The sequence below is a fragment of the Rissa tridactyla genome, chromosome 12, assembly GCF_028500815.1.
Source record: "Rissa tridactyla isolate bRisTri1 chromosome 12, bRisTri1.patW.cur.20221130, whole genome shotgun sequence".
In the NCBI taxonomy this organism is placed as follows: domain Eukaryota; kingdom Metazoa; phylum Chordata; class Aves; order Charadriiformes; family Laridae; genus Rissa; species Rissa tridactyla.
The window spans coordinates 718,254-788,666 of NC_071477.1; the positions used below are offsets into that span (position 1 = coordinate 718,254).

The 70,413-nt window shown below is 46.0% G+C and overlaps 2 protein-coding genes across 9 annotated transcripts; both read left to right on the top strand.

The window, feature by feature from the left end:
* Window positions 1–12,329: 12,329 nt before the first annotated feature.
* STX16 (syntaxin 16) lies at window positions 12,330–28,343 on the top strand. 8 transcript variants are annotated; one of them, XM_054218539.1, is made up of 9 exons: window positions 12,332–12,526; window positions 15,316–15,327; window positions 17,720–17,827; window positions 19,055–19,195; window positions 19,755–19,917; window positions 20,740–20,831; window positions 22,009–22,152; window positions 22,692–22,772; window positions 25,029–28,343. In XM_054218539.1, the coding sequence occupies exons 1-9, from the start codon at window positions 12,392–12,394 to the stop codon at window positions 25,131–25,133; spliced, it is 981 nt and encodes a 326-aa protein (XP_054074514.1). In that variant the 5' UTR covers window positions 12,332–12,391; the 3' UTR covers window positions 25,134–28,343. The 8 variants fall into 8 exon arrangements, with proteins under 8 accessions (XP_054074515.1, XP_054074519.1, XP_054074520.1 ...); XM_054218541.1 differs by having other exon boundaries at window positions 12,333–12,472; XM_054218540.1 differs by lacking the exon at window positions 15,316–15,327 and having other exon boundaries at window positions 12,330–12,526; window positions 25,185–28,343.
* Window positions 28,344–29,789: 1,446 nt separating this feature from the next.
* On the top strand, window positions 29,790–45,659 carry NPEPL1 (aminopeptidase like 1). Its single transcript, XM_054218684.1, has 12 exons — window positions 29,790–30,008; window positions 30,914–31,099; window positions 32,278–32,448; window positions 35,125–35,214; window positions 35,906–35,987; window positions 36,187–36,329; window positions 36,884–36,961; window positions 40,593–40,693; window positions 41,356–41,479; window positions 42,979–43,155; window positions 43,838–43,948; window positions 44,744–45,659. The coding sequence occupies exons 1-12, from the start codon at window positions 29,859–29,861 to the stop codon at window positions 44,900–44,902; spliced, it is 1,572 nt and encodes a 523-aa protein (XP_054074659.1). The 5' UTR covers window positions 29,790–29,858; the 3' UTR covers window positions 44,903–45,659.
* The last annotated feature ends 24,754 nt before the right edge of the window (window positions 45,660–70,413 follow it).

Here is a 70,413-nt window from a genome sequence, read left to right on the forward strand (position 1 = left end):
ACTCGCTAAGGCCCTAAGTACTAGCACAGAGCTCTGAATCCAGAAGACAACATCTCTGCAAATCTCACTTAAGCACATATATTGATTCTGACTCTAAACTGCAGCAGTGAATGCGCAGCTGAGAACATCTATCAGAGGGAGACTTCCACCCAGAGAGAGCCACTACGGACTCAATAAAAGTTTGCTGACATAAACGAAAGGGTCTGATGGACAGAAAATGTCAGAATCAATATTTTTTTCAGGTCATTAGGCCTTTCCTTCATGCTGTGATGACTCTGATCCTCCCTGACAAGTAGTACTGCAGGAGGAACCTACAGTACAGAAGAGTTAGCATCCAGATTCTCATAGACACAGAAGTCACACACCTGTGGGGTGAAAGTCTTTTTCCTCAGTCCCTGAAGTCATTTACTTTTACGTTTTCTTCATTTAGCATAAAATTTTCAGTGTGCTTCCAAGTGCCATTGGGACCTGTGTGTCAGTAGACGTGGCCTTCTCACAGTTTTACCTTGTGTGTTTCAGTGTGTCCTCTCCAAGGCTCACAGACACTTTGGTCTGTCTTCATATAAAGTTTTGAATCATGGGCTTGATTCTCTGGGAGGGCCCCGAGCACTGCGTGTTACAGATTAATACTGGTATGTAACCATTGAGCAGCTCTTTGTAGATCCACACCCCGTCCGGTACCTGGGGCCGGAGAGCCTCCGCTCCGCCGCCCCAGATCCGTCACTCTTGCTCTGCCTTGTTCATAATGATAGATCTTTTCCATCACTGGTGCCTGGGAGCTAAGCCCTGGAAACCCTATGCCCCATGAAGCCTGCTGACAGGGAAATACCTGCTCCATGCCACCTGCGCCCTGAGGAATGAAGGCACATAAAGGCTGCGTTCAGGCGGCATTATCGGATTCAAAGTGGAAACTAGAGAGCAAGAAAGGTCTGAAAGATGAGCCAGCCAGGAATGCCTGTTGCTTTCACCTTTGATCCACATGGTGCTTTGATGTGGTATTTCAGTCCTTCAGACAAGGTAACTTACCCTAGTCTGCAGCTCACGGTACCTCTGATGGGTACAAATGAGGCAGCAAGTCCTGCCCTTCGGCTCTCGCCGAGGCACTGCCAGTGAGCGGCGTAATTCACTCCCAGCTCCCTTCCCATCCCCATTTTTCTCTCTGCCTGCAGAGTCTAAAAGGAAATTCCCTCAAATAAATACAAAAGCACTTGATGTTCATCTAATGGCATTTCAGGGAAAGGAAGCATGAAACCACACAAGCTATTCATCTCCATAAAATGGTTTTATCAGGGGCCCAGAACAAAATTCCTTAGCCTAAGGAGGTCTGATCTTCCTTGTGAGATGTAAATGCATGACATTATGTGCAGAGTGGGTGCTGCTTAAGAACCCAGATAGATACAGAGTAGGCATGTGGGAATGATCAGCATAAAATATTTCCTTTTAATGATGTGCACACTTCTGCTCCTTTGAGGGAGAACACTATGTGCACTGAATACTGCAGCACATTCTGCTAGTGATATGGAGGTCTTGATCTGCTGGGGAGGGCTCAGACTGGAGACATTATTTGTATCACCGACTCAGCCAAAGGTTTGCCTCTCCATCGCTCACCATCACTCGGCCTCCCTGTGCCAGGCTTCTCCCACCTGCAAAGTGGAAGCAAAGTTCATGTCCATGGGTCCACCATTTGGGCAACGAGCTGAGCTGGAAAACCTGGCTCCAAAGTCTCCAGGGTTTGATCTTCTCTGCAGTCAACGGCAGCACGGAGTTTATTTTTCTCTCATAATATTATCCCTGCTTCTTCCTTCCCTCTCACGACAGCACCAGTGTAAGCCTGGACTCCTGAACCCAGGATGACTGAATCATGTTCAAAGGAGCCCAAAACCAGTGCGGGAGCGCAGCCTGTCTTACTGGGGGCCTGGGCATAGAGCAGAGGGGTCCCGCTGGGCGGGAGGGGTCTGCCAGGCTCCGCGGTGGTGGCACCAGAGCCCATCGCTGCTCCTCTGCTGGAAGCTGCTGCCACGGCCCACAGCGATCGCAGGAATCGCAGCTCACAGCCACCGCAGCTCACAGTTCATTGCCGTAAATTAAATCACCAGCGTAAGGTACTACGGCAGACTGGGAGCTGCAGAGGCCGGGCACCTGGCAGACAGTCGTGCCCCTCTCCCCTTCCCTTGTGAGAACAGAGGCTCACACCATCGCCGCCCCGGAAGATTTGGCAGAGTCTGTCAGAGTCCCACACAGCTTGCCAGAGGTCACGCAGGAAATGTGTGTCGGCACGGATCGTTGTGCAGCGTGTTGGATTCTCCTCTCCTGAGGCGCAGGCAACCCCCCCCGAGACAAACCTTCTCCTGCACGCAGGGGCTGGCTGCGGCACTTGCCCCGAGCCCTTCGGCCACCACCGCCACCACCCTGCCCGCGGCTGGCACACCGACAGGAGGAGCAGGATTCTGCAGTTGCCTTTCTAAAGCCCTGTTGAAAAATCTGTCCCAAAGAACAGAGAGGTATTAGCTTAAACAAGCACTCCTTAACGCGCATGGGGAATGAGCCCTGGAAAGGGGGCAGAGCTGGAGCTATTCTTACGTGCTACTCCTGTGCAGCCTTTAATTGCACGTTATTCATTAATCCTTTGCTCTTCAGAGCAAACAGATCCGTTTAAAGACACTTGCGTTACATAAACAAGCAGAAACCCTTCTGGATGAGTTTGTGTGTACACATCCACCCAAGGGAGCGCCGCAGTCATGTTGGAGATTCTCATTTCCCTGTGCAAGCGCTGTGCTAGAACTGACAGAAATTAGCATTTGTTGTGCGGCTTTGTTGGGCTGTTTTGGAAATTGGTTTTACAAAGCCCACATGGGAACCCAAAGAAAATCGCCTAGCAAAGTTAGGAACAGAGATGCTGTCAGGAGCGGCACGTGGAGGGAGGCAGACATTCCCAGGACTGCGCTGAGGTGCAGGAGGCGTCTCCCGAGGTGTGGTTCATAACACAGTCCTGGGCAGGAGGGAGAGTGCTCCTCTCACCCACAGCTCTTTGTGGCTGCTGCCACCCCGAGCGCTTGCTCTGCCGTCAGACCACGCGTGGATTAGACAGGCAATTCTGGGTCTACAACTATCAGCGCTCACCGCAGTGATACGGTTTCACAGTCGCTCTATAGACAGCATCATTCTGGCACTGGGGCCATGAAAACAGAAAGAAACTAACCATAGAGCTGCAGGAGCGGGTGAATTTTCTTTGTTCGGGGCTTTGATCTCTATAACACGGCTGCCATCTTGCTTAAAAAAGAGAAAAAATATCTGGAAATAGAAGTGAGGGAGAGAAAGATGGAGAAGCAAATGCAGGGAGCACAGAAAGGTGTTGGCAGGTCTCTGTTGCCCTTGGACCGCACGTTTAGGAGAATCAAACGCAAATGCCACTCTGTCATTCTTCGATTCAATAGGAGAGCAGGCTGGTCCTGCGGGAGGAGGACGGGGCACCTGGCAGTCCGTGCAGCAGGGAGACCTTTGGAGCTGGATCTGGAGCCAGACTAACTATTGGCCAAAGTCGTGTCTGATACAACACTGCCAAAAGCAGCTCAGCATTCTTCACCTCCCCTGAGCCCCAGCAGGGGCAGAGCTGGCGGGGTTGTGCTCAGCCCGGGGAATCCAGCTGTGGTGGGACCCAGGCTCAGCAAACCAAACGGCCTCGGGGGCACTTGCCAACCTGACACATCTGAGTTCACGAACTGCAGATGGTGCTGGCCTGCGTGTTTCATTTTCCCATTTCCCTCGACATCCCCGAGCAAGGCGAGTCAAGCGTGCCTTACCACAGTGCCTGGGAGACCGCGGGCAGGAAGGGATCAAATTTTCCAGTTTTGCCTCAAGCGTGTCACCACATCAGCAGACAACTCCTTTGCCTAATGCCAGTGTATTGTGTGTCACCTCATATTTCACACGATACAACACAGTCCAGTGATGCAAGTCCCTTCTCTTGCTGGCCGACCAGTATTTATGGAGATAGCAATTACCAGGAAGCCAGGATTTAGGGCACGCAAGGGCTGGTGGTGGCGCAGAGCCCCTGCTACTGGTGGGTGGGATTCCTTTACCTCTCCCTGAACTGCTGCCAGGCCACTCAGCACATCTCCAGCCACAAGAAGTTTGCAGCTGCCTTGGTTTGACGCACCAGTGGAGGGGGAGAAGCGGGGGAGGCTCTATCAGCTCTTCCCAGGGAATGCGGTTCAGTTCCTCACACCTCATCTTTGGTCAGGAAACCGAGATGGGGACAGGCAAAGCTGCTGAGCCTACTTAGAATACCTCAAGAAAACATGCGGAGCCAAATTATGTCCCATTAACTTCTCCCAGCCCACCATCTCCCACAGCTATGCTGCAGGGAAAGCAGGTCAGCACTTGGACCATTACCCAGGCTACTGAACCCTCCCGCTCCCCATCCTGCGCTCACTGGCAATGCTGGGGATCACCTCTGCTGTTAGCTGGGACACTGAAGCACCAAGGATAACCCAGATTCAGGCACCCTAAATCCCACTGTGGCCCTCCTGCTCAGTGTTTCCTGCTGGCTGAGTGCTTCTGGTGGCCTCTTCTACAGATTTTCAGGGGCAGTGGACAAAAGTCAGGGCGGACATTCCCATGCAAGGAAAATGGGGTGGCTGCATCAGGATAACCAGCCAGCCTGGACTGGCACAGGCTGGATCCATCCCTCCTTCACGTACAACAATTCGGACATGGGTTTCCTGCAACTCAGCCTCAGGGCTCCAAGGGTGCCGAGTCCTCTGGTCCATGGTGGATGTACTCCAAGCATGGGCAGATGTGACCAGCCCTGCGAAGCACAGCCAAAGGGCACTGGACCATCTTTCCCAGCAGGGATGCAGCAAGGACAGCAGAGCACAGGCCGTGCACCCTGGAGGCTGCAGAGCCTCCCAGATCAGCCATGGCAGCACGGAGGTGGGAGATCAAAATAACGCCCTGCCCACTCTGACTGGTGCTGCCAGCGCTCACAGTGCTCTGGATGATCCTCCCAGCAATGGGGGTGAGTGGGAGCCCAGGGCACGGGGGACTGTCGGGGATATTGAGTACCGCTGCAGACCAGCCGGAGCCCACGGGCAACAGCTGAAGGTTCCTGGGCTAAAGCCAGCCACGGGGACATCAGGGGAGGTAAACTAGCGGAGTCAGGGCTGCATGAGTCATCCAAGGTCGGACATCCGTGTCTTCGGAGGGATCAGATGAGGATAGCTTGGAGAAAAACTGATTGTCTATTCACCCTCCCTTGCCTCAGTTTCCTCATGTATAAACTGGGGACAATAAGTCGTGTTCCCGCGAGGCCTTGCTCTGTGGAGTGGAAGTTCACAGAGGGTGGTAGAAGTGTTCTGAGAGACACTGTAATTCTTTTATCTGAGTGGCAGGAAGAAAAGAGAAATGAGAGCAGTTCCTTCCTTGGAGCTGGTGTTCCTTGCAACCCCTTTGTTTTGATTTCAGATGTATGGTTTGCTCTTTTTTCTTTTTTTTTTTTTTTTTACTGTGGTGCTATTTAAGGCCAAAAGGGGATTTCATCATCTCCCCATGGCCATTCTCAGCTGCAGCTCTGACCCCTCCTCCCCGCCTTGCTCCACTTGGTCTAATAAACTTTGGTTTTGGCTTGGTCTAGTTTCCTTCCTTGCGCTCTTACATCATCTTTGTACTTATCTCAGATTCTAACATTTCCCATTTCTAAGCACCTCTGAGAACAGCAATAAACACCATGTACGGCGGTATCTTGGCATAATACATCAGCTGCAGGCAGCAGTCCTAAGTGACAGAAAACCAGTCTGGAAATGTATGATTCCTTCTTTAGAGGATACCCACTTGCTAGCCACTTGGCACCGGTTCATTGAGAAGATCAGTATTTACAGTTCCTGATTCTACAGGAAAATTCAGGCCAAAAAAGTGAAGATTTGTTAAGTAAGAACCTGCTCTTACGTGCCCTCTGCTGCTCCCAAATGGCATTGGAATGAGCAGGGTCATTCCTTCCTTCTCTCTTGTTTCAGACTGATTTATGACTAGATATTATTCATTATAAAGCAGAGGCAGACTACTTCTGTGCAAGATAATATTCATTATGCAGACTTGCTGACTAGATTTTTTTTCACTATTTCATTGATTATTTTTACACTGCAATGTGCAAAAACCTATTCATGTCTTTATTAGCCTGACTTGTTTCCTACGTTTATGAAAAAGATCTTTCTTTGATAACAGTTGTTATTGCTGGAATGAATGTCAGACTGTGATCTACTGTAATACATCTTTCTGAATTGCCTTCTCTAATTTTATTAGTTGAAAAAACCCACCACCTAATTTAAGGAGATAAAACCTCCTGGAAGTGGAACATTGCCACTAATTAGGGTAACAAGAACATAGGTATGAGTTGCTGGCGATACTGGAGTCTAAGCTTCTTTTTCTAACACAAGCACAGGCATCTTTTTCTGGAACAGTCTTCCTCCTCTCTCTGAAATTCTGGTGCTTTTGGGGAAACTATTGACATCAATCTCCTCATCCATGATTCCCTGGGGAAAAATGCTGACCAGGACTCAGCAGCTCCAGATTCAGGTCCTGGGTTTGCTATAAACACCCTGTGTGACCTTGAGCGAGCCACGATTAGTCTGTGACTCGGTTTTTCCTTCTGTAAAATGGCAGCAATGATGAATCCTGTGTTTTTTTGCCAGCTCTTACACTATGCATATCTGCAAGAGAACTGCCCACTGAATCTCTTCACGGCTCAGTTCTTCATGTCTAAAAGAGGAATAATGATGCTTCCCTTGTCTGCTTATTTCGATTACAATCTCTTCACGTATGCATGTACCTGAAGTACTGTGGGACTCTGCCACAGTACGCAAACAACACATTTCCCTCCTCTCCTACTCCAGACACAGCCCCTGACCCTCGGATACTGGAGACAGCCCTCGACCCTCAGAGCTGGGTTTGCAGAGTGGCTTCGAGCGATGTGCCCTCAGCACCCCAGCGTGCCAGCTGCCACGGCCCGACCTCTCAAGGAAAGCTGCTGTATTAGTAACCAACTGATCGACTTGCGCTGAAGCTCGTGAGAAGCACTCTCAGAGCACACTGTGCTAGCGAAATTGCAGGGTAACATCATTGCTGTGGACAACAGCAAACAGCTGGGGGACAGACACATCTTGAATTCACACTGCTGTTTCTGTGGATGAACATTTCACCACTGCTGCGCACCCAGCTCCACAACTTTTGCTCAGCTAAAACATACATCCATGATAGCTAGGTATCCCGTCTTGATCTAAAATCTTCGGATATATATCTTACAAGAAAGAGACCAGTAACAAATTTTTACATTTGATACATCAATTTAAATACTGAATATCTTCACATGCCTACTGGAGAGGTAATTAGGGTAAGCAGAGATACAAATGCCTACAGTGAGCAATCTTTTATCTTTGCTGCAGGGGTGACCGAACACCATGGTGACACGGAAGATTTAATATAGTGCCTAGATGAGGAAAGGAATTTTGCACGATATTAGATGACAAAGTTGTTCCATTGTTTAAGTACCACAGGCATTATTAGCTTGTCACGAGACGGGGCTAGAGCTCATAGGCTGTAACTCTCACATCTGCCTTTGAACAAGGTTGCCTGTCTAATTATGTATGTGACGTGAGTCTGCCTGTAAATACCAAAGTTTTGCAGCTGAATTTTGACTAAAAAATTTCTCCCAGCCCTCCAAGCAGACACAGGAGTCTTCACTGCCAACCCAGCTTGAAGCGAGACTTGATTCCACCTGAATTGACTGCATTTCAGTAGCAGGGGAGTACAGACACGCTTGCAGGTTCCATTCTACCATTTTTCAGTGTGCAGAAGAGCAGCTGGACTCACAGCAACATTTGAGTGTAGAGCAAAAGAGGACAGAGCACACTTAGAGATGTGAATTTCTTTCTCTTTATAATTTAAACGTTCGTTACTTAGGGTCTCTGCACGACCAACTCATTATTCTTTTTCAGATGTTCTTGTCTAATTCATTAGATTCTACAATCTGCTGTTAAAATTCTGGTAAAGTTAGATCAATATGAAAAGACAGTTTGTTCAACTGCAGTTTTTCAGGAAGAGTACATAATGTCATCAGTTTGAACCCCGAGAAAATAACAGTTCTCCTCTGTTTATATTGCCAATGGGTGCATTTAGATTATAGCTCATCCAAGTAAAGAAATTATGGGCAACTATGGCTAATGTTCTTGTTACAAAGTTGGAATACCAAGAGCTGGTTAAGAAACCGAGGGACTGAATTTTAGAAATGGCTGAGGCAATTGTGAGCCAGCTCTCGCTGCCTTGCAGCACCACCTGCAGAGAGGCTGCCAGAAGCACACCCGGGGCCCAGGCTCGGGAAACTCCCACTTCACCGGCCAAACAAATCCCGGTTCAGTGATTAACACGCTCTGGAGACTGCGAGTTTGACAGCCCTGAAGCCCGAAAATCCTCCGCCACAGGCTAACGGGAAGCATGTGGTCTGTTTTTCCAAGAGCCTCTCAATTCCCATGCAGAAAATGCACCTCGGGCAATGGCAGAGCTAACCCAGCCGCTTCGCTGAGTTCTTCTTCAGAAACTTTCCTGCAGAAGAGCTTTTCTGGCAGCCAAGTGTCTCAGCTGCAAAAGGTTGGTGGGATTTTCCAGGGCAAAATGCACTCAATGGTCCATTAATCCTACCTTTGGCACAAGCCGATTGCAGGCTTCAAAAGGCTGCAATATTTCACCTCTTCCGTGTATCTACTCCATTACACGAGATAAAATGTCGTGGGGTTTGACCACTTGATCACCCAAGCGTAAGGTGTGTTTGTCCTTGACTTAGCCTGGGTAGCTAAACAGCAGTGATGCAGGGACCGGACTGCAAGAAAGGAGATTGCAAGCACAGTTTAAAAGCTGGTGTTTGAAATATGGCTCTGATTATCTTCCCATTAAAAAAAAAAAAAAAAAAAAAAAAAAAGCTTAGCTATTCCCCTCAAAATAGAATGTTCTTCTGAAATATGGAGTATTTTTGTCTTCCTCCAGAAGCCTGATCCAAATGCCACGGTAGTAAGTGGAAATTTCCCACCATTTTGGATGGGGCCCTGGCTGTGGGAGGCGGTGGGTGCAGGAATGTGCGAGGGCAGGCAGCATTGCGATCGCCTTGCTCACGAAGAGAACAGGCGTTATAAAAACAGACAAGAGGGCAAAGGAAGACACAGGCTCCAACCTATGGCAGTGAGCTTTAGCACCAAGAAGCAACAGCCCAAAATATTAACAGTATACGCTTAGAAAGATATATTTAGTGATGTGTGCTGTCTTAGGAGGGGGAAATATGATCCTTTTTATGAACAGATTGAGTGCTACCTTATAATGCGTTTGTTTGCCCTTGCCATGCCTGTAGGAAAGATATACCAGGACTGCATTCCTCTGATGGCTAAATGTTTTCTTCTAATTTCCAGCCTACATTTATTCAATACCAGAGAGAATAGATCTACCAGCTTTTCTCTGTTTGGAAAATTAGTTACCTTACGAAGTCTAGCAGTATACGCCTTCAGTAAAAGCATGTTGTATTTTAGCCCATTTCTATCTGCCATCATGTCTGCTATTCTTCTTTCCTGCTTAAATTTATCCAAAAGTCTTGTATTTTATTTGGATCAGACTTCAATTGTTTTTCCTCTTTGTAAATGCTGGAACAATTTTTCCTGCTCTGAAATTGTGTTGTGTTGCTCCTGCAGTGATGCTGTTACACAGCCAGATATAATCTTGATAGGCCAGTGCTGTTAGATGTCTGGGTCAGAAATTGTCATGTATTATGACCTTTATGTTTTGTTCCACTTGGATGAGATAATTTCTGTCTCCATGCATTAATTTCCTCTATGTACATTTCCACTATATATTATGTACTCATTGGTGTCCTGCCTCTGCCCCTTTCATCACCCCTACCTCTTCTCTCCTTCGTCTCTTGGTACATACGCCTGAAGAACATTTTGCTATTTGTTTTAATTTCCTTTGCTAGGTCGAACTCGGCTTTACTTCTGGCACATTTCCCTTTATGCCTACACTTCCTAACTTCTGAGACGTAGTTTTCTTTGATTAATCCTTTTTTCCATTCCTTCTACTCCCTTTGCTTATTCCTAATACCCACTTTGAAGTGGCTATTCACCGAGTTAGGTCTGGAGCCCTTCCTTAGAGTTTTATCCCTCTGTGTACAACTCCCAAATACTTTTACACCCTCTGCTTAAATTCCGAGCCTGCCCAATATTCAAACCTTTTCAAGCTGTCAAAAATCAAGAAGCAAAAGGCATTAATTGCCAGTGGGTACCAACTCCCAGCAAATCAGGGTATCAGGCTTCCCATTGGGTTCACGTTCGCCGTCCCACCATCTGAGATATTCGAACTGGTTTTCCCTGCACACGCATCCAGAGCTAGAAGATCATGGGGAGACCGCCGACGGCAGGAGAAATTCCTCTCAACCTACAGCCACAGCAGCAGTGCCAAGAGAAGGCTGGAAGATCATTAGCTGAAACTGTTCTCAAAGAATAAAAAATTGTTACAGTAGATTAAAAATTAGCATGAAGAAATGAAGTACATACATATATTTTTAAAGCCTTTGTCAAGGAGCCAAAATGAAAACAGATTTCACCAGACCACGAAAAATGAAACGCGTGCGTTAGTCCTTGTATGACTGGAGCTTATTTCCTTGCTAAATTCCAAGTTTCAGGTCTCTCCCGCTGAGGCAGAAGGGCTGCTCAAGAAAACTCCCCAAATGTCTTATAATAGCAAATGAAATACTTTTTTTCTATTTCTCACTGTACAAGTTTGCCCAGGCGGTTAGATAAAACGGGGTAACATTTCCAGAAAATGTGGTTGTGATTATAGTCACTGTTCCTACCATATGTGTAAATACTAGTTGTTTTGGAGGGGTTTTTGGAGAGTCTAAGCTAGGGAGTCTCCTGAGGAGCAGCGTGCAGGCGCTGGCCTGGCTGTGGCCACTGCGCTGCCCAGACGGGACCTGTTGGCCGTCCCTCGGGTGCGGGAGAAGGTGTGGGAGGGAGCCCAGACCCTCTCCGCGTCCCACCTGTCCCAGGCAGAGCAGCAGGGGAAAACCATTTCAATCCGCATCATTGAAAAGGTCTCTTTCAGAAAGTCAAACCCAATTTTGACATTTTAAACGGCTTGTTTGTTTTCAGGGAATATCCTCATTTTTGAACAGTCACTCGGCAAAGAAAGCTGTGTGAGGTTTTTTGGAAAATAGAAAATTCACTGGAAGCAAAGGAAACCAGGGGAAGGAGGCGTGGATTCAGAAAAAATAAACGGGAAAAGAGAAACCATCAGACCAAAATGGTCACACTACAGTATTTTGCTTTGAACCAAACTTATGCCTTTTGAGGATGATTCACGACAGTGAGAAGGAGCAAGTTAACTGAAGACACTATGGAATCATAGAATCATGGAATGGTTACAGTTGGAAGGGACATTATAGCCCACCCAGTCCCCCCCCTGCCCTGGGCAGGGACACCTCCCACCAGCCCAGGTTGCTCCAAGCCCCGTCCAACCTGGCCTTGAACCCCTCCAGGGATGGGGCAGCCACAGCTTCTCTGGGCACCCTGGGCCAGGGGCTCACCGCCCTCACAGCAAAGAATTTCTCCATATTATCCCATATAAATCTCCCCTCTTTCAGTTTGAAGCCATAATCCCTCCTCCTGTCACTACATGCTCTTGTAACAAGTCCCTCTCCAGTGTTCGTGTAGGCCCCCTTTAGGGACTGGAAGGGGCTGGAAGGTCTCCGCGGAGCCTTCTCTTCTCCAGGCTGAACCCCCCCAGCTCTCTCAGCCTGTCCCCACAGCAGAGGGGCTCCAGCCCTCCCAGCATCGCCGGGGCCTCCTCTGGCCCCGCTCCAACAGCTCCGTGTCCTTCTCATGCTGGGGGCTCCAACGGGACCTTGCCAGGGCTTCTTCGCAGGAACCCCCTTTGCCAAGTTTCCCCCCGGGGCCAGGCAGGGCTGGGCCCGCTGTGGCGGCGGGGAGGCCGCCATTTCCCCTAGACCCCCCGCTTCTCCTCACGGGAGCCGCACGGACGCCCCCAGCTCCGCCGGCGGAGGGCTGTGCTCTGCCGGCCCCGGGCGGGTCTCCCGGCCGCGGGGCTCAGCGGCTCCCGGGAGGGCCGGAACGCTGGTGCGGGGCCGGCGGGCCCGGCCGGGCGTGGCGGAAGGCGGCGGGCGATGCACAACGCGGAAGTGCGGCGGGGACGCGGCCGGATCCGGGGGGATGGATGGGCCCGGCGGCCGGCGGCGCCCGGCGCTGGCGGCCTCCGCCCGGGCCCTCTGAGCGGCCGGCGGCGGCCGCCGCGGGTGCCCGCGGGCCCCGGGCTGAGGTAGCGCCGGGCGCCCGGTGGCGAGGCGGCCATGGCCACCCGGCGTCTCACGGACGCGTTCTTGTTGTTGCGGAACAACGCGGTGCAGAGCCGGCAGCTGCTGGCCGAGCAAGTGAGTAGTTACGGCTCCTCCAGCCCTCTGAGTTCACGTAGCATGGCTGCTGCGGTGAGTCTCCTCCCTTCGTCCTTCCGTACCTCTGTGCGCCGCGGGCTGCCCGGCAGCCGTGCTGTGTGCCCCGCTCCCGGCCCGGTCCCTCACCCGAGCCCCCGGCCCTCCCGATCCCCCCCCAGCCCCGTCTTTTCCCCTCCCCCCCAAGCCCCTTCTCCCCCCCGAGCCCCCTCTCCCCCCCCAGCCCCTCTCCCCTATCCCTCTCCCCAAACCCCGCCACCCCCTGTGCTCTCCCCCCTGCCCCATCCCTTTTTCCTCCTACTTCACCCAAAATGAACAGAAGAGCTCTGTCTCGGTGCCGATCACCCCTCCATTCGCCCCATGAATGATAAATGCAGTTGTTGTTCTCATAACTTCATGTTAGTGTTGACATGAGGTTTTTGGCCTATTGCGCTTTTCAATGCCTCCTTTCCCCAGAGGAAAATATCCAAGTTATTTCGTAGAGCAGAGCTCTTCTATTCATGTAAGTGTGGGCACTGTTAAATACGCTAGTGTAGATTATTCCCATTGCTTGAATTTGTCCATAATTTGCTCTGATGTCCATCGCTGTATTTATGCCCCTGCAAAAACGGCTAATACTGGAAGTCATCTGTGAGACAGGGGACTCGGTAGACTCTAGTGTAAGCCCTCATTACAGAAACTTCAAAAAGCCATTTGTTCAGAGGCAATTTGTGCAGCTTTTTCTAAGTTTTGAGCTGGTCAGGCTGTGATGGACCGCTTGGTAGCTCAGATCGACAAGGCTTTTACGCTTTCTGTTTAAACTTATAATTTATTTGTAATAGGCACCAGTAAATATCTGCTGGCAGTCTCATCATTCTAAATTGCTTTACATTAACGCACCTTTATTAGGAAAAGCAGTATTTTGTGCTGCAAATCTTATTTCAACTGATGAGTTGCTGTTCAGTGGTCTTTGTTGTTAACTTTATTACACCTGTGCCTAACGAGCTACGTATTAAATTGCATTTGCAGATCAGGAAATGTCAATAGTAATGTGTATTATACATGTTCAGTTTGGCACTGCATTCAGTTCTTGTTAACATGGTGTTTTGCCAGTATCAATATAACTTCTTTAGATGCTTGGAATTTTTAGAATATCACCTAGAAAAGTTAGTGATAGTTGAAACTCACATACAGGCTACTGAGCAGTGAAAGCACACTTTTACTCAACAGTGAGTGCGATAACACTTAGCACTTGCATAAAACATTTATTTACAGTGTTCGTTAACATTAATTGAAGCTGTTTCTAGGATGCTCATTCAAATGCAACGAAAGCTAAGGGTGATTGGAAATTGTCGCTCTTGTGCAGCAGACTAAGTTAGTCACAGGCTCAGTCTGGTGGCCAGTTCAGAGTTCCGCAGTTACCACAAGCGTACTATTTCAGTGAGAAGTGTGGAGATGGCAGTGGGAGCTATTCGCCTGCCACGTTCGTAAGGTGCCCATCGCTGTCAGAGTTGCAGCTGGTCACCTTTTCTTTGGGGTGGTGGCCCCAGCGCAGAGCTGCTGAACGCCAACAGGGCAGCCTTGCAAGTTCTAGCCCGTGGTACTTTGGCTTACCTTCGTTCACTCTCCAGGCCTCTCCTGAAGAAATCCTTTACTATGAGAGTTTGCTGCCAAAAATGGCATTCTGCCCTGGAAGATGCATTCTCATGTGGACAGTCAACCACTCCTTAAACTCAGATAGTCAAAGTAGCATTCCTAACAGTACAGTCCTATTTCAAAAGGTTGGTATAGGATAGAAGAGATCATTAGTTGAAGCCTGCTGCTTTGTTAAACGACAAGTATTTTGTGTTTGGTTTAGATCTGACATGCTTGCTTTATTAATCTTTCTGTGAAATATCCCTATTGCTCACACATACCCTCTACAGTACAAAACCTGATGAATAGAGAATATATGTTGCCATTTTTATTTTTACAGACGCATGTAGAATTAATGTTACCTGAAACTAGAGCATAATTAAGTGTGTACATAAATGAGCGTATACTACATTTGCTTTCGCTTTTTGTCTTTTGCTGTCTGTTTTATTCTGTGATTACTGGGGTGCTTGTCAATACATGTCTTACAAAAGCTCATTTGTGGATCCTCTGGTCATAATCAAACCTTTTGCCTCACCAGTGAATGTTGAATCATAGAATGGCTTGGGTGGGAAGGGACCTTAAAGCCCACCCAGTGCCCCCCCTGCCCTGGGCAGGGACACCTCCCACCAGCCCAGGTTGCTCCAAGCCCCGTCCAACCTGGCCTTGAACCCCTCCAGGGATGGGGCAGCCCCAGCTTCTCTGGGCAGCCTGGGCCAGGGGCTCACCCCCCTCACAGCCAAGAATTTCTGCCTGATATTTAATCTAAATCTCCCCTCTGCTGTCAGACATGCTGTCAATACTGCAGTCAAATTGCCCTTGCTGTCATACTTGGGTATATTCTGTTGCAGTTTTTCTACCTGAAATGCCAGTAATTGGAAACTTCACTGTGCAGTTACTTTGGAAAACAAACCAAGCTTTTAACTGGATCTTTTACGTTCTTTCTGTTTACCAAGCAACTGAATTTTTTTTAAAAAAGTTTGTGCATCAAGCAAAATGCTGACTTAAAAAATATGATATCACGATGTATTTATTGAATACCCGTGTTTTAAAAGCCAGTTTGTTTTGTTCTTGGTAAACTGTCATGCTTAAAAAATAAATCAGTATTTTCTCAACTGACCATACCCTATATCTGTCCTATGTCTCTTTTTTTCCCTTGTATCTTTTGCTGTCTCTAACTGGATGGGGCTGATGGGATCCACAAATCACTTCAGGAGCTGGATGAGGTATTGTTTTTCACATTTTATTCTGCCATGGTGCATCAAGCGTACATCATTGAGCTAAAATGTTCCTTTCTTTATTCTGCTAATTTATAAAGTTCCATGGTATAGGATGAGGTGTCTCCCTGTACAGTAGGAGGACAAGGCTGCATACAGAAGACAAGTATTTTGTGATATAATGTTAGATTGTTAATAGATATGTCTATAAACTAGTCTCACTCATTGTATACATACGGGATACAGTGACTTTGTACAATAAAGCTATTAACTAATTTTTATGCTATGCATAGATTGCACAGCCTTTATTGGTCAGGAAGTAAGGTCAGGGAGGAAGAACAGGCTTTTGGGCAAGAATTGCCCAGGAAGGAAGAGGGATTGATTTCTAAAAGGGGAGGGAGTGGGGAACCACAAAGCTTTCCAGGCCTGATAAAGGAAAATTAGAAATCGGGGAGAAACTAGGAAGTGAGGGTTTTGTGTGAAATATTTCCCTGAGAATAAAAAGTGAAGCAATTGGGTATGTTTCGAGTGGTGTCACTGACGATACCAGCTCTTTTTATCTCCGGTAAAGGAAGATTATTTTTTCTCTGAAATTACATAGCCTGGTTGGACTGGCAACAAGACCTGTATTTGTCTTACAGTTCCATCCATTCCCCTGCCTTCCTCAGAGGCAGAGGAGGGCTGGGAGCATCTATGGCCCCAGTGCTAAGTGTCGCTCTGTGGCCCTGCGCACCATTAGGGGTGTACCGTACTCAGCCTTCAGATGGAGAATCGTAGGCTGCTTGTTGGAAGGAACCTCTGGAGATCACCTAGTTCAAGCCCCTGGTCAAAACAGGACTGTTGGTAATCTATTCAGGATCATCCAGGACTTTGTTTAACCACATCTTGAAAACCTCCAAGAGCAGAGATATCATACTTTCTCCGGACAACCTCATCCAACACTGCACCTTTGCAGAAGGAAGTTTCTTTGTTACCTGCACTGTAGAACTGAGTCTGTTCATATAAGTTTCTAAACCCTACCAAGAAAAATCTTCTGATCTCTTCAAAGGTCAGGAGTACTAATACCATCCTTAACAAAAGAATTCTTATTGAGGGTGAAGAGCACATTTTCCTGGTAATGATCTCAAAGCAGATAGACAGCACCTGTATATTCAAGATCGTGGCTTTCGGTTTCTGCCAAACTGAGCTTTAAAAAAAAAAAATCAACAAATCAAGAAACCCCAAACACCCTGTACGTTATGTTCTTATTCCCTCATAATTGTCATATTTTAAGCTTTCTTGAGGTTGAAGTTCTTCAACCTGCATCCAAAAGTATTATTTGAAAAATAAGATTCTGATAGATTTATCACAGGCTTTTTGTGACTTGTAAATACTTTTAATAAGTTACGTAATTTTTTCCTAAAACCTTTTAATATTTCAACCCTACAAATTGGATTCTATTCCCAAAATTCGTCTCAAAAAAGCATATCGTGCCCTTCTTCAGCTGCAACTGTGCTGCTGTGCATCAGTGTGCATCAGTCTGTGATAATATAACCTCCTGATTTGTTGTACCTGAGCTATTCAAATTACAACTATTAATTGTGATAAAGGGTTTCTTTTACTCCTTCCCCGTCTCCAGCCCTCCTGTGGATCTGTGGAAAGCTGTGTATAAGCTGGCTGGCACATTGTCTTATTTACCCTCTGCCAATCTCTGGAATTTTCTGGAGAATTATTCCACCCGTTTTCCTGCAAGTTTCTTTGCCTCAGACCATACAGCTGAAACAGCAAGCGTGTATCATTGGGATACAGGGTAGTGTGGATTGGTCACAGCCTTGGCTATTTTTGTTTAGCACCTTTTAATTTCCATTAAATATTTTAACAATTTTAGTTGCATGTCAGTTTGCAAGAGTGTTTTTGTCAGCTGCCTAGTAGGTGAGCACCTGGCTAAATACAACATTGTTTGCGAACAATCATGGGGTACTATTTTTATTTCTTGGGGATATAATAAACATTTTTATTTGGAGATTTTCCCAAATGAGTTTGCCAAACCTGCCTGGACCAATATAAACCATGCTACACCATTGAGTAGGAATCCCTTGGCTGTGCATCATTGTCTAATACGAAATGTGCCAACATGAGAATTACTTGAATTCTCCTGCAATACCATATTTTCTCCTTGAAAATCTGCCAAGAACTTATTCTGGGTAATGTTCATCTTTCAGATCCTGTAGAAGTGGGAGAATGTAGCTCATTAGCACACAGGGACAAAGGAGGAGAAGTGGAGCTTGATCATACCTGCATCACGCGCAAAGTTTTGAGGTTAATTTTTATGGGAAGGCATACATGCACTTTTTCCTAATGCTCAAGGATTTGAATCTAATTTGAGTAAAATTAATTTGCTGTCTTTTCTTGTCTTCGGTAGCTTGCTGATGATCGTATGGCACTGGTATCGGGAATAAGTTTAGATCCCGAAGCAGCAATTGGAGTAACAAAACGCTTACCTCCCAAATGGGTCGATGGAGCAGACGAAGTAAGTTGTGTGGCAGATCCAACACAGAGTTTGATTTCTCTTGTAGGAATTTAGTAGTGTTGTCAGTTACGTTCTGGGTGCTGTAAGTTTTATGATGGAACTAGTATTAGAAGAAAAATTAAAAAATGTGTGTTTTCTAAACTGGCACTCTTGTTTAGAGGAAAATATCAGGCTTGAGGTTACTTAGTATCTTGAAGGATACATTGCAAGTGAAATGAAGGGAGATTATCTATGGCCTGAAGTTCTAGAAGACTGGGTTGGTATCATCAGTGGGAGCCCAGTATTAACACTACACTGGGAGCATTGGGATAGACATGCTGTGGCTGAGCGATTAGACTTGAGGCTGCAGGAAAGTCCTAAAGCTCGTAGCAAAGCAAAGTTGTTCTCAGTTTGAAACTTAAAGGGAAGGGTACAAAAAAAAATCCACTAGACTTTTTGTTTGAACACTTCGAGGGGTCCAATTGAATAGACCCCAAAATGTTAGAGATGAGCAGTTTACTGTGAGAAAACAGAAAGTGTTAGTGTCTTCTAGTAGGAGAAATTCTCCTGCCTATGCAGTACTGATGCCTTGCAAGTTGTGGAAGTATTTGGACAAATGCGAGGAAATGATTCTGCAGGCACCCAATTAAAAACCTTTTCCAGTACTTGACGTGTGAAGGTATTCGTGACTTTCAGAAAATCCTTTTAAAATGTACTCTCAGAACACATCAGCTCATCAGTTCGTGCGTACAGAACCTGTTGTGCAGAAAAGTGATCAGTCTTCTTTTTACTACAATAATAATCATCCTTACAGAATTATTTTTCATGGCTTGTTTGAAAGCATGTCATTTAACTTCTACTGTTAAGCTCAGGCTCTCCATTGTTTGACAGAGTTCAAGGTGTGACCTGAATTTTTATTTATATGTTTGGAAGTTGGCGAAACCTTCTTACTGTGATATTAATTACATAATGATAAAAATATTATTCCAACTTAATGAAGCATAGTTAAAAACAGCAGTCTTGCCTAAGATTAACACGACTAGGTTTAAAAAGTAGCAAACTCCAAGCATGTGAGAGTACTCAGTTACTTCTTAGTCAGCTTTTTATGTGGGTTTTTTTTAATGATCTGTGTCTGCTTTTTATGTTACATATATTTCTTTCAATGATTTTTGTCTAGCATTTGTCAGACCCTTTTCCTCTCAAACACTAGTCACTTCCTTTTCTTCACTGTTGAGTTTTCTCTTTTAGATCCAGTATGATATCGCCAGGGTTAAGCAGAAGATGAAAGAATTAGCCAGTCTTCATGATAAACATCTAAACAGACCAACACTGGATGACAGCAGTGAGGAGGAGCGGGCAATAGAAATAACAACCCAAGAGATCACTCAGGTACAGACTGCTTTCAGTTCCAAACCTACAGTTGGACGTATCTGTAATGCGTCATGATGAGGTGGTGGTTTCCGTTGAGTAAAGCATTTCTGTTCTGATTAGTACTAGCGTGAGGCAGAATCCCGGGCCCTAGGGGTGGTGCTGCACTCACTGTCTTGGGGAGCTTCTCACCGAGTCACCTAACCTCCCTCTTCCTTTACTTAACCTGTTTGCTTTTCTACTCGGATAGGATTGAGAGACTTAAGCAAATCACACTTACAGGGATCTCGGAGAAATACAGACATATATATTCTAAGGCTTACGGTCCAAGCAGTTGTAGTAAAGGAGATGTCTTTGGTCAGAAGTAGCTGTGTTACTCTGCTACCTTGTTAGCTTTAAGTTTTTTGTTCATTTGTGTTCTGTGTTTCCATACCTTTTTAAACATTGCACTGGGCAATAAGAAATTAATTTTAAAAATCTAGAAATCAAAATATTAGTCTTCCATTTGGAGCTTTTGCAATGTGATATTTAAAGTGTGTGTGTTGCTTTATGTTTTTTACTAATGGAATTGTTTTCTCAGTTGTTTCACAGATGTCAGAGAGCAGTCCAGGTCTTGCAGAGCAGGTCCCGTAGTTGTACAGAACAAGAAGCACGTGTTCTCAGGAACGTAGTGTCTTCCTTAGCACAGTCCCTTCAGGACCTATCCACCAACTTTAGGCATGCACAGTCTGACTATCTCAAACGTAAGCATAAGAGATACAGTAATACAGGGGCACCTTCTCTGGAAAGCACTCATTAAGGTGTGCTTATTTTCTTGGTTGGGAGAACTGATGCACAGAAAGGTTATGGTTTCACGGTGAAATTTATCAGTGAAACCATCCACACTTCTAAGGCGTCATCGCTTCTCAAATTGTGGTCAGAAAAGCTACTTCTCTTACACTGGTGAAGCAGCCATTGGTCTTCAGAAGCGATACCTGCTGGTGACTGGTAGTCTGATAGATTAAACTTCAAAAGGTAGTCTGTGCTAAATTAAAATTTTGCATGCATAAACGGAGCGGAAGGGGAATATCCTCTGTTTGAAACTCTAAAATTGTGTGCAGTTCTATTTTCAGCTAAGTAAGATTATTTTAATCTTGGAAGAAACCTACAAAAATTTGATCTTCAAATTGAATACTGATATAATATTTCTTCCTCCCGTAGTATAAATGGCACAGGTGGAACTTAGGATCACAATTCAGATGAGGGATGTTCCTAAGAGCATTTGTTAGAAAATAGCCTAGAGTGATTACATTTTAAGCTCTTAACTTACCTAATTTTTTTAACTTCATGGAACATAATGACTTAAAATCACTGATTTAATTGGAATCTTGCAGGTCTGGTTGAATTTGTTATGCTTTGTTAAATAGTAAGCCTATGTGACAGTTAAAATTTAGATACTGCTATTTATGTCACTTGTTAGCCAGATTTTCTTTCTTGTGCTTTTCTATGTGGTGCTGCAGAGCTTACTCTTACTCTGATTTTAGTGTGCGTAAATATTATGCTCAAACATCGTTTGTCTTTTACAGGCATGAAGAATAGAGAAGAAAGATCCAAACACTTCTTCGACACCTCAGTCCCACTGATGGATGATGGGGAGGATGATACGCTTTACGATAGGGTCAGTTAAGACATTATTACACAAATTCAATATGAAGAAACTGTTCGATGTACTTTTAGTTTTAGTATGAAAATATCAAAATGGTATGCCATGAGCACCAAGCTGCGTGGAAATTCTACTCCTGCAGATTTCTGTGATACATTTTCCTAATTAGTATTGCTGTTGCGATGTTAAGATGATTGTGCCATCATCCCCAGCGCTGCAGTGCGAGGGAGCTCGGTTTGACTACTGAATTCTCCCTACATGACTGAGAAGGGACTAGAAGGTCTGTAAATGCAGTGCTGTCCTTTGTTGCACCACTTTTCTGGGCAGATGCGAGAGTAATTGTTAGAAAATGGTGTGATTCTGAGCTTGGGTGGAAGGTGGCACTCTTTAAAGTTGACTCTAAAGCGTAACTGAAGAATTTCAGTATAACGGGTGTTTGCAAATGATGGTGTAATGCTTAGTTTCTGCACAGTTAATTGGTATGTTGTACAGCAGGACCAGACACGCTGCTTTGGTTTACTTTGTTGTGGAGTTTGGGGATACTGCATTTCTGAGCAATGGTGCGATCTGCTCTATTGCGTCCTATCTAATAGTGCTGCAGAATACTCTTAATGGTAATGTTTAACGTTTAACTGAAAACTTACGGGAAAGGTCAAGGCAGCTTTTCAACTAATCTTGTGTATAAGAGGTTTTTCACTTATCTCTGTCTAAGGGTGATGAGGGGAAAGATAGTGTGAGTGGCCTTGGGAGACAAAACCAGTAAGGTCTCCATAGTTTAAAACAAAATCAGAATTGCTGCTGTGCCTTTACACATTTTAATGGCCATTGACGTTACGGGACTTTCTGTGGTGCTCATCAATAAGTAGATATTCCACAACTACAAGACACATGTATTGCTTTTGTACATCAATACAAACATTCTTTAGGACACATCCTATTTTTAAAAGCTGTTTATATGTTCAGGCAGGATATAAGATTTAAATTTTTTCTGCTAAAACTATAAATAGCTGTCCAAGTTATTTTAGTGGCCCTGAAACTCTCTTTATAAAATACAGTAAGATTTTTTTTTCCTTAGATAGTTGTCTACTATGGAAATTGCAAAAGGCCTGTTGTGTTATGAAATCTTATAATTATTTCTAGTGTTTTCACACTGTTAGTGTTAGTTCAACATCTAAATCTTTTGTTTCAACAGGGTTTTACAGATGACCAGCTAGCATTGGTGGAGCAAAACACATTAATGGTGGAAGAGCGGGAAAGAGAAATCCGTCAGATTGTACAGTCCATCTCCGATCTCAATGAAATATTTAGGGACCTGGGAGCAATGATAGTAGAACAGGTACATTGACATCACCGTGTTAGTAAGAAATAGGAGATTCCATGTAGCATTAAGGCTTCCAGAAGACTTTTCCTGTTGTAACATCCCGTTTTCATGTGCTTCTTGCTTTTCCAAATGTAGCTCTTCAGGCTAAGGTTTCCTTGCTTTAAATCTGCCAGAAGAGGAGTTAATGGAGGAAAAAAAAAATCAGCTGCTTATGGGTGTTAGTCTAAAAAAAACGTATAATCCCAGAGTTCTGTTGGTTGTTTCTCCCAGAGATTCAGTTTAGGTTAAATGTGTCGGCCAAAGGCACCTGAGCTGGAAGTGAGGTGATTATTGAGGGATGTGATGTGAGATGGTGACAGAGCTGCCAGCTCGGCATTGAGCAAGGAGGTCCTTTACTGAAGTCCCAGCTACTTCTTCTGTAAAAGTTCATAGTTTATGTAGTTTATTAGCTGTTTGCTGCGAGCGTTGTTAATTACTCTGCTGCTCATAATAATAATTGCATTATGAAGTTCATTTAGGTTCAATTTGGTGCTCATTCTCTCCATTTTATTTAGGGAACAGTTCTAGATAGAATTGACTACAATGTTGAGCAGTCATGTATGAAAACCGAAGAGGGTCTAAAACAACTACATAAGGTAAGCTGATGGAATAGTTAAGCTGCTTTGCATATCTAATAAGCTTTTATAATTTAATAGCCATTAAATTATTCAGTCATTTTTCAGTTGGATGTTGTCCCTTTTAGAAATGGTTGCAGTACAGTGTAAAAAGTCCAACCGTACTGCAGTAGGAACTTCCCATGTAACTTCTGTTAATGCCGTGCTTGATGCCTGGTCTTAATTTCTTAAATCACTTTCTGGGCATTCAAGTAATGTGCTTTGATCTCATAGCGCTGACCTGCTGGGACCTATCTGCAATTCCTTGTCTGTTTTGGGAGCCCAACGCCCATGGAACAGGACCGGTTATTGGGTACCTCACTATAGATTTCAGTCAGATACATCCTGGCTTGAAACATCACCTCAGTAGTGTGAGCAGCAAGAATAACCTCTCATGTTTTCTCTTCCCATCTGACACTTGCTGGAAGTTAGGTCCAACGCAATGCTTTTAGTGTGAAGCTTTTACTGTGAACATCTGAAAAGTTTGAATTGGCAGCAGAACACAGAGTTTTGCGGTTGTTCTGTTGGCTCTTTTGTTTTGTTTTGATTTGATTTTAAGCTAAGTTCTGACTTGTCAGCTCAGTTCAGTCCTCCCATTTCTGGAAATAAAGTAGAATGAGAGATTTATGCCAAAGTCTCTGTTTAAGTAAAACATTCTGGTTTGGAAACATGGATGCATTACTGCTACACGCTCAACTTCATATTATGGTAGACTTCTAATATGGACAGCAAAAAAGTGCCATTTGAGGAAAAGCAAAATAAAATGGCTATAGGTTTATTCTTGTTATACATAAAAATAAATTGGGGATCACTGAAATAAGGCATTGACCATTGGTGAACAAGGCTTAAAGGGACTGCAAGCAACTTGCACAAACTGAACTGGAAATAACTGAATCTGTCGGAACGAACGCTATTTCTAGCCTAGTGGTAGTTAATGAGTTGTCAGCAACCCCCTGTTTGGATTGCTGGCTGGAGGATGGATTCCTGAGGCAATACATACCTGCTTTCCATACGGCATGGGAATTCCGTCACCTATCGGGGAAGACATACACACAGGTCTGAACAGTAGTGTCAAAGACAGCTACCTGCTGTTTCGAATAGTGTCGTTAACTTAATTCTGATTTGATACCTATAATGTCAGTCTCCTTTTCTGTTTTAATTGGCATAATTATTACAAACTACTGAGACAGCACTTTCACAGAAATTGCATTAATTCGCTGCAGAAGTCTGCTGATACGAATCGCTAGTTTCCAATTCCTGCTTCAGGTGAAAATTGGAAGCAGTTATGATACTTTGTCAGGCTTTGATACCTCAAGCCTAATTAAGTAAATAATTACAGTGGTTGCATGTTACATAGTTTCAGGTCAAAAACTCCTCTTTAGCAGATCTGATAATAAATAATTACTTTCCAGGACTATAAAGGAGAAGAATTAATCTCTTTTCCCCTTTAAATTTTGAAGGTTTATTAATTTAAAAAGAATTAAATACAAGTTTTGTTTTGTTTAGCTTCTATTAGCAGACATTCATTTGGATTTTGGAGCGTTTTCTCCACGTTGCCTCCTTTTAATTCCCCTGGGAAAAAAAGGAAAGGGATGAGAAAATGTGGTTAGAAGAAAGAAGGAGTGAGTCAGAAAACTGAGAACCAAATCAAAAAGAAAGCTTTCAGTTCTAATTGAAATTAAATGAAAATGCACAGCTGACTCAGGTACAACAAAAATGCCTATTAAAAAATGAAGTTTTGTTGTGAATTCTAATGTCCTTCAAACATAATACAGGAATCTTATATCAGCAAAACGAGTTAAAATATCTCACCAACTTTTCCTGTTCAGACTTTCACATACACGGTCGCCTGATCTTGCTTCCATGGTCTTCCCAGCCAAGCGTTCCTCCAGAGCGAGTGTCGCTCCTCGTGTGTCCTGGGGGGCACGTGGCCTCTCAGGGGCTGCTGGACACACCTGCGGGAAGGCATCGCCCACAGGAGGACGCGTTCCTCTTTATGAGGGGCTCTGCTGTTCACTGCAGATAAACGTGACTTCAGTGGACGCTTGCCTTCACTGGGGTCTGTGCTGCAGACCAGAGTTGTTTTGGGGGAGCTGCTTGCAATATACATTGTGTGAAATGTCAAGTATCTCCGAATTGTTCCTTGGTAAGGTGTACCTCACTTGAACCAACCACGCGTCTGTAATTTGTAGCTCTGCAGAAATCTAAGCATGAACTCTTTCTTTTCTGTTTCTATAGGCAGAGCAATATCAAAAGAAGAACCGGAAGATGCTTGTAATTTTAATTTTGTTTGTTATAGTAATTGTCCTTATTGTTGTTCTTATTGGTGTAAAGTCACACTAGGTTTCACCTCCTTTTCTCATGTTTGGAGTTGATGTGAACTTTCTTCCCCAGTGCGAATGGACAGACCTGCACTCCCGAAAGCTGCCTTTGAATGTACAAGCCCTTGTGGTGCCAAGTCTGTGCGATGTTTCTGTAGAGTTCTTCAGAGCACGAGTCTGGTGATCTGTCAGGTGTTTGTGAGGATTACATGGAAAATGTCAGGAAACTTGATGCTCCCACACGAATAATTTGGCGCTCTGTGCCGAGGTATTTGGAAACACAGTACTTAAAAATAATTACAAAATTGAAGTTTAACGGTGAGTACAGTAATTAGGGTGTTACTGTGAACAAAAATGTGCTGTCGTCTGTATTCTCATGTCACAGTTGTGACAGGCTTCAAATTTAAACCATGTTACTGAGTCACGGGACTAGATAACAAAAATTGATCTAGATGTAAAATATGTTGAGGCACAAAAATGTTTGACTTTCTCCTTTCTTCCAGCCTCAGAAACTCCAAAGAACTGGGTAGACAGATAAAAAGGAAAGCTTTTAGCAACCAGACTGTAATCCAACCCCTGTGATCTTAATTTAGATACTGCACCGTTACTAAGAATCAGAGTAGTACTTGATTTTGTAAATAGCAAGATCTAATCACCGGCATAATTTAACACATTTAGTTAATTAAAAAATTTTCTGAGATTGAGTAATCACGGGAATGTTTTCCCTCATCAGAATGTTGATATATATTTTTTCGTGTACATTTTTTTTAGTTTAAAGTACAAACATTACATTAAAGCAGTGGTGAAGTTAAACCTAAAAAATGGAGGTTCTCCTTCCGTCTTTCCACTCCCCCTGACCTGCTGTGGTGGGTCTCAGATGTTTCAAACTTTAGTTCTTGTGTAAGGTGTTTCTTTTACAGTGCATCTGTCCATGCGTGTTACGGTTTTTGTATAAGAACTGACTTCACTACAGTACATACTACATCCATTTTCCCTGACAGAAGATTATTTATTTTAAATGCCTGCCTGGAAAAGGACGTGTTTATGGTGTCTTACTGACCAGGAGAGATGTCATGCAAGTGACATGTTACTAGGCCTTCAGTAGAGAATTTGGGTTATTTTCACTATTTTTTTCAGTGGAAAACTTTGCTGTAGGCCATAAAGAGAAATTAGGGAAACATCTAAGTAATAGAATACTCATGATTTAATTCAGGCCTGAAGTGGTGTGCAATTGTAGAGGCCTTGCCTTAGTATTTTTAATATGGCTTTTCTGTATGGATTTTTTTTCCCCAAAGGGATTGTAACTTATTTCCTTCATTTTCTGGCTGATACAGCGCTCCCCATAAACTTGCAGAGATGCTCTGCTCAAAGCCCCATAGTGTTTGTAACACGTGGTATTAATGTTGCGTGTGCGCCTGCCCGGAGTTTATCTTCGCCGCGTCCTAAGGAGGACGTAAGATGTGGCTTTAAACTGCCTCGGTGCAGGAACGGACCTGAGGCAGGGACTGCAACGGTGGGAAAGCCCCGGCTTTTTGTGGGGCTTCTTGGGAAAAGCTTTGTACCGCTCTTGTTACCTCTAGGCAAAGGGGATCCTTAACTTCCAAAACTGCCTCTTTAAACCCTCGATTGAATTCGCAAAGTAAGTTGGTAGCAGAATGAATGACGCTTGTAGTTGGGTGTGCAGCTCCCCTGTTCTGGTAACGGATCTTCTCAATGATCGTGAGTAAAACTACTGTCTCCCTCGTGTGCTGTCTGCAGCGGTGGGTGTGAAGCAGCATATTGCTATAATTTAAAATACTGTATTTGCAACTTTCTCTCTAACATGAGATGGTGTTATTTATTTCTGTCTTGACTGGTGCTTTTGACATTTTATCATGGCTAATAAATTCAAAGAAGTAATAAAACATGTCCAGCCTAATTGGTCAATTACTCATTTATTTATTTTTTTAAAAGAAACTGAAACATACTTGTGTGATGTTAATGTGCCTCTGTATACTCTTCGTAATTAGATGAAAGCAGCAGTGACATGAGATATCTTTGGAAAAAAAATAATGGTAATGTTGTGTAGCACAGTGTAATTTGCATTGTCAAGAGTGATTTTGCCCCTGGCAGTTGTCACTGCAATGCCCGCGGTACCTTAACTCCACTGAGGTAACTGGCTACATATTTTCTATCCAGATTCTGTAGGAGGCAATGTACTTTTAATACGCGTTGCACAAGAGGTTAAACTCAGATGTCAGCTGTCCTGTGTAACTTGAGCTGCAATTTATTGAAGCTGATTATACCCAGGAAAAAAACCTCAGCAAGACAACTTCTAGGCTTTAAATCATTTCAGATGCCTGGCTTGTTACAATATCAGCAGCTGAACCTAACCCTCACGCAGTGCTGTGAAGAGCTCCCTGGCCTGTCCCCGACAGGGTGCCACCCGTGCCGCGAGAGCCCGCTGCTGGGGCTGGCTGGCTCTGGTGGCGGCTGCCGTCGCTCACGGGAGCCAGGGATGCCCGACCTGCCGCCGGCGCTGCCCTCCAGCCCCGCCACGGGCACGGGACGCCGCTCTTCTGCGGGCGGGGGCCTCTGCGTGGCTGCTGGATTCTTCTCGGCTTGTCCGGAGCCTCTGATTCCTCCCACAGCGCGACGGGAAGCTGCGTTACCCGAGCAGAACAGCAGTGCCAGAGCATCGCCCGAGCCTGTGCTCCCCACCTGGCGGGAGCGAGCTGTGGAGCTGTTGGCTTGTGCAGAATTTCTCCATGAAAACGTGTGCGAAAATGAGCTGCTGCTCCTTGTTAACACAAGTTCATCCTAGTCGTATGTAAAAACGACAGTATTAAAAGCATCGTGGTAGCAAATTTCTTCCTACTGCAAGCCTTCTATAGAAACTGAAAAGTAAAATGGAAGAATTACTCTCTTGCTTGGTATATTTTGAATGTGCTAAAAATTTAAATTAATATAATCGATACAATGTTCACCGAGGCTGCCTGGATTGCATTGATTTAGGATTTGCTTTTATGAAACACTTAAAACACAAAGGAGTCACATCGCTTTTGCTTAAACCCTTGGAAACCTTGGTTTTGGTACAGCCTTGCAAAATGTAAGCTTTTGCCTAGGTAAGAGTGAATCGGATTTTGTTGGAAAAAAATGTATATTTACTATCTCCAAAAAAACCCCAAACCTGCCTTCCCAGAAAAATTACGGTTCATTAAAACAGGGAATCCATTATGATTTTGCATGTTAATTGTCATGGCTTTATGTAAGGTTTTGTTTGAGTCACTTAATTCCATAAATACCCACCACTTGTGGAGGGGCGGCCGTGGGAGGCTGGTCCGTGCTGCAGCTTCCGCTGTGGCTCCCAGGAGCAGGAACGTTTGCAGCCGCTGGTAGTGGGGAGTTTGTGGGAAGTTTCTGTGCTGTAGAAAAATTGATTTCCTCAGTCTATTGCCTTGACTCGGCCCCTCCTCTGCTGCCCTTCCCTTCATGTGGGTTGGATGCAGATTTCCTCCTGCTGTTTGCCTTTCCGATGACGTGGGTTTGGGGATGTTCTTGCAGTAGCAGGAGTAGCAGAATCCCTACTCGATGGCAAGGAGCTTACTGCCCGGTTGAGTCTTTGGAGCATCTCAATCCTGAAAAAATTGCTGTGCGATTGTGTGTCACGTCTCCATCGCTGACCACGCGTATTGGAGTGACAGCGAGCCCCTAAACGGCCCGCGTTCTGCGGCTCAGCAGGGACGCAGAAAACTTGTAGCTGGAGCCTGTCTGTTGGGTTATGCCGACCGGCCTGGAGGATGCGACGGGCCTCTGCAACAGATTGATCTAGATCTTTTATTCAGGCCAATTTTAAATATATCAGGCAATAAAGTTTCCATAATGTCACTTCAGAGATCAAATAAGACCTCACTCTAAGGGATCTTTTTCTGCAATTCAACCTGTTTCTTTTTCTTTTTAGATGTATTTCCATTACACGCATCAGCATGCGCTTTTCCAGTGTAAGTGGAAGCGCGTTCCCTTTCCAATGTTTAGATTTTCCTAGCTTTTGATTAACAACCATCGATTCCCTACTGACATAACGTTAGTAGGTGGCAACTGGCAAATATAAAAACACGAGGATAAATACTCTATTATATTGAACACAATCATTTAAATTTACAATGAAAGCTGGTGTTTGGAAAACGTTGTTTCCTTTTAGTGGATCCCCATGCTGTACCTTAGAGCCTATTTTGGCTTTTTCCTCTTTCTGGAATGTTTTTAGATGTACCTTTTACCTGCTGTTTAACTCCATGAGGAAAAGAGGAATTCAGCTTTTTCTGTTTTTATCCCTATGTCACTTCACACTTTCGAGATGAAGCATTTCCACCCTCGGCCGGTGCTGTGGAGGGGAAACGCGGCCGCTGGGCTGGGAACAGGCGGCGGCTCCCGCCGGGGCGCCGGCACCTCCCGCAGCGCCGGGTCCGGGAGTTTTCCCCCATTTTCCTCCGTAACCCGTGAAACCGCAAAACCGCCGCTCTGACCGCGCGTCCTCCGGTGCCGGGCGCCGCCGGGAGGCTGCTGGCACACGGGGGGACGCGCCGGTCCCGCCCGGGGCGGTGCGGAGGGGCCGGTGCGGGTCGCGCCGGGGCGGTGAGGAGGGGCCGGGCCGGGACAGGCCCCGCCGCCGCATCCGGGTCCCGGCGCCGCCCGCCCGCGCTGCCCGCCCCGCGGAGCCGGCGCCGGGCGGAGCCGAGCGGACGGGCCGGGCCGCGCCGCGGGCAGGAAGATGGCGAACGTGCAGCTGGAGTTCCAGGCCAGCGCCGGCGAGGCGGACCCGCAGAGCCGCCCGCTGCTCGTCCTGGGCCAGCTCCACAACCTCCACCGCCTGCCCTGGGCCCAGCTGCGCGGCAAGCTGCAGCCGCGGGTCACCGAGGAGGTGAGGCCGGGCGGCGGCGGGAGCGCGGCGGCCCCGTGTCCCCGGACCCCCCAAGCCGGCGGCCCCGGCCCGTCACCGCCGGCCTGCGCGGCGGCGGCGGGCCCGCTGCCGGGGGGGGAGGCCCCCGCCCCCGGAACCCCCGGAACCCCCGGGCGGCCCTTAGCGGGGAAACGGGGGGAAGGCGCCGGTCCCCGCGGGGCTCGGGGCGTGGGGTCGGGCCGGCGGCAGTCCCTTCCCCGCCCGCGCCCGGCGGAAGGTGCGCCGCGCTCCGGAGGGGCGCGGGGACGTCGGTGATTAACGCAATTACCCAACGGCGCGGTCCCGGGCGGCCGAGCCCCGCGCGGGGCCGAGGGGGCGGCGCGGCCCCCCCGGCCTGGCCCGTTGGGGTGCGATGGGTGTCCCTGTGCCCCCGCGGCGCCGGGGGGGTCGCGACAGGCGTGGCGAGTCGCCAGGCGCTTGGCAGGTCTTTGCTGGACGCCCCGGTCTCTTATGATACTATTTAGCCGCCTTCTTGTTTGCTTGTTTTTAGTTAAATTGCTGTGTGAAACAGTAACTCGGGACTAGTAAATCAACCCGTCTATTTACGACGGGGAAAACTGCCTCAACTCGGAAAAGCTCCGAGGCAGCCTCTGCGCTGCGTGGCCTGCTTTTAAATTGTAATTCCTATGGCTTAAAAGAGATGCTTGTAACGGAAAGCACATTTGTGTTTTATGGTTAATAAACAGGTTCGTCGTATTTCCTGTTTCTTTTCTCTCTGGAGGTTATTGCATTTCAAAGTGTGTGCGCAATTTCTTTGTGTGCAGCACCTCAAACCCTGTAACTGAAGGGTGCCTGAGCAGTGGGGATGAGAGGGGAAGCGGCGTCTGACACAGTTCTTTGTCTTCAAATGCTCCTTTCCTCCCCAGGTGTGGCAGTCCGCGCTCGGCACGCTGAACCCCAACCCCACCGACAGCTGCCCGCTCTACCTGAATTACGCCACGGTGGCCGCCCTGCCCTCCCGGGTCAGCCGCCACAACAGCCCCTCTGCCGCCCAGTTCATCACCCGCCTGGTCAGGAACTGCCTCCCGGGAGGTGTCAACAGATGCATTGTGGTAAGTGCCTCTTTGAAAATGCTTCCAGTCAAATGTCTAGTCCAGTATTTTCTGGGCTTTTCAGGATTTTAGCTGTATCCAAGGAGACTGGAGGTGGGCAGGTTTTACCCATACAATTATACCATCACTTGTAAGTGGTTTAGCACTGTTGCGTAAACAAGACCTAACTGTAATAGCATATGCATGCTCAAGCAGTTGGAGGGAATTAAGGTTGGATACGTATGGAATGTCTTCAGCTAGGAACATCCATGCAAAGGGAACCAGCAGTGGCTTTTTGAGCTAGGATTTATGACATTAGCACGTGCTTTAGAAGATAGACGTAGCCTGTGTGCAGAGTGCTATGGCTATATTGCGTCACCCATTTAAGGTCTCTTGTTTGTCTTATTCAGTGAGTTTTAAAAGTCTTAATGTGAACTAATGTTCCAATGGGAGTCCTTTGCAGGACAAGCTTTTGTACTGCTTTGGTCATCTTCTGTATGAGCCTGTTGAATGTTTTATTTGTTTGTATGGCTTCTCCAGTTTAATTCCGATTTCTAGGTTTTTAGGGAAGACTCATGTAGTCAGTGTCAGTAACAAAATCTAATTATACTCTTCACTTGGAAAACTTATTTGCAAGAGTAATAACTCTACTTAATGTTTTTTCCTTATAGTTAACTTTGAAAATGTTTAGCTAAAACTGCTTTCCATTGGTAATTTCTGTAATGAACTTCAGAAAAATACTCTACATGTTAAAAAGCTTTTGGGTTAGTATTAGCCACATTCTCATATCATTTCTCTCTTTGTTTAATTTGTTTTGAACACATATTGATGGTTCCCATGCTTTTTTTTGGTCTTGATCTGTAGGCTAACCTGTGTTAATTGCACTAGTATAATTAAAGCAGTCCAGCTCCCTCATAAGGATGTGCTAATTCCCACACAGTCAAATCCAGCAGTGTAATTTATTTCCAGATGGGAAATGAACCGAACCAGTTGAGTGTGCTACTGTTCGTACTGCCGCTCCATCCATGCAAAGCACGGCGTATCAGTATGTCTTGATTCAGACAGCAGTTATTCCTCCCCATCCCCCCCTTTTTTTTTTCCCCCCTCTTCACCAACAGTGTACAGGTAACAGATCCTGTTAAATGTAGTCTTCCACATCCCTAATGTCTGACTTGTTTGTCTTCTGGCGGGGGTTTCAGATGGTCTGTGAGCGGTCTGAAGTCTTCGCTTCGGCTTGTGCGTTGGCCAGAGCTTTCCCCTTGTTCACACATCGCTCCAGTGCATCCAGACGCACAGAGAAGAAAACTGTAACGGTGGAGTTTTTCCTGGTTGGACAAAACAATGGACCAATAGAAGTGGCAACGCTTAAAGTAAGATTTTTATTTTTTTTCCTGTCATCGGTTTTTTCTGTTATTCTCTAAATATTTTTTTTCTTCAATTTCTTGCACGCACAAATACATCTCTCTCAGGCTACATATGGAATAGGTGGTGTATCTAAAGTAATAAATTCTCCTAGGTCAAAGTTCCTTGAAATTGATCGGCTCACAGCACCTGTGAGTAGAAATATTGAACATATTGCTGCAGCAAAGGCTGAAGATGTTATTCAGAATTTAGATTTCAGGGGCGGAGAACACCAAACGAATAGCACAAAGAAAATGTTTCCTTTCTCATGTTTATCATAGATTAAGTAGTGTATTTTTAGCTGTCAATATTACATTGCCTTTGGTGCTTGGGTAAAAGAAACTGAGAAGCCCAGGCAAAATCTGTATGTGGCTGTGCAGGTGAATATCACAGTGAAGTCACGAAAAGTTGCGTATTCTGGGATCCCATATGGCCTCTGCTGGTTCTGTCTGATGTACCTCTTGGCTGAGTTCTTCTAGCAGAACTGTAGCCAGAAACAAGACCCTAAGAAACGATACAGCTTGGAGATGAGTTGTACATAACGGTTAAATATGTCCAAGTTGTCTTTCGATAGCAGATAATCAAAGACGCTTTCCCTTGCACTATTTCAAAGAGGAAGCTCCGCATCAGGTAGCTGCTAGTACGCTGGGTCATTCCTCTTCAGGATCTAACCGAAGAGCCATCGCAGGGCTTGCAGCGAAGCTGTTAGGGAACTTCCTGGGCAGCGCTTCAGTACAGGTGGGCGCTCACTTAGCTGATCAGGCAGTCCGGTTGTACAACTACCTTAAAAGATTTTGGCAATGGGCAGTCAGTGAGGTTATACAAATCCCTTAAAATTTTTGGCAATGGATTTGACAAAGGATACAGTGTTGCTGCATCTGAAATCACAGAATTGCAGCTTTAGGGTTTCTTGGGTTTTTTTCTTTTCAGTATCTTTTCCTCCATAGGTTGTCCTTACTCTACGAACTGATTTGGCCACAGCAAATCATGCCAGACCAGTTTTCAGAAAAGTGTCAAAGACACGCGTGCTATGAGTACAGCTGTCCGTCACTCAATTTTCCCATGCCCCAAATCAGAAAAATCATAGCTGGTGTCAAAAACAGTTCCTTCAGATAGGTAGATTCCAAACCACTTGGGTTATTTATAACTAAAAACCAAGGCTGAAATTGTTTCTACCTCCGGTTCTTCCCCTTGATGTCAATGCCAAAACTATTACTGTCTTCCTCCAAGCTGAGTTTTCACCCCTTAAACTCAACCAGCAGCAGACAGCTGATGTAGAACAGGGAAGAGGCATGTGGTAGGATTTTTTTAGCTAAATCTCTCCCTCGGCATGTTGCTGTATTTTGCACTTTCTGCATTGTCAGGATATTTTATGGCGAGGACTAGCATGGACTGTCAGAGTTTCACAAGGCATTTATTAAAGGCTGGCATTATCCAGGTTCTCCAGCGTACCTGGGAAGCCAAACCCAGCACAGCACAGCTTATTTCTGTAAGTCAAATTGTTTCCCTCGGACTCGGCCTTTGGGTTAGAACACTTCCATTTACCTGCATGGCCCTAGTGGTGAATCACTCCAAACCTTGGCTCTTGAGGAGGTCCTTAGCCCTCTAGGGGAAGTAAAGCAATCAAAATAATTGCAGGGAATCAGGCACCCTGCCAAAGCAAGCCGAGGTTTGTGAGTCTGCTGGGATGCAGAATGTATAGAGTCCTTGGGCCAGTCTGGCCAAGCCAAACTGCAGATACCTCTGAAGGCACGGAGGACAATCCAACGCAGCGGATTCCTTTGAAACCCATCTTGGCTCACCCGTCTGCTGCGTGTGGTCTTCAGTGTAGTGTGGCTACGGGAAAGGTTGAACCAGGTTTCCTTCCACCCAGTCTTATAGTTTCAGGTTGTTGACTCACAGGAGTTAGCAGCTGAAGCTTAGTGTCTGGTGCCCTCGTTGTCCTTTTTGCCAGGAGGATCCTTCTTTAAGGAAGCAGCGTCAGCATGCTCGCTGTCGACCATTTTGATTCTCTGCACTCTTGATTAGATAAGATTTACTCAGTCCAGGGGAGGGTCAGTCCATTTTGCCACAGGAATGAGGAAGCAGATGTGTGCATGTTTTACACAATTATGAAATATTCCACATTCCCCATGGGCCTGCCATATAGAATGTCTTACGGTAGTGGTCTTTATTGTACTCAGCCACCCTGCCTGCTGTATGTAAACTGTGCGGTTTCCCATGTTGTAGAGTATGTAATCTCTGCAGGTTTCTGACCCGAGCAGTTGACAAGCTCGTTGTGACTTCCTGAATTGGCTTTCTCTTATCTTTCTTTCCTCCACCTCACATTGCCTTCTCGGTCTCCCTTTGATAGTGGAGAAGGTTGCTGATTTTTGCAATATCAATTCGCTGTGGGAAGGAATACAGTTGCTTAGAAATTAGAGCACAGGGAAAAATAACTTGAGCTCAACACATACAAATGGCTACAATAATGGCTAGCTTGGCTGACATTATTTAATGCTGTACAACTGCCAGTTGCAGTTGAGTGTTAATGTGCTCCAGAGGAACCACACGTCTGGTGTAGGCTGCTCAGGACTGAATGCAAAGCTGTGCAGAAACCAGCAAAACCAAGGGCAGTTCTCAGGTATCCTCACTTCTTTCCATAGTGTCTGGCAAGTGCCACAGAAGGAGTCAGGCTGGCTGCTCGAATTGTGGACACCCCCTGCAACGAGATGAACACGGATAACTTCCTGGAGGTAGGTAACACACCCGCTGAGTAAGAGTTACTAATTGTAAGTCTAGACTACAGTAATCAAGAACTAGTGTTGCTATCTCTTAGAAAAACTTGTACGTCAGCAGTGGGAAGCACGTCAAAGAACATGTCCAAGGATGCTGAGGCTATTTCTTTGGCCTTAAATATTTTGTAGGACTTTGCTAAGTTGGAAGGAGGCAGAGTGTACAGCTTGGGGTAAGGGACTGGGAGTCAGAAGACATGAGTTCTTGATTTGGTTGTGACGCTGGCTTCTTGCCAGCGCTGGTGTTTCTTAAGCCTGATGGTGATAAGAGTTTCTGAAATTATGGGAGGGAGGTTGAAATGTTTCCAAATGAGTTTTATCATGAAGATCTGGCAAGCTGTTGAGAACGAAAGTATTCCTGCCCTATTGCTTCATGATCCAATAGAGTGAATACCTGGCCTTTACCTCGGAAGATTTCTTTTATTGGCTGAGCTTAAAGGTCAGATTTGTATTTCATTACACAGTAAGCCAAGGATGTCTCAGTGGAGTTAGGCCATTGGAAAATGAGCCCCACTCCCAAAATTGTCAATGTTTGTATGTGTATGCATGCAAAAATCACACAGAACCCTTAAGTGGGTACCCATATGTGTGGAAAGACACAAATGTGTCCTGATGACTGACTGACAATGTCCTTTTTCTTTTAATGATTAAGGAAATCAAAAAAGTTGGCAAGGATCTTGGGATCACTCCTACCATTATTCGAGATGAGGAGCTGAAAGAGAGAGGCTTTGGAGGTATATCTTGTTGAAAATTCAGCATTTTTCCTAGCAGTTAATTGGAATGTTTTGCCATCTCAATTGTCATGTTTTATTTGCACATTTTTGAACCAGTTTTATTGCCCGTAGTATCACAAGATGTGTTTACAGAAAATAGCTACAGATTGCTCCCCACAGTCTTTCTTCCCCACAAGTGGTCTGATTCCCTGTTTTCCAGGTATCTACGGAGTTGGCAAGGCAGCTCTGCATCCTCCAGCCCTAGCAGTTCTCAGTCACACTCCCGATGGTGCTACTCAGACCATTGCGTGGGTGGGCAAAGGTATCGTGTATGACACCGGGGGACTCAGCATTAAGGGAAAGGTACACAAACATTGTTCTGCTGCTGCCTTTGCTTATGTGTTGTTTTCTGATGGAAGTAACTCAGTTAGTGTCTGTAGGAAACCAAAGTATATTTATGTGAGTAAACACTTGATCTGCTGTCACCTGTATGGACACAAGCTGTCAGGGGAGAAGACCAAATAGGATTCAAGGAGCATTTTGCAGAGCAATTAAATAGCTACCTGGTGTTTTGCCCTTTAAGTAGTGCCCACTGCTAAGTGAAAGCTAGAAGTAAAGTTGTTTAATTACTGATTTTGGAGATAGATCCAAAACCCATTTGAGTTGGCCTCAGTGTGAATCTTGTAAACAACCTTTTTCTTTTTTCTTTTCTAACAAGTTAGCAGCAGAGGTTTAGTATTTTCCAGTTCTAAGGCAACATCCACCAATAAGCAGATGCACATGTTCTGTGTTTCTGTTATGGCTGAGCACTGTCAAGACCAGAGTTACAGAAGCATCAGAAATACTAGTTTTAGCAGGCGTTACTCTTAAATTCTCTTTTAAAGAAAAAAAACAATTCTATGGTTCTGTTTAAACAGACTACTATGCCTGGAATGAAACGAGACTGTGGTGGAGCAGCTGCTATTTTGGGTGCCTTCAAAGCCACTGTAAAGCAAGTAAGTAAAATGTGTTAATTGATATCATGTATCTCAGCATTGCCAAGGAGCAGTCTGGCTTTTGGATATATTCCCAGATGTGGGGGCCAGTCTAATCCTGAAGTCCTGACCTGACACTGCTGTTCGTGATCTTGAGCCGCTCTGCTCTTTCTGCTATTTCAAGAAAATATTTCAAATCTTTACCGGGATCTTGAGAATTATGAGAAACTTCTTGAGTGCTAATTTTTTTAAAGAGTCTTTCTTGAATTTCAGGGTTTGCTGACTGAGTGGTTTCTAGCTCCTTGAATCAATTTGTACTTGAGTTATCCAGTGCTGATTTTGTTTAAGCCGTAGGATTTCGGGCAGCTGTCGTCCCCTTAGCAAAGAAGGGGATGAGTCTGGGATATGAAGTCTGTCCAAATCCTGTGCCAGCTCTAATATTAACTGCTGGGGAAGTGGCAGCTCTGGTCTCGTCAGGAGCTGCTTATTGGTTTGCTCCTGTGGTCAGAAAGTCGTAGGGGAGCTGGGAAGAAGCCTGGTACTGAAATACGAAGAATTAAAAACATGCATCTTGTGCTTTAACAGTATGAACTGGGGAAAAGAAGTGGCCGCTGCCAATAAAACTCTGCCCTCTCCACAAATCCAATGACTGAGTCTTGCTGACAGAGCAGCTATTGCCTCCAAGGAGTATCCAAAGTTCAAAGAACATTTACTGCTGCAGATTAATGCATAGATCTGATGGAAGCTTTGTCCAGGGGATGATCAGTGCCAAACTCCCATTTCTCAACAGTTTAGCTCTGTGCCTTGGCCCTAGCAGCAAGTTTGATGTGGAAAGATTGTAAACTTCACAGTTATCTGCAGGGACTTAAAATTGAAAACAGATTTGTGAGCTGCATCTTAGGCAAAACGGCTAGCTTTCTGTAACTGAGTCCTTCAGAACGTTAGATCACGCGTTTGCAAGGGGCAAGAGCTACAACTTACACAGTGCTTTGGGAGGGTCTGGGAAAGCCACAGAAGCGGTACGTTCTGTTGGTGACTCAGTCCTTGTTTCCAAAGTAGTTTTATGTGTAATTATCTGCACCAAGAGAGGTTGCATTCCAGTCACAGTAGGTGTGAGCGTAAGTGACCTGTCATTTCACGTGCAATTATTGAAACAATGAATAAACTGGCCATGATGTGTTTAGACAAACTGAGCCTGAAGAAGCTGTCATACCTCACAAGAAATCTGTGCCTTTATGTGTAAAAGCAAAAGAATGATGTCACTGCTTAATTTTACAACCTCACGTAAGACCTGTTAATGAAATCCCTGCAGAAAACGTATTCAGATAGGCAGTGGAAAGAATTTGTTGTAGTTACTGTTTCAAGACTTTTTTTTTTTTTAAATGCTCTTAAGAATAATACAAAGCGGTAAGAGATTTAAATTAGCTATGCTTTGTCACAGAGACTGAAGTTGGAGACGTGTGTCGGAAAGCTCAGTGGGAAGAGGGGCAGAGGTTATTATCCATCTTCAGAAAATATCTGCCTACTTGCTGTTCGACAGTTTTACAACATGATTTAAAAAGGCTCTGAATAGCAAAATTAAGCAAGTGATTTTTCCTAGAAAGATGCATTTCATCCATTGTGAGCTTTCCAACACAAGGGAGAAGAGAAAAACATTCTCTTAAATTTTTGAAATCCTTCTTCATCCTGCATGTTAACAGGGTGAATCCTGATTTTTGAAGACCTACAAACAGAATGAGAGTCAGGAAGAGGCAAATGATGCTGGAAGCGGGTTTTCACTTTTTGACGGTACATTAACCACATCTCCCACTCGGAGAGGAAAGTTCGGTGCAGTCCAGTGAGAGATTGTGAATAGAGTGGGGGTTTTGCTGCACAGACCGTTTTGGAAGAGCAAAGGGCCACAGATGGAAGGTTATCTCTTCGACAATGCCGTTTGCCCACTGGCTGGACTCGGAACTGCAAGGTTACTTTATGGCTTCTAGATGCTGCCAATTATTTTGAAAGGTTTTGATTGATGCATTTGCTCTTTAGACCTCAGAACTTGAGCTGATTCAGCAAGTCCATCTTTCTTCAGCTATGGACTTCTATCAAAAGATCAACAGTAAAACTGACCCTGGTTTCCCTAGGAATTTGGTATTTTAAGCTAGCTATGCCTGTTGAGGAGGAACTATGTTTCTCTTTGTTAAATGCAGCTGTCTCCCTTTCTTTTCCTAGCATCCCTCCACACAATACAGCTGTTATATAAATAACAAAATCATCATACATTTTAAAATATCGTCCATAACCATAAAAGCACTTGATTTTAACCAAAGTAAACAAGAATGGGCTATGCCAGAAGAGAGGAGGCTAAGGAGAAAAAAGGAGTTTGGGAATGCTGTGTGTCTCCCAGAAGGAATGGTACATTAAAAAAACCCAACAAACACCCACCCCACCCTCCCCGCCAAAAAAACCCAGATCAAATTCATCTTAGCCGTGGATATTTTTGGTTTTACGTGGAAAGAGAGAGGATAGATCCTGGTGGTGGGTGTCTGACCGGTGGCGCAGGTTGGGTGCTGAAGGGCAGTGAGCTGTGTATTGGCACTGAGGCACGGAGTACTGCCACGTGCCGGGATTGCCGCGATCAAAGTTACTTTCCAACAAAATTCTCAGAGAGGGAATCTGTTCGCTTGGGGTTGTTTTTTTATGGAAAGCATACAGTGCTCAAATGGCTGCACATTAGCATTTATTATTTCCAACATTTTCCACTGTTACTGTAGGCTCTCCCCCGGTGTGGCAGAGATGATGGGAAGGAGCTCGGGTTCTCAAATGGCCCCAGTTGTATTTTTGTTGTTATTGGAGACTAAATAAAAGCGGTGGAAAATACAGGGTTTGGAAAATAATCCCAAGCATCCTGACTGGCTGTGTAATGTCCTCTCACAAGCCTTTGTAATTGTCACGTCAAAAGCATCTGTTGCTCGGATCTTTCCTTTGTGGGTACGAAAGGTGGAGGAGTTACACAGTCCGGACGTGTTGGTTGTGATCTCTGTTGTGAGTCAATGTTAGAGGTGTATTACAGTTAGATAAGTGAAGCGTTGCGTCTTCGGAGATGTATTCTGCTGATTTCCGTACAGGGGTACTGTAGTTTAGTGCCTGAGGGTTTGGTTTTGGTGAGCCTGGCCGTTTCCTGGTGAGCTCAGTGGACTTCGGCGTTGTGCTTGTGAAGCTCTTGCTGGAGCCGGCTGTAAGGAGCTGGGCGTGCTCTTCCCAGGGAGTCCGCTTGGACTAAACATAACCCCCTCCAGCTGCTTCTGCACACTGCGTTTAAATTATTCAAAAGATGTTTTAATTCGCGTCTCTTGCCATTGAGAGGAGATTGTACTGATCACTGCTTAATTGACAAGGGCTTTCTAGATCCCTTCCCCATTTGTCTGTTACGTGCATATAGGCTTTTACTCAATCTACAGTGAGAGCTCTAAAATCGGTGTTAGATGTCACCTCCTCATCCGCTTTCTATAGCTCTTGGCCTCAGCTTCAAGATACAAGGCATTACTCTCAGATTTCCCATGTAATTAGCGGCATTGCTGTCAAGAAGTTGTAATTCCTCATTGATTTCAGTCCCAATAAATTAGCTTGATGTGACTCAAACCCCGTTTCTCTCCTGTTGTTGTTCCAGGGTTTTAAAGACAATCTTCATGCTGTTTTTTGTTTGGCCGAGAATGCAGTTGGACCACGTGCAACGAGACCTGACGACATTCATGTTCTTTACTCTGGAAAGTAAGATTGTATCCGTCCTTTTCACAGAAACATTGAGAGGAGGCATCATCTTTGGTTCTGTTAATCTGAGTACCATGCGGATTGTGAACCTGTCCCTCATCAGCTTCCCTAAATATTGATAATAGTGTTTCAGACAGCCATAGTGGTGATTTTTAAGTGTGCTTAGAGTTTCCTGTTGGGTATATAAATACACGTCAAAATACATATCATGTCATGAGCTGAAGTTTCCTTAAAGCACTCGGGTTTAGGTGTTTTTTCCGGTACAGCCAGTTTTCTGTGTCCATCTGTATTGTCTCAGCTGTAGAGGTAGGCTACCACTGTATAAGAATGTCCTCTTGTTTTAAGCAGAGTATGATACCTCTTTGTATGGCAGTCGTTTGTAAAATCCCAGCTTGATGGGATTATATGTATAATGCTAGGCATTATACAGACCCAACAGGAAGACCCAGCCACGAGGACAGCGCTGCTGTAACCCTTGTCCACGTGTGCTCTCTCTGGATGCTGGCAGCTGGGGCATAAGCAGCCGTGCAGACCTGGGGAGTCAAATAAGAAAGCACATTAGGTTTGAGTCTGCTTTCTCATCCCGTGTCCTAGTCCAGAGGGATGAGTCTCAACTTCCAGCCTGAAGCACCGTTGTATTAAATGCCCTCTCTTCTTCCTAGAACTGTGGAAATCAATAACACTGATGCAGAAGGTAGACTGATACTGGCTGATGGAGTAGCTTATGCATGCAAAGATCTTGGAGCTGATATCATTCTTGACATGGCCACTCTTACTGGAGCTCAGGTACTGATTCAGAACTGCTAGTGCATGGGGGTGCGTTGCTCTTCTGCCTGTACGTTATACGCTTCTTTGCCTCTGTCCCGCTGCTCTTCAGGGAGAGTAGATACCGTGAACTGTTGTGCTTGACGGTGGCTTCCCCAACTTGTGCAAGAGAAAGCTGCCAACAGCAGCAACCCCAGTAAATTCTGATCTTCTGTGCATGTGGCTTGTGCCATTAATGCGTTACATTTATAACTGCATTACTCAAGCAGACTTTTTTGTTCTTCATGCAACTTTTTTGCTTTTGCATACGTGGAGAAAAAAATGGTATTCTTCTGATGACACCAGCAGCTAATGTAAGCGATCCAGTCCTCAATGTTTGCAAATCAGCAGCTTTGTAGTTAGCAGAGCTGATTCGATGATAGTGATCAGGAATTTTCTTGTCCATAAAATAGCTTAAATTGTAAGTCACATGCAGAATGATATGAGGATAGAAATTTAATGCTATTATTTTTTGATATATATTCCTGTTTTATAGAAGGTTATATTTGGGGGCTGACCTCTTCTCCCTGGTGACAAGTGATAGGACGAGGGGAAACGGGTTCAAGTTACGTCAGGGGAGGTTTAGATTGGATATTAGGAAACATTTTTTCACTGAAAGGGTTATTAAACATTGGAATAGGCTGCCCAGGGAGGTGGTGGATTCACCATCCCTGGAGGTGTTTAAAAAAAGAGTAGATGGGGCACTTAGGGACATGGTTTAGAAGTGGTTTTTGTCAGGGAAGGTTAATGGTTGGGCTCGATGATCTTAAAGGTCCCTTCCAACCTCAACAATTCTATGATTCTATGATTCTATATTGGTGAGCAGTGATTCTTGTTTAATTTTCTGGAAAGTGAGTTGGTCTTCATATCTGGAGGAGGAATGGTGGCAAATTTTAGAATGTGAATGTTGCATATACGTTGGCGTAAACATCAGTCCTGTGGAAGTTTCCCGTCAGTGTCCGACTGGAAAGCTGGTGTGATGGTGGCTGCTGGGTTTTGTATATTTGGAAGGAAGCAACCTGTCCAATGAACGAGGATATAACATTCAGGCTGCTTGTGTGATTGACACACATTGCTGGGGTATCTGCTCTTTGTGTGTATGAGATGTTTCATTTATAATTCATTGCTGATTTAATTTTATTTCTAAGGATAAATAATTGTAAAGTGATACCGTTTGCTTGCTCAGTAACTATAAAGAACTATTTTTGTGGGACGGTGGTTTGAGTAGGTCAGACAGATGCAGACTATTTCACTGCAGAATGGATTTTCAGAGATTTATTTAAAAGATTCCGCAGTAGCTACAGTGTCTTTGTCTGCACTTGTAACGCTACCTTCTTGTGGAGTAGTTTTGAGACATTGTTTTTTCGTGGTGGATTTGTTAGATGGAAAGCAGCTGTTAATGCTGAGAGGGAGTAGTACAGAATTATCCTCCCAGCACAGTTAAGGTGAATCCTTCCTGACTTTGTCTTACTTCTCACTAGGGAATTGCTACGGGGAAGTATCATGCTGCTGTCCTCACCAACAACGAAGAGTGGGAAAAGGCCTGTGTGAGAGCTGGCAGGAACTGTGGGGACTTGGTCCATCCTCTGGTGTATTGTCCCGAGCTCCACTTCAGTGAATTTACCTCTGCTGTAGCTGATATGAAGAACTCTGTGGCAGTAAGATTTATTTTTTTTGTTAAATTTCATTTATGACATAAAAATGTCTGTTTTCTAGATAATGTGCTGGCGTGTTGATAGCCGGCTGAAAGCTCTTCACAAGGGCTGTAATCTTTTAGAAATGGGCCGTGTAATTATGGACTTCAAGGTCTCTTAGCTGGGGATTTTGCAGGCTCTATGTGACTATACTGATATTTAGTGTCAGTTTTAGACAGGGTATTCTGCTGCAAAGGTATCTTTGGGCTGCTTGCCTTTTAAGCACGGCCCTAAGATGAATGCTAAATTCCTGGACGGAGACTGTTTAAGAAGTAAAGACCAGTATTCCTCAGATCACGTATAACCAACAGAGACAGTAACTGGGGATGCAGAAACCAGAAAATTGAGGACGGGGCCCTGGGGATTCCTGCCGCCGCTTTTGGTGCGTTTGAGAGTTACAACACGCACTAAGTGCCAAAATGACTGCAGGAAGGAGCTGTGCAGGATAGGAACTGAGCAGGGCCAGACTGCTACCAGGGATTAAGTCAAAGGATTTACAGTGTAGTTGGTTAACAAAGATGTGTGGTTTAGGGCCGTTCGTTAAGCTTTGAACTAGATTTGCACTGCTGTCTCTTCTGTAGACAAGAATAAAACATTGGCATTTTCCTTTCCTGCAAGACCAACTGTATTTTTATTGTTTCTGCAGGACCGAGACAATACTCCAAGCTCCTGTGCTGGGCTCTTCATTGCTTCTCACATTGGCTTTGACTGGCCCGGAGTCTGGGTGCATATAGACATTGCTGCGCCTGTTCACGCAGTGAGTATGTTCGTACGGCTTCTGGCACTGCCCTGGGCGAGGAAGCTGCGTAAAGCAAGCTGCTTGTGCCTGCCGATACTCTGATTTCTGTGCCATTGAATTCAAAGCAAGAGAAGTAGGTGGAGAAGAGTTCTTTTGAAAAGCATTGGCTCTTCGTCTGCGTTGGGAATTTCTTTGTTTATGGCCCTTCATCTGTTCATATTTTTCATTTTGGTTTTAAAATATTCTGTCACTTTAATCAGCAACATCTTTATCACTGTAAACTTTGACAGTTTGCCTGTTTTCAGTTCATGGCAATAATCCTGGCCTTCCATTTTCACCCACGTTGTTCTAAGATGATTGACCTGCAGCAGAGAAAACGTTTGTTTCCTCTTGGGGGTTTCCCCTCCTCCCTTTTTGGAACTTGTGTATATTCTTCTTCCCTAAAAACCAAGCCAGTTTACTCCCCCCGCCTCCTGTTTTTTTAAACCCAATTTACTCAGCTCATACTCCACATCCATGCTTGTGCTGGATGGAACATTCCCTGCCCTGAGCAATGCTCGGGTAAATCCACCCTCGAGTCGGCGTGAGCTCTGTTCTCATGTGGATCGACCGATGCGTTGGTTTAATCCGTCCCGGATTCCCATGGCGGTGAGGATATAGAGGCATGAGCTGAGCAGACCTGTCCAGGGACCCCAAGTATTCGCTGTGGCTGTGCGCTATCACTGCTCTTGTTGAGTGAGTAAGGAAATTAAACTAGATTCAGATTCTATAATCTGAAATGTGAATTGTTCTTTTTTTTTTTTTTCCCCCTAGGGTGAACGAGCTACTGGCTATGGCGTGGCTTTGTTGCTGTCCCTGTTTGGAGGGGCATCTGAAGACCCTTTGCTAAACATGGTGTCCCCTCTAGGCTGCAATGGAGACTCTCCCACCGAAGACATGGAGAGGGACTCCAAAAGGCGGCGCCTGGTTTAACGCCCCCAGCCCTACGTGACGGGGTGCGTGGGTTACCTCACTTTGCACTGGTTCGTTCTCAAGCAATGAAAATGTCACACATTAGAAATTGCCATTTTTTTTTTACTATCATGATAAGATTTATTACTTGTTTCTGATAAAAACAGCCTGATTTCTTTGTTTTTTTTAAATTATTGGTGCAGACAGTTGCTGAACAATATCAGTGGTGCAGAGTCCAAGCTCAACAAACTGTATCAGGAAGAGGGCGCATCCTCCTCTGAGCTCCTCACAAACCCTAACTAAGTGCATTGACGCATGAGAAGCTCTCTCAGTCTGAAGAAGCAACTGCAGCTATTGCTTACAAAGCCTTCTGAATTACCTGTTATATGTGAGGTTTTATCTGACATTTCTGTGGGCCCCACTACATCTCAGAACACAGGACGAGGGGAAAAAAAAAAAACAACAAAGACAAACCTCTGTAGACTTGGCTTATTCAGTGACAATTTAGCTTAGCAGCAAAGGAGATGTAATGAGAAAAGGCCTATAGTTTTAATAAGGTGCTGTTTCCGCATGTTTAATGTTTTTCTGACCAGTAAAATGAGCGAGAGTCATCCAGAACATATCCGTACGTAAATCTTTCACATACAAATTGCAGAATGTATTCATGTTAAATGAGGAAAAAAATAGAGGGACTGTGATTGAGTAAAATCGGTTTACAAAGCTGAGTGGCTTCTTGCCACTTAATAAATTTATTATTATTAAAGCAGCTTACATATCCCCTGTGGCGTTTCATGGCGTTATTTCCATTCCTGAGAACACTGAGTGCTCCAAAAGCTTGTGCGCGACATCGTTGCTCTGTTCGGATTCCTCTTGCCAGCACTCGCCCATCTGAAGCAGAGCTCAGAGAGTAACGCTCGTGCTGAGCGGTGCGGGGGGTTCCCAACAGCTTGCGCTGATTCACTCCGTTTGGCTGGTTGGGCAGCAGTGGGGGATGCGTAGCGTTCGTTTCTGCATAAGTCGGTCCCAAGGAGCTGGGACAAGCTCTGGCTGGGCTGGGGCACGGGCGGGGAGCGACTTGCCCCGTGTGTCACATCAGCAGCGCTGGGATCGGAGTCGGCAGCGGTTCACGGGTGCTGGTCCCTGCCCGCTGCTCGGAGTGTCAGCCTTTGGAAGCGTTCCTTGGCTCAGCCGGAGCACCGATGGTGAAGAATCCCACCCGGCACACGCTCTTGACTGCTTCACAGATAAAGTCAAGCGGAGCTGTGATGAATTGCACCTTTCCCTGTGCCGGAGGTGATCGGCAGAGAGCCGTGCTGGGTTTTAGGTGGCGTTCCAACAGTGAGGTACACATCTGGTTTAGGCATGAGTCGCTTTGATTAAAGACTTCACAGAAAGGTGAATGCAGAAGGGAGAAGAAACAACATTTTTCATTCTGGTTTTGTGGCAACATTTGATTCTTGGGCAGAATGTTACTACTTTTTTGTTGTTGTTGTTATTAAAAAGCAGAACTTCATTACTTCCTATATTTGCTTCTCCCTTGCTGTTTCGGTTCCCTGGTCCACTTGATCGTAGTTTTAGGAGAGTTACATATACGTAAATGAGTTCTGCCTCTGGCCATTCTAGACAGTCACTCTGGAGCGCTACCTGGTGCCAGAAACCGTTGCGGGAAACGTGTAGATGAGGAGTTATTTTCATTACTGACTCACTCCGACCACGGAAGCTAGTGGCAGAATGTTCTAACTTCACTGCTCTGAAATCAGGTCTTCAATCTCCATCCTGTAGAAACACTCTTCAAATTAATTCTAATTTTGAAATAATTCTGCTGGATTTCATTTGGAAGGCACTTTACAAAGCCATCTTTAACAAGAAATATCTAATATTAAAGAAATATAATACGAAATACCTGAAAAGCAAATGGGATAAATATTTAGGAAATAAAAAACTGAAAACTGGCCTAAATTTGCTTAACCAGAGTAAAAGAAATCAACCCAACAGTGAATAGTAAAAAGGTCTGATGCATCCTCTATTTCAAAATACAAAAAAAAAAAAATTAAGGCTTTTTTTTTTTCCCATTCCATAAAAAAATCCCTTTCTATTCCTGATGTACGTTATTGTTTCCTTCCGTTTGGACAAGAGGTCTGTTCTCTGGAGCAGACGCTTGGGACCTCCACAAGACAGTGCTTTGTGAGCTGCATTCACCGAATAAATGATTCTCTTCTGGGTTCCACAGAGTTCGCGCTGGGATCCCTCCCGTTAAGGCCACGGTGTTTCTTCACCCCCTAATGAGTAGAATTTTAGTTCCCCCAAGACCCGTTTCCACCCCCTGGGTTTACCTGCCCTTCAGGCACTGGCAGTTTCAGCTTCTGCTGCCGCAGCCGCCCTGAGGCACTTGGTGTGAGACCCGGAGCTGGTCTGGGGAAGGGCAGACCCCAAACTGCCTCCGAAGCAGCAGATGCTCAGTGTCAGAAATTAACATGAGGGATAATTACCGAAGAGGAATAAGGCAGTGTCAAGCAGCGCAGCTGGAATCTGGTCTGTGCAGCTGGCGAGAGCAGATGGCAGGAGGTTTCCGATGTTCCCGCTGCGGCTGCCCCCGCCGAGCAGCCCACAGTTACTGAGGGTTTGGCTTTAGAGTCCCTTCTGGGGGACAAACCAGCAGGTATTTGTGGGAAATGGTTCCAGACACCAGCGGCTGACCTCAGGGGATTTATGTGGCTACACCAGGTATATTCTGGCACCATTTAAGCAACTTTAAATAGAAACACTCCGAGGCTGGGCCGTGGGCACCTGCAGAGTTTTGTGAAATCTGCCGGGTCCTGGTCCTCCACGCTGCCGGGTCCCCTGACCAAATGCTCGAAGATAACTCTGAAAGAGGGAGATTTAGATGAGATATTGAGAAGAAATCCTTTGCTGTGAGGGGGGTGAGCCCCTGGCCCAGGGTGCCCAGAGAAGCTGGGGCTGCCCCATCCCTGGAGGGGTTCAAGGCCAGGTTGGACGGGGCTTGGAGCAACCTGGGCTGGTGGGAGGTGTCCCTGCCCAGGGCAGGTGCCTCTCTGGGTTATTTTGTAGGAATTAGAGCTTAAATTACTACAGCTGTGGCCCCAGCACTTTTATGAGGAGGTTGACAATTAAGCACAAGCTAACGCACTGCCCCAGGAGATCTCCTCCTTCTCCTCTCCTTCCTGGATCTTGCTGTTCCCTGAGGATGCCCGGTGGGAGCTGGCACAGGCAGCAGGTGAGTTCGCGATGGCCACCCTCTTTGGGGGCTGGTGGTCCACAGTAGGCCGGGCTGCTCTTTGTCTTGGTGACAACCGTGTCCTCTGGCAGGGGTTTGCTGTGGGCTGTATGGCGGACTTGGGATGGCAGGACAAGGGTGATCTGCTGGCTTCCTCGTTAGAGCAAAGAGGAGTCGGTGGTTTATGGACTGTCTGAGGCCAACACGCTCGCTCAGGGAAAAACCTGTCTGTGATGTTTTCAACTTGTAAACCCTACCGCAGGAAAGGCCTTTGCTGAGTTTGCTGCATTTTGCCTGGAGCAAATCAAGCCAGCGGCGTGTTTTACCGTACTTTGGGCCTACCAAATGCTGTCTGAGCTGGGGACTGGCGACAGACACATCGCCAGAGTTTTACCGAGGGCTCATTCCCTCGAGGAAAGATGGGCTTGGGCGAAGCGGTGCTTAGGAATTAACTGCTGCGGGGCAGTGCTGACCCTGTCTGTGTGGTGCGGCTGGGGGTGTGCTCCCCCCGATGCTCCGTGGCAGCACCCGCCCTGTCTCCCGCGCCGCTGGGGTGTCGGGGTGCCGGGGAGCTGCGGTGTGGGCAGCGAGCGCGGTGCACATCCAGACACTGGGGCTGTGTGTTGCGTCCATCCCGTGCGGGGTGTGCCGGGCTCACGGATGCTCCGAGGGTGAAGGGCACAGCGGTTTGTTGGGTCGTCGCGCGCAGCTGCAATAACAGGGGTCCAGTCCTCGGCTGGGTGATTCGGCAAGAGCCTGTCGGGGCGCCCTGGGTGCAGCCCCTGCAGCAGCGGGGCTGCCTGTGGCCTGAGGAGGGGAATCAGCCTCATCCCTGACCAGAAACGGGGAGAGAAAAGCTGTTCTGGGGCTGCCGCAGTCCGGCTGCCCACGAGGACAAACTGTTTCCCGCTGCCTACAGGGAGCGCGGGCTGGTGGGTGTTCGCAAATGCCCCCTCCTGCGCCTGGGACAGCATCTACTAAAGCCAACAAAATCTGTGATGTCAGAAGGCAGAAAGAAACTAAAATGGGACTTGCCGCGTCCACGTTTCTCGTTCTCCCTTACCCTTTTCCCATCACTTTCCTCCCAGCCGCTTTACACGCGGGACTGGGCAGCCTTCAGTTAGCCTGAAGGTTAAAGTCTCTTCGCTGTTGAGTTTTGAACCCGTAGTTGTGTGTCGTGCTTTGCTCAGAGGAACCCCGTATCTGTGACCACCCCCATAGGGAGCCCTGAGGTGCCTGGGGTGGGTTGGTCAACCCGGACACCCACTGAAGAAGTGGCGTGAGGAGCAAAAGCGGCCACGCGGTACAGAGCAGTACGAACCTGCGTTCTGCACCTCACAGACGTTTTCCTCTCCTGCCCTTTAGGCTGAGGATACTTCTGCAAAGAAAGAAAATCTTAGTTAATTTGCCACAGCTGTTTCAGAAGTTGTTGTGAAAAGGGATTGCACAACAGTCACTCACCTTCTTGGGGTCTCTCCAGCCTTCCGTGATGAAAATGTTAGCACATAAATCCCAGCAACACGGATCCAGCTGGAGAAGCTGAGGGTTGTGTCCGCTCAGCCCCACCTTGGCTCCCTTGGGGTGTTCGGGACTTCTCCCGTGGCTGCTGCGCAGGGCCCTGCCGGGGGCGGCCGCTCTCTGCGGGAGCTGCGTGATCCCACCCGCTTCCTGAGCGGGACAAAATGTCGGGCAAAGTAGAGTTTTGAAACATAGCCTTTGGGGCATGAAGACAAGCGCCTGTGTTCCAGGACCGTTCTAGCTGAGCCCGGGCATGTTTATCTTCTCGTGCGGATGCACAAAGCTGCTGCTCATCACGTTTGCCGCAGCAGTGGCCGGGGACCTGCTAAGAAAGCATCCGTACGAGGGAAGGGTCCTTTTGTGCTTACGCTGGGCTGAGTCAGGAGCTGCACAAAGCCACACCACACAGTCAAATTGATTTTTCTCCATTTGCACGTGTAAGGGATGGGATTAATACGTCTCATTCCTTGCTCCCCATTGTGGCTCATGGCCTGGAAATTCTGTTGCCTTGATGCGTGATGACTTCTAGGCTCCAAATGGGCAAGAAACAGTTTGCAAAAACTGCACTGTGGGATTGTTTTTTTGTTGTTTTTTTTTTTTCCCCTTTCAAGTTTTCTTTCAAACACTTCTCTTACACAAGACCCACAGAGTTCCAGGCAGCATCCACCCATATGAAACCAGACATTTTTTTCCATAGTCTTTTTATAGATTTGATAATATTTAACTCAGCATGTATTAAAAAAGTATGGAGTACATAAAATTCATTATAAATGTCACCAAATGGGCCAACGGCTTTTTAATATCACTGCCACAAGACTGTATTTTAACCTATTTCCTCTCTGGATCCATTCCAGTGGCAATTCCAGGAGGGGAATATATTTAGTCTATATTTACCTAGTCTGTTTAACTTTCAGTTAGTGTCTTTGGCTCATCCTGTGGCCGTGCTATTTTGGGATGATTTATACAATATTTACATTAAATTCTGCTAATATTTCCTTGCCTCTTGAAGTTGGATTACACTATTTACATCTCAAAGGGCCGGGCTGGAGGCATAAGCAGCTGGTCCAGGCACCAGAGAGAATTTAGCGCCGGGGAGGCTGCCAGAAGTGAGCCCGTGTGCCCGAGATGCTCTTGGGGGGACTATTTAGAACGGGTCGGTTCCCCCTGAGGGAAGGGGAAGGTTTGCCATGGCAGCGAGCAGCGCGGTTGGTGTTGTGGGGTCAGACAACAGCATCCAGACCTTGCTTTTTTTTTTTTCCCCATGAAGAATTTGTGGTGCACTTTCCATAAATCTCAAGCGTCCTGGGCTACTGTGCTGCGGGCCCTTTGTGGGTAGGACGGGGCTCCAGTTGTAGCAGCTGAACGCCGCTGCTGTTCTGAGCCCTGAAATAAGGGTGGACGCGGTTGTACCTGCCCCGCAGCGTTGGCTGGGGACGGCCTGGGCTCTGGCTGCACTCCGTACAAGTCTGACAAACCAAAATAGATGCATTTGACCATGTGCCGAAGCTGAGCCACGTGGTTTCTGTTAGACCTCCTGGTAATGAGCGGAGCATAGGATTTGCTGGAGTATTTTAAAGAATTTTGTTTTAAAGAAAAAAAAAAACAAACCTACTTAAAAGTAACAGATTTGACCTCTTTGTTAAGGCTGAATCAAAAGGCAAGCAGCCAAACAGAGCAGCTGTAGAGGAGAGGAAACTCCCAGCGTGTCCCTGCGTTAGGGCGACGCAGTCAGCTGCGGGAACCAAGCGCTATGGCTTGTTCAGGCCTCTCTGTGATGCGCTACGAGCAGTGGGGACGATGGCCTTGGGTGTGTGATTTAGCCTTTTATGAAACTGAGAGACACGTTTTAAATTCAAATCAAAGCTTGGGTGCTGAGCCGTATTCCTTAAAACAAAAAAAATCAATTTTGGATTCAAAACAAAAAATTAAGACAGAGTACATTCAGCGACCTTTAATTGAACTGCAAACATGCATCAGAGTTAAGAGCAAAAAACAAAAAAATTCCTCTCCATATGTACAGAAACTTACCTTCGGGACTGACCTGTGAAAAGCCCGGCAAGCCCCGGAGGAGACCAAAGCGCACGGAGCCAGGCGCCTTCTCAGCCCCGGCAGTGTCTGGCAGCACGAATGGTTCTTCTGCATCCATGGCACAGCACGGTTCAGCGGTCCAGGGAAAAAAATCCAAACTGGGAAAATATGTGACTACCACTGTTATCTAGAGAGGGGAAAATAAAACAGAATGATCTGGAGTTTTGGACTATAATGATTCTCAAAGGAATCTGCAGATCTTTTAAGTATAGGGGACGGTTCCAAAGACATGCTTAATGGTTTGAAACTCTGGAGAAGAAGTCTTGCTCTGAAAGCCAGTGAAACTTTAGGGTGGATAAATATTTTCTCTTTTTACTCAATTTACTTCTCATTTTCAAGTCAATGAATTCTCTACAGTTCCTGAACAAAATGTTTTAAGTCTTATATCCTTGCTAATCCACTCTAGCATTGGTCATAAAGGACGTTCATTGTACTTTAAAAATGTCTCGTTTGCAAAGTTACTCGCTTCAATACCAAGAAATACTTCAGCAGTAGTAAGAAAAACGTACCTGTATATAAATAATAGCTGTCATCCAGAAGGATTTTGTTGGCCTTGGAACTGATAAAATGACCCAGAAAAAAAAATAAAAATGGGCAGAACCAAAGCGAGAACTGAAGCAGAAATCCTGTGATTCAGAATGATCACGAAATAGCGACATCTGCCTGACTTGGAGGCGCCGATACCATTGTACAAAGCAAAGCACAAGGCAAACTGGCAAAACTCTGCCTCCTCCAGTTCCTTGTCATGAAATATCCTGAACCACAGGAGGAGGGGGGGAGTTCAATTGAATCATTGTTATTTTCTAGGAAAAGGGGCGTGAGATTGCTAAGCAGCACTTTTATCCCAAAGGATTAAGTAAACCAGACCAGGGGATGGCATAATGGAACCTCTAAAGAACTGCAGGTGTGAGGGGAAACAGCACGTTGACCAAGTCTTCCGTAAAAGCTCTCGCTGACTCAGTCACTGATAACCACAGTCCAGGATACTGGATTTATACCGGCCTGATTTATAGGAACTAAAAGGATATGAATTAAATCATCCGAATTGCACCGGCTCGGTGACCCCTGAGTTACCAGGGAGTGTTTACCCTTACACACCCAACAGTTGCCAGATGACTGTGTCAAAAGTTTAGTCTCCTTTAACAGGCCCCAGCGGCGCTGTGCGGTGGGGGAGCGCGGAGCCGGCAGACGGGCCGTCTTTGGGGCTGCCTTCAGCTGCCACCTCTTCTGCCGCTTCATCTTCACTCTCTTCTTCAGCTTTGTGGCTCAGATGTGCTCTTTTGAACATCTCTGAACCCATCAGGAAGAAAAGAGCAGGCGGTGGGGACCTCGGGCAGAGCTCGGGGGCGGCTCTCGCCAAGCGGCAGGTCTCCCCCCCGGGGCCCCGGCTCCTCCTCGCGCTCGGCCTCGGGGAGGCCGCAACCACCGGTTCACATTACTCTAACAGTTCGGAAAATGGTGGAGTTCAGAGTTGCGTAGATGATTTAGAAGGACAATTCTCCTCAAAATCCAAAGGAACTGTGCCTGTAAATGGTGTGCGTGCCGTTGGACATCTTAGTGCACAGGTTTAACTTGTGTTTAAACAAGACAAGTATTTTAGTATGAGTTAACTACAGCATAATGGAACATACGGTTAATGGTTTTATTTTCTTTATTAGTATCTTAAATGTAATTTTAATATCATTTAAGGCAGTTATTGAGCTCTAAATAGGAACATCTGGGAAGAAAATTATTTTCCATGTACATTGAAGTATGTCGGGCAACAGTAATTTTTGGGAGGGACAGAGCGGAAAATTGTGCACATCTCTCTCAAACACAGGCGCTCTCCCTGAACGAGGGCAGCTCTCGGCGCAGATACCAGCGAGCAGTGGGTGCCGTCCCTGCCGCGGGCAGAGACATGTCCCCGCGGGGCGCGTCGTTTCCACTTCCACCGTCATCCTTCCTGCCAGTAACGGCTCGTGGGACTGTGGCTTCCCCCAGGTGGGCTCGGCCAGGGCTGCCACCTTTGCTTTCTGCAGACCCCAGGGACAGAAGAGGGACAGAGGCAGAAGGTGACGCTGCTGTTGGACCTGCGTCTTGGAGACGCTGCTCTTCCTCTGGCGGGGTGAGAGGGCCAGCGGTTCGCTTCCAACTCTCGCGTTTCTTCGCTCTTAGTTTGATCAGTTTCATCCTCCTGGTTGAAAACAGAACTAAGGCGACAACTGCCCTAAACCAGGTGTGCGCTTTATCTGAATTCAGTGTCTTACAAATGCTGTCCTTGTAACAATGCCACAGCAGAGTCTGCAACTTCATTGTTGTAGAAATGACCAGAAAACTCAGATTTGACTTAGAAATTACTTAAGAAATGAGAAATGTTCATTTTTTAGTCTAACTTTATTTTTTCAACTAGTCAAATACTTTTATTTTATTCTGTTGTGTTTTACAACATTTTTTATTTCCTGTCAAGCCAGGCCTAACAAATAAATCCAGATTGCAAATGTGGAAGTATTTTCCCCAAAGGCGTAAGGTTAAGACCAAAGCCAAGCAGAGGCCGTTGGTAGGCCTGGTGTTCAGAACACCAGCCGTTTGTGTGGTATGGCCACTCACGTTCACACACATGACTTACTTCCCCATCTGACTGTCACGCTCTTTCTCATAAGACTGGGTATCCCACCAACATGCTTCTTTCTGAATCGTACTTCACAAGCCATTTCGTAACATTCAGCCACTCTTCATATCTCTCTGAAATACTGCTGGTGACAGCAAAATAGCATTCCCTTTGTCCTCAACAGTGGACAAACTCACAAACCTAATCCAAAGCCCATTGTATGAATATCATCAGGGATGGGGATGGGTCTTAAACCCGTATTTTGTTGGGTATCCCTTTGACAAGTAAGGTATAAAGGCTGTGAGAGTAACAGAGGCTTTCATATCTCTGGCCAGCAGGAATTTATCTTATGTCTTTTAAAATGGACCCCCCTTCTATGAACACATGTAAGCTTGCAAGCCAGGAAATAATAAAGAGACAATTATTCATCTGAATATTTATACTTCTTCTGATATTACTGTTATTATTTTTGTGGGGCGCAGCTTGCTTTGGACCTGGCTGGTATTTGGAAGCTCTCCATCCCGAGATCTAACATCCAAAACAGGAAGCGGATCTGACAGGCACACGCAATGCTATAGGCAAACACAGAACAACATCGTCAAGGCTTGGCTCTGGACCAGCTTTGTGTGTGATGTTGAAACATTTGGTATTTAGCTTAAGGCTTCTGCAAGGAAACATCTGTGAGATTCTGCAGCAGATAACGCAAAGCGTTTGATCAATCTTTGTTCACCCAGAAAGGCATGAAGAAGGCTTCGGTTGGTCTTAACAGTTAAAAAAAAAAAAAAAAAAAAAAAAGGAAGATCCATCCTCTCCACCTGTAACAGCTCCCTGGCTCTCTCCTGCGGTGCGCCACGTTGGAGCAGGACCGCAGTAGCTGAGACCAGCCAGGGCTAAATCATGACCGATCTCCACGTTGCCTCCTGCCCATGTTCTCATTCAAGCTTTACTCCTGTCCTCAAGTACTTGCTACTGGAGGGAGGCAGAAAATGGAAGTCAAAAGTCATCTGGAAAGACAGAAGAGCCAGAAAGGTATGTCATGGTTTAGCTTTAGCTGTCGGATTGCACTTCGGGTCTCTGCAAAATCAGGCAGGCAAAGCCATTCAGCCAGGGTGGAATGGACAGGCCGGGGAGACCCCCTCCGTGGGTGAGCTGTTAGCTCGTCGCGTACAACGCCTCAAACCAGTTTCTGTCCTTGTAATGTAGGAACACAGAGGTTTCACCAAAGGAAAAAGATCTGTTGGTGAGACATGCAGAACTGCCCACAAACGGGCACCTTCCTTCACAGTGCTCTGACACCGGCGACAAGTGATGGGAGATGCTGTGTGAGTTGACTTCAGCCCTGGGAAAAGTCAACAGGAGCCTTTGCAATGGAAGACGGATGTTTACAGCCGCGTACCCTGCATGCGGTTAGTGCTTAGCAACTGGTGATTTGGGGGTATAATAGAAGGAGCTCACTGGGGTCTGTTCCAAGATGCTTTCTGGCCCCTTCTTGTCATTAGCTAGCACTAGCAGAACTCTGCCAACTGCGAACTGAGCTCCAGAATATCCCTTTCCCCTCTATTCTTCCCTGTTTTGAATATTTCATTGCAGTGGCTGCCACCTTCTGCCACTCTTTGGGTACTATGGAACGGTGGCTGAGTGCTGGTATCCGGGCTGCGCGTGGGCAGGGCGAGGACTCGGGATCCAGCTGTGCTAGAGGAGGAACTCGGTCCCTCATTTTGCCTTGTAGAGGGAAAGAAAGGCTGCTGATGGGAGAATCGTTTACAACAGTGGTTGCTATTTTGTACACTTGGGCTACAGATTTCCAGAATGCACCGTGTGTCCTTTGCTTCCAGTAGAACGTGGTGTGCAAAGAGACTTTTTAATTGTGGCCATAAAGCTGTCAGGAGCATAATACTGTCATCTCCATTGTGTTAGCCCCAAAATAATTGTGCGGTTCTCCAAGATCAGTGCAAAATAGTCTCAGGTGTAAAGAAATCCTAAACACACTAAGCAAGCAGAGCCAAGAAAGCTGAGGACGGTCAAAACTCCCAGCGTCTTCAATGCTGTCCTGGGCTTTCCTCTGCCAGGAAACCAGACTCTCTTTACCCATCTTGGGGCCGTTCTTAGGAACAGGAACTCAGTGAGAACTGGATGACCCGTCACCCATTCCCAGCCTGGAACACGTGCGATAGCATGATGTGGGAAGCTCCTCCTCACAGTTCTGCAGTAACGACAGCAACTAACAGATTTGGGCCAGTAACGGGGTAATTTCCAGGAATAACATTTCTGGAGTTGTGTAATAAGGATCCTGAGGGGAGAGGGCCTAACGCAAAGTGAACTAAGCACTAAGATATTGGAAAAAATATTATTTGTTTCATATATCTCCTCTCTCCCCAATTTGCTGCCACAAAGGTCTAAACAGGATTTTTGTTTTAAAGAATCTTTCATACCCTCTTTATCGCATGCAAATAATGGATTATTTAACCTACTGACTGAACCAGAAGTCATTTAAATAACGTCTAGCCAACTGGCAAATATGTTCCAGCTCTCTTTGAAAGAGAAAAGCAAACAAAATAGAAGAATGAAAGTTAGTGCAACTGTGTTTTCAACAAACCAGTCAGCGCCATTCCTGCTAATATTGCAGGGACCTCCTTCTCTTCGTAAACACCGCAGCCTGGTGCACAGCAGAGCTTGGTGCTGCTTGGCCCTCCTGGGACATTGTTCCAGCAATCTTTCAGTTATTAAAATAAGGCTCCTACCTTGAGGCAGGGTAAAACAGTCATCGCACGCCCAGAGCCCTCCGCGCCAGCCTGCAGCATCAACAGGAGCAGATTTGTGCAGTGTAATGGTGGAAATGAAGCTGAAGTTGAAGAAACCTTCCCCCGTCCCCAACAAAATTCAATAGAGATGTAACAGTTTACTCCATCTGAAAATCTGTGTTAAAGCACACTATTAATTTGATTTTGCTGCTTACTTGGTACCAAGCCACAGAAACCAAAAGAGCACAGTGTAGAGTATTTCATAGGCCACAGAGCTGCCAGTGAGGCTGGGAATTAAAAACATGGCAGCAGAGAAATAAATCCAGTATTTAACTGGCATTCCCTTAAGCAGAGACAAGGATTTCCAGAGGAAGATTATGTGGTTTGTCCCCTTCTGTAATAAGAAGAAAACAAATCTGTTGGGCACGATGCTATCACTGTACCGTCTTGACACCTTTTTTATAATTCTCCCTGCCTGTGGCTGCAAATACCTCTCTTGGTAGGTGACTTATCTTGCCTTAAACATCGTCACCTAGCAACAGGGCCCAAAAACGCAGAAATTGCAGTCCCATAGAGCAGTTGCCACTCCTGAATGCATGTACCACGCTCTCCTCTACTGTGCATGGCGGGCCTCTGCTTGCCTGCCCAAAATCCACGTACTCGGAACAGCAGCCAGAGCGAGCTGAGCCGCTGGTAGAAACTGAGGTCTGTTCTTGGCAGCAGAAACTTCTGCTTCAGGAGCCACGTATGGTCCTTACGATGCTCTGTGTTGCTCCCGGAATGGCTGGAAGGTCTTTGCTGTGAGCATCAAGGCATCGCCCCTCTCTGCCCCACGTCTTGCTGGGAAGGTGGCGACATCAGAGGAGTCTGTTCTCGTTCCAACACTGAAGCAAACGCGCGGCTGAGCCGTTTGCAGAAGCACGGACAAGCCAGGTAGCTGTCTGCACAAACCAACCGCTCATGTTAGCGCAACTGTTATTTAATAACAATATCCTTGGAGTATTTTGATAACAGGTTCCAGCCTTAGTTTAGCAAGACTAAATGCTTAACTGTATTGCTAAAGAGAAGGTAAGAGAACCACACTAGGATGAACTTGTTTGTTTCCTCACTGTTCTCATTCAATATCGCTTCTTGGAGAGATTCTTGTCTATCCTTCATATGTCTCTCAATCACATATTGCCTTAGCAACAGCCAGCCTGTGAACGCATAGAGCATCTGCAACTAAACAACATTTGCCCCTTATTTTTTCCATCGAACTCGTAGAGGTACACAAGCAACACCTTTCCTTGTTTGATAATGGATAGAGATGTAAATCCTTACAAAGTATCAAAACAAGTGCAAAAAAGGAGCATACTTTAGAGGAGATGTCTGTCCCAGTGACTGTATCTCATATTTGTGTAAATCAAGGAGCTCAGGTTGCAAAGACTTTGGAGGCAAGAGCTGCTTTAGGTCGGTATTGCACAGAACGTTGTGAGGTCTGGGCGTTGTCAGAAAATGGGGAGCAAAGTCTAATTGCTGTACTTCAGTAACAACAACTGACTGTCTTCCCTGACAGCTAATCACGTTAGCATAGGAAGAAGAAAGTTTAACTTGGCTGTAGAGCACAACTCCCTCTGAACCCCACCTCCCATGTTGAAGTGTCCTCAACAAATGGAATGACGCGTGTTTCCAACACCATGGCGTTCTGCCGTGCGGACTCCAGGACTGGCCGTTCACCACACCGGGCTCTCTTACAAAGCCAAATTCTTGTATACGATAAACTGATAGGCCTGGAACAAGTTCCTGGGCTTTAATGGCAAGAACTGGACTTTGCCATTAAAGGGGGGGGGGTTGAAAACATACACGTCAAACTGCGCTTGTATTTCACGAATGCCTCTGCCAAGTAATTTTGGTTCGTCCCTTGTATCGTTCCTACATAGCAGGTTGAGGGAGAGTACAATACAGTGCAAGAATAAAAACACAGTTTTATTGTTCTCTCGCAGGCTGGCTCACTTAAGTAGGGAAGGGGAGAATGTGGAATTCCTACTTTTGTGCCAAGAGGCATGCTTGGCAGTCAGTGTGGTTTTAAACCAAAGCTGATGAGAACTGATTGTGAGGTTTTAGGGAAGAATTCCTCTGGGGAGATATTTAGCCCTGCAAAGAAGCTTAGGGCAGGCAGGATGTTCCTGTGAGCAGGAAGGGAATGGGGAACTACGCAAGACACGATGCCCCTGGTCATGAGCCATCCAAATGATGCAGGACCAAACCAGCAGAACAAAACAAGTCCAACAGCTGTAATGTGCAATGCTCCAAATTTGCAAGGCAACAGAAACACGCAACGGAAGAAATGCTGCCATTTAAATTTCAAGAGGCCTTACAAGCAGATATATCTGAAAACCTATGTGCTACGTTATCCCTTTTGATTCCCTTGCGCGAAGCAGTTAAGGATTAACCAGCTCCGAAGTAAAAACCTTGTGTGTCTGCATCAAACAAATGGGCATCCAACAGCCTGGCTTGGAGTGGCTGTGAGGAATGAGGTAGGACAGATCGTCCTTTAGGAAACCAGGGGCCAGAGCCCTTTTAAATATGTTTCTTGGCCCTTCTGGCCGTGGTCTCTGGCACATACAGAGTTGTGCACGCAGTCCCTGTGCCTTTCGTTTTCTGTTCCAAATGCCTTTATTGTCCCATTTCAGTAGGAAGCAGGTGTGATACTGGAAGGTACATCAAAATTACCTGCAAATGTTATACAAATTATGATAAGTTAGTGTGTTACAAAGTCAGGTTAGATAGACTCAACTGACCCGATGAGCATGTTTTATTTGTATGTTCTTCATTAACATGAAGTTCTTGTAAATGACAGCCAAGTGGGGTTTTACTTTTAGAGTTCATCTGGCACTGGAACTTTCTCTTTCAATCGTATATTGCCTGGTGATAGTCAAACAGTGAATGGATATTACACCTGGGGTGAAGCCAGATGCGCTTCCCTTCCCTCTTGGCCCCCTCTCCCCCCAAGCCCCCAACCTTAAGATAGAATCATTTGTTTGCTTGTGTTGGTAGTACTGAGGGAAGTAAGTCCCTCTTACAGCATGTACATGGCTGGCCAATATTGATCCGTGAACAGCAGGCGAGCTGCCTTCGTGATTCTGTGTTCCCCAAGGCTCGAATTTACAGCACAACGGCCCCTGTTTTTAAGATGGAATTAGGTGGCGACTGTGCTTTGGTCTGCGTCACGCTTAGTCGTGTAATTATCACTCTTAGAGCATGGTACCTGATAGAGGAGGGCTGTGTCCTTTGCCGGTGTTGGCAGGCGCCGTGCAGGAAATGCCATGTACGTGCGGTGATGAGGGACCGTCCTGACGGCGTCCCCTCGCAAAATGAGCCGCCTAAAAATGAAACACAAGAGTATCGTAGGTGCAGCCGCGTCTTCCCACAGAGGTTTCTGGTGCGCTGGTACAGGAAGCTGGAACTGCTTTCTAATGACTCACTGCTCCTGCGTGTTGGCACGGCTACCCAGGTGGTGGTTTGATGAATATTGGGTTTGTTCGTTAAGAAACTCAGATGGGTGGTGGGGAAAAAGCAGGAAAGGAAAAACAATAGCTCTCAATTTCTCTGAACACTTTTGTGCTGATAAGAGATAACGCTAGTCCACCTTATTCTCTTCATTCTTGGTCAGCCGCAGCACATTATCCTACTCCAGACTTCTCTGTTGGTCACATTGGGACTTCTTGCCTGCACTCCTGCCTTAGGAATCACCCCAGGATATCACATTCCTATAACACAGGTACACACCGTGCGGTACCAATGTTACTCGCTGAGAGCAGCAGTACAGATTCACCAACACTCCTAAAATTTTTTTCTAATTTTTTAGCAGTCCTGTAGAAAGCAGAAGGCAAACATCAGTATGAAGAGTAACATAAAACCCAAGCTGAACAAGGCTTAAAATGTTTTGATGCACTTTCTCATGAGAGCAACGGTGATCCAGTCTGGACGTGGTGACATGCAGAACGGGACACGAGGTCTCCAGAGAGGCCAAGGCACACCTGAGTCTCTAAATGCTGTGTCGAACACTGGCAGCTGGGGTGGAAGAGCCCCTTCTGGGACATCGCTTAGGCTACACGATGAACCAGACAGAGCAAAACTTCTCTTTAGAACTATTTCTTTAGTTTGTGCATTAGCTGCAAACAAACTTTATCACAATTGCATTTTTGCTATTTGTTGGAGTTTATATTCAGGTAATGTAATTATACATGTACCTCTTTGTTCTTCTCCTCTTCCTCCTCTTCTTCCTGATCTTCAGAATTAGATGGTATTTTGGCATCTTAGGGCTTTGTCAGGTTTGGTTTTTTTTTTTTTTTTTTTCCAGATTCTTGTAACTGTGATGCTACTAAGAAACGTTCCAAAATCAGGAATCAGTAGGCAGAAAATATTACCAGCATTGACTCTGCTGAGCCTGCAGAGCAGAAAGCAGTGCCTAAAAACGTACAGCTTCATCATTTTCCATGTAGTCTTTTGAATAATTAACTTGAAATCTTTCCTGCTCCCCAGAAATGTAACTGCAGTAATACAGGAGAAGAGCACCGGCGTGCTTTAAGACAAAGCAAATGGCACCACAGTAATCAAAAGTGCAATAAAGTTGCTCCCGTAAAGCATTGGTTGTCTCTTCCAAGGAAAGATTCAATCAGTCCTTTCAGGGGGATTATTACAATTCTTAGAGAAAAAAGGTCAGGTAACCTAATAGATAGTGCAATATAATACCTTCATTTTATTATTTTTTTATAGCCCACACTGAATCTGGTTTGGTGTATTTGATACCCCACTTCTTTGTACTGCGTTTCAGAAGTAGAGCCATGCTTCGTTATCCCACCTTGCGACTCCAGCATCCCAAAACCAACTCTCCCAACTGCAGTCTAGCAGATAAGAACAAACAGATGTGCTTATGAACTGATATGTCCCTATTTTCAAATCCCCAAACACATGCCTAGCGTAGGCCTATGCCTCCCATTTCTGCCTTCAGGTTTTTGTAAAGGGAGCCTGAATTACGATATATCCTGCTCTCACACACCCCAATTAATTTGCTGTTGGCTTTGGTCAGGACGGCGTCCTTTTACATCGCAATAAAAAGAGAATGACAGAAGCAGAATCTGGTTTTGGTTCAAGGAGTTTCAAGAAAGTTCTGAAGAACACGGTGATGTTATCTGCAGTCAAAATGACGCATTTGTCTCTCTACCGGCAATTCTGGGAGTTCAGTGGAACTGCAGTCTGTGTTTAAATGCCTTGTGAATCAAATCATTACAGAAAGGGCTTCAGTCGCGATTAGAAACGTCGCTGAACTGTGGCACCTGGGCCCAGCCCAGGTAAAAATGCCTTTAGATGGAGAAGTGGGATCAGCATCCAAAGCGCATTAACTTGCGGGTGGTTGGAGCAAGGCTATCGGTGACGGCACTTTGCTGCAGTAAATGGGCTTCTGAGGCTTTTACTACCAAGTAACCAATTGCCATGACGAATGCCCTTACCGTTAGGCAGCAGGCAGTGGCAGGCAGTCTGAAACGGCCCTGGGTTGTGAGGAAAGAGAACTGCTGAAACCGATTGCCCCGAGCGAGGTGTGGGTGCCTCCTGAAACAGCAGATACTGGCTTTGTTGTGCCAACAGAAAAATGTCTATTCTATAAAGCAAAACCTATGACGAAGCGAGCGCCTTGCTCTGAGGATTTAATAGGCCGCGTCACGGAGGTGCGCTTCCCTGGGGCGCCCGCGGCACGTCCCCTCCTCAAGCACAGTTCAGAGAAGACCGCCGCAGAAGACCCCTGCGGGGAGGAGACTCTCCCGTCTGCCGGCACCACAGCAAAGCGCTCAAGTTAAGGAAATAACGATGGCCCAGCCATCTGGGCTCCTCAGGCAGTGCGTCAGGAGGGTCCGTAAGAGCCCAGGAGATCGAGGAGATCGGGTACCGCTACAGGCCCAGGGCACAACGCTCCACTGAGTGGGCTAGTAACCAGCGCGTAATTAGGCAGTATTGCTCATCAGGAATTTGACAGAGGGCTTCCGCCTTTCGCTGTGGTGGCTGCAGGACTTGGACAGGCTGATATGAATGCAAACAGCCTTTTTTTTTTTTTTTTTTTTTTTCCCAATTCTATTAACAAGAAGCTTTGGGTAAACTTTGACTTTAAGATAATGAGAGAGGGTTTAGTTTGATAAAGACAAGCGATGTTTCCTGGGTTTTCTTCTGCCCCAAATGTAAAACATCTTTTATTGAAACCAGAGTGGTTCTTGCCTAACCAATGAAAGTGGAACTGAGCTAATAACCTTTAATGAACAAAACCTTTATTTTAAAATAATCAATAGCACATGAAAAACCCTGAAATACTAATTTTGTTTCCTCAGATACAAACCTGACAAAATGCCAGTTTAAAATAAAAAAAGAATTGGCACATTTTGTAGCACAACAAATTTTTATTGTTAATTTTTCTTTCAAGGTGTGGGTGTGTAAAGGGTGTGGATTGTTAATGAAACAGAGAAGCATTTATTTCAGCTGCCTCTTCAGTGTAGCAGGTATTGCAAATAGCGCAGGCAGAGGGTGCTGCTTTCAACCATGGGTAAGTTGCGCCAAAAAAAGCGACGCTCATAAATTAGGTCATATATTTGTGTTGTCCAGTTGTTTCATGTACAAAGTTGTACTATTATTTGCAAAGTTTAATAAGCTGGTATTTTATTTAAGTATAACCAAGGGTATATTGTACAGCCTGTCCTTCAAAACAAGTTTCTAAAATAATAAGCACAGGAAAACAAGTCCATATCAGATAACTTAAAAAAAGCTATTTGAATTTAAAGTAAGTTTCTGAAATTTATTATGGTATAACAATGGGAAATGTTATTCTTTTCCAGGAGAGCTTTCCATGCTAAGTTCAGTCACATACAAGAACTGTACGAATGCTAAAGCTCCAGCAGGATAAATGGAGTTATACATGATATACTAAGGTTTTAACCATGTACATTTAATGAGTAAGGCTCAGTTTTAGGAGAAGAAATCCTTTATTAAAGAAGAAATCCAACTGCTGATGAAGGTGAGGTGCAGCCAGTGTCCCTGTGACAACAGCATGACTTTTTCACAGTAGCTTCCTTTCCAAGCATCCGCGTTCTCTCCCTCCCTCTCTTTTTCTCTGAAGTTATCTACAAGAAAATTCTTCTGAAAAAAATAACATCTTCCAAGGTTCTGAGAAATAAATAGGTCAGTGAGTTTCTGAGCACTGGAGCGTTTCTGAGGCTGCCGTGAATCGAGTTCCCTCTCCTTCCAGAGGGATCTGCCCGGTTCTTTTGTCCAGACCATGCCTCATCTTCCCACACAGCAACGCTGCTGGGACATTTATCAGGCAAATGTACCTCCTAAAAATCATATTCCTAAATTTCACATCTTTTTCCTTTTTTTTAACTTCTCATCTCTATAACATTTAGTTACATTTTAAATACGTGGTTCAATTTCAATCCTGCTTCATCTTCGTTGATCTTTGAGTGATTTCTTGAGGAGTAAGGTCTGCTCACCCTTCCCATCACATTGCTGCGTTATTCTATCCGTGAATAAATTGTCTTGTTTGCTATTAGTGCAAATGACAAAACTACTCTGAAAATCAGCCCAGAAGCTAAATTGTTCTCCGTGATGGTTATGTCCCTCCCGTGGTTGGTGTAGGAAACCTCCCCGACTGCGGGCCGGCAGCAACCCTTTACATTGCTCAGAAAAGGGGCAGCAACCTTGCAGTGAGCGGTTCTGTGGCCTTCCCTCCCTTGAGTTCTCTCAGATGGAAAGCACAAACTGTGTCAATCGATTCCTTTGTGAGTACTTTAAATGTATACATTTCTAATCATCAAACCAAATGCCGGAATTTGTGTTCTGTCCAATAATCCTCATTTTCTCTGAAACGGGAACTATTGATCCCTTATGTTTCACTTTAATCCAGACTCCTTATTGCTGAACAAGTATTCTGAAACGTGGCTGTCGGATCATTCTTTCTAAATTAGAGTTGCTTTGCTTGGTTTCTTTCCAGACGCAAATAACTAGTCAGAACAGAAGTGTGCTTCAAATTGCAAATAAAATTCTAATTTTTCTTTTTTTCATTAATGTTCAAAAGTCTAATTCTAGAGTTTAAGATGAATGCAGACGGTCTGTATACAACACATCCTTAGGTGCTTTAAAGAAAACTCTAAGCAGCAACCCAAGGATCGCAGAGGCAGCAGCTGCCTGGATTATCCACCGGAAAGTTAATTCCAAAGAAGGCATTGGGCACAAGTGTTTGGAGCGAAACAGAAAACAGCTGTCTGTGGGCATGATTATGTCCCAAAATTAACTCAAATGCTTTGACGAATAGCTGCAATATCAAATGCTCCAAGTTTCCACCTATTCACCCCGCATCGCTGTGTCCCCCCCAGGGCGCAGGAGCTGTTTGTGTCAGCTCTGTCTCCCGGTGAGCACTCTGGGCTCGCCCAGACCCCAGGTAAATGAAAACACGGATCCAGCCCTGAGCTCATCAGCTTGGAGACGGGGAATAGCAGCGGTACATTGGGACAGTACTTGGCCTGGGTTTATATCCTTAGTACTCCTCAGAGCAGGATTAACTAGCAAGGCAGAACACAATGAAGTTGACACGGTAATACTGGCACTGCTGCCTCGCTCAGCAAATCCTTTTTCTGTCATATTAATTATTCACTGAAGCCACTTACTACTTAAACTGTGAAAGTTGAAATATATTTGTGAATTTTCTTTTTAATCTTTGGCTAATGGTTTTGTAGTAGATAATCCAACAGAGAGTAGATGGTGGGTCTGTGATTTTTGCTGCCAAATTTATCTGTGAATGGACTTTGCAGCTCTGAAAACAGAGCTCTCTACAGTAATTTGCCAAAAAAGCGATTCCAAGCTGTTTTGAGGCTGGTACTTGTGTGCAGTCCCCTTTTACGTTACTGTTAGCTTAGAAAATTAATCACGGGGTGACCCAGAGCTCCCGGCCCAGAGACCAGGCAGTGCCGTGACGCGTCTGTGCCGCTCAGCAAAGGGATGCGGGTGTCCAGCTGCATCGATGCAGGCGGCCGGGCTGCGCTTCAGCCACGTCAATTCCCAGGGCTTCTGCCAGCTCCGGGCGGCTGCGGGATGCTCTGTGCTGGGTTTGTTTGGCAAGGGTTTGGTGGCAGGGGACTACAGGGGTGGCTTTTGTGAGAAGCTGCCAGAAGCTTCCCCAGTGTCCGATAGAGCCAATGCCACCGGCTCCAGGACGGACCCACCACTGGGCACGGCTGAGCCCATCACTGACGGTGGCATCACCTCTGGGATAACATGTTTAAGAAAGGGAAAAAGTTGCTGTGCTACCAGGCAACTGTGGCCAAAGGGAGAAGTGAGAATATGAGAGAAACAGCTCTGCAGACACCAAGGTCAGTGAAGAAGGAGGGGAAGAGGCGCTCCAGGCACCAGAGCAGATATCCCCCTGCAGCCCCTGGTGAAGCCCGTGGTGAAGCAGGCTGTCCCCCTGTGGCCCCCAGAGGTCCACGGTGGAGCAGATATCCCCCTGCAGCCCCTGGAGGACCCCATGCCAGATGTCTGAAGGAGGCTGTGACCCCATGGAGAGCCCACTCTGGAGAAGGCTCCTGGCAGGACCTGTGGCCCCATGGAGAGAGGAGCCCACTCTGGAGCAGGGAAGAGCGTGAGGAGTCCCCCCCTGAGGGGGAAGGAGCAGCAGAGACAACGTGTGATGAAGTGACCACAACCCCCATTCCCCATCCCCCTGCATCACTCGGGAGGGGGAGGTGGAGAAATGGGGAGTGAAGCTGAGCGGGGGAAGAAGGGAGAGGTGGGGGGAGAGTGTTTTAAGATTTGGGTTTATTTGTCATTATCCTACCCTGACTTCATTGGTAACAAATTAAATTAATTTTGCCCAAGTCGAGTCTGTTTCGCCCGTGACAGTAATGGGTGAATGATCTCCCCCTGTCCTTATCTCGACCCAGGAGCCTTTTGTTGTGTTTTCTCTCCCCCGTCCACTGAGGAGGGGAGCGATAGAGCGGGTTTGGTGGGCACTGGGTGCCCAGACAGGGTCACCCCAGCGCATACTCCCACACTGGGATGGGAATTAGCGCAGGGACTGGTGCCGTAATTACACCGTCTGTGCCAAGGGAGTTTGTCTTCGCAGAGCATCAGTCCCGCAGAGGAACGCGTCTTTCTGAAGTCCTCAGTGTGAGCGAGTCAATTAAGGAATGATGCTCTGAGGCTACATGTGCTCGTCTCTTTACGAATTTCATCTCCGTTATTTCTACTCTCAGTGGAATTTAACTCAGTCCTGTAATCCTCTCTGCGACATGTGAAGGCTGGATGATATTTAACGTTGAGTTCTCCACCTAAAATCTTGTTGGAAAGACCACGGATACCTACGCCAGTGCTGGCCGTAGAAAGAACTATTTCATAATGGGAGTGCAAGTAAATATCATCAGTAACAATTAGTAAAACCCATCAAAACTTCCTTTGCTGTCCAGCGACAAATACCACTTAAGATATGACTGACATCATCGCAAGGAAAAGCATGTTTTTAAATGGAACAGAAAGCAAAGTCTCTTGTGTCATATAAACAAAGAAATGAGTAAAGCGATAAGAAGATGTTATAATCCCAAATACAAATATTTGCCCTCTCCTGTGGAGCAGTTTCTAGAAACTAGTAGAAACCAACATACTGTTGTGCCTTGCTCTTCCCTGCGCTGCCCCCCGCTCCGGGGCCGCTGTCCCGAGGTCCATGTGGACGCAGGTTAAAGGTTCGCCAGTGGTTTAAAGGAAACTGCCCAGCGTCCCCACTCCTGGCGGCTCCCGCCGTTTCCCCTGGCTCTTGGCACGCGTCCAGAGCGTCGGAGACGCGGGGCTGCCCTGGGATGGTGCGGGTACCGGCCTCCCCCACCTCCTGCCCCGTGCGGCCAGCAGTGCTTCCATGTTCAAGGCTTTTTTCCACCAAGAAACCAGATCACTTTTTCTTCTGCCATTTTCTCCTTTAAAGCTGCACGAGAACGGCGACGTCTGACAGGCCTCAGCCCGGCCCAGAGCTTCCCTGGGAAACTTTAAACTGCGGTGCTCAGAGAAATTATGAAATCTTTACTGGTAGAATTTAACAGCCTGCTTACACTGGAGCCAACCAGGAGAGATTTGTAAAGCTGTAAAATAAGCTAATTCTGTTTAAAATTATTTCAAAACCTGAACGGCACAAACTGTCTTTAAACTCAAAGGGCAGATTTGACTTTTAAAAATGAGATTATACTTTGTAAGGCCAAAATTAAATGCTGTTGTCCCAAGTATTTAACAAATATTTGTGAGGAATAGAAAAGGAAAGGTTTCTGGAATTGATTCCACTCAAAAAGGAAACCGATGGTAGTCTCCATCTCCCTCCAGTCTGCCCCTCCTGTCCGTACCCCCGGAGTCCTCTGCCCCGTAACTTCCCCTGTGCTCACACCACCTTTGCGAGACCCGTTCCCTGGCTCTCAAAGCGCCGGGGTCACATCAGCGCCCCAATCCGCCGGGCGCCCTGCTCGAGAGCTGCTCGACAGCACTTCTCAGAAACCCCTTGGGCTGCACAGTCAGGCTTGGGACTTGCCACACTTTTGGGCATTAGTCACTTCAAAAGAAGAGGCTTGTAATTGCTTCATCACTGAGGCTGACAGAGGAGGAGCAGCTCTTGTACCCGCTTCAGTTACATCTTGTGTTAATTCTGTGAATAAGAGCGCTGACATGCGAGTGCAGTATTTGCAGGACAGAGCTTTTAGCCAAGGCGGGCTGCGGGTGGCTCTGCAGGACACCCAGTTGTTCTTTGGTTATTGCCCTGAACATAGAGCTGAACTATCAAAATTGTACATCTGAGTAAGACTTTGCTAGTTCAAGTGAAATATTTTGCTCAGTTCTTACTTGTTTTTTCCAAAAGGTTGTGTGATCTTTTCAGACACTGATTCAGAAATGAGTGTTGATGTCCTCCAGGTTTAATTAGTCACATGGATGGGACAACATGCTCGCAGCGAAGCACTCAGCTTCTTCCAGCTGCCTTCAGCCTTCTCCTGCAGAGAAGCAGCTCTGGTGCTGCTTGAGGGTAGGAGGGGAGCCGCGGAACTGAAGGGCGATGGCTGGGAATTGCGTGTTTCATAGGGAACACGGTCCATCGCCAACTGTTGAGTTTTTAAACTTGTCCGACCCTGCCCGCTGGACACCACCGTCTGTGAATGGCTTATGACTGCTGGACGCGAGCCAGGGCTACTGCAGGGCTTCTGGTCTCCGCCCGCGAGTGCTCTCTGCGTGTGGGGAACTAAGGGTCTGTCCTCTCCTCCCTCGGCCGGTGGGAGCCAACAGATGTCAGTGCAGCCTGAGGAACGGGAGCTGGCAGCTGCTGGGGCTCTGCCCTGAGAAACAGCCCCTGGGGGAGGTTTGGCCATCGGACACTGCCTGGGTGAGGGGGAGAACAGCACCAGGGCTTTGGGGGAGGCTGGAAAGCCTCTCGCCGCTAAAAATACCCACCTGGGTATTTTTAAAAACACGTTCAAGAGTCCTTATAAACACACGGAGTTTTGTTGACAGAACAAGACTGCTCATTTGTGCTGTGTATTACCCTTGAAAACACACTCTGTTTATGCCAGGAGTCCCATGACAACCCCAGATCGCGAAAGATGCCACAAAGAGCTCGACAACAAACGTGTCACTTTATCTGCCGGAGAGGCATGGAGAGGGAGCAGGAGGTGTCTGCAGGCTGCAGGAAAAGCAGTTAAGGCACGGAAATAAGCTGCTTTATCAAAGTATTGCTTTGGCGTTTTCACAACTGCGATGCCAGTGGCTTTCTAGCCCAACTCGCAGCACCTCGTGTGCAGCAGGTTAATGTGAGATATATGTACAAAGCCCCGTGAAATGAGTGGAATTGGGTAGGTCACCCGGTTAAGTGATTTCTGAATTTTACAATGTACTCTTTTTCCATCTGAAGCCATAAATATTTTTTCAGGTGGCAGTGCTAGGACCCAGAAAGCCACTGCAGAGAACCTCACATGTGGTCTTCAATGGGTAAAAAGAAAAAAAGGGAAATATTTTGATATTTCTGAAGGAAAACTGGGGCATGATGCTGAAAACTAACTAAGCGTCCGTAAAGATAGTCAGGGGGAAAGGCAGCAAGTTTTATTGTGTTCAAGAGAGTGAAAAGTTTGTCCTTTGGAGTTTGGATGGTGGCACTGGCTGGTTCTGTGCCCAGTGAAGCCGACCTGTCTGGGGGCAGTCAGTCTCCCCCGAGCACAGGCTGCCATTACCACTACCAGACCCCTACATGAGCCTTCACACGTCTAGCAAGAGGAATGGAGGAGGGACTCAGACTTTAGTTCATACCCACAACGTCAATTTGAGTCCAGAA

Bases quoted from the DNA above. Each gene is read 5' to 3' on its own strand.
- STX16 (XM_054218539.1), top strand. From the start codon at position 12,392: ATGGCCACCCGGCGTCTCACGGACGCGTTCTTGTTGTTGCGGAACAAC. The intron at 17,828-19,054 runs GTAAGTTGTGTG...TTTCTCTTTTAG, and splicing joins GGGTCGATGGAGCAGACGAA to ATCCAGTATGATATCGCCAG. The intron at 19,196-19,754 runs GTACAGACTGCT...TTGTTTTCTCAG, and splicing joins CAACCCAAGAGATCACTCAG to TTGTTTCACAGATGTCAGAG.
- NPEPL1 (XM_054218684.1), top strand. From the start codon at position 29,859: ATGGCGAACGTGCAGCTGGAGTTCCAGGCCAGCGCCGGCGAGGCGGAC. The intron at 43,156-43,837 runs GTAAGATTTATT...TTGTTTCTGCAG, and splicing joins ATATGAAGAACTCTGTGGCA to GACCGAGACAATACTCCAAG. The intron at 43,949-44,743 runs GTGAGTATGTTC...TTTTCCCCCTAG, and splicing joins TTGCTGCGCCTGTTCACGCA to GGTGAACGAGCTACTGGCTA.